This window comes from Berghia stephanieae, chromosome 2 (genome assembly GCF_034508935.2).
Source record: "Berghia stephanieae isolate SIO BIC M18660-M18661 chromosome 2, UCSD_Bste_1.3, whole genome shotgun sequence".
NCBI classification, from domain to species: Eukaryota; Metazoa; Mollusca; class Gastropoda; order Nudibranchia; family Aeolidiidae; genus Berghia; species Berghia stephanieae.
In genome coordinates this window covers 69465133-69537221 of record NC_088361.1, presented here as the reverse complement: position 1 = coordinate 69537221, position 72089 = coordinate 69465133, and the positions used below count along the sequence as shown (strand labels likewise).

At 36.8% G+C, this 72089-nt stretch overlaps 3 protein-coding genes and 1 long non-coding RNA gene across 5 annotated transcripts in view; 3 read left to right on the top strand and 1 right to left on the bottom strand.

Annotated features, from left to right (window-relative positions):
- LOC144963714 (sodium-dependent phosphate transport protein 1-like) overlaps positions 1-549 on the top strand; it is a 51028-nt gene extending 50479 nt beyond the window's left edge. The window contains exon 12 of the mRNA XM_078897666.1: positions 50-549. Coding sequence (XP_078753792.1) covers positions 50-187 — 138 coding nt within the window. The 3' untranslated portion in view covers positions 188-549. The remainder of the gene's footprint in view (positions 1-49) is intronic.
- An 18432-nt stretch (positions 550-18981) lies between these two features.
- Positions 18982-42030, bottom strand: LOC144965425 (G kinase-anchoring protein 1-A-like). Its single transcript, XM_078900762.1, has 10 exons — positions 41696-42030; positions 35676-35837; positions 34843-34920; positions 29442-29610; positions 26648-26778; positions 26061-26162; positions 23567-23630; positions 23120-23190; positions 22705-22782; positions 18982-21256 (listed from the first exon to the last, which is right to left on the bottom strand). The coding sequence occupies exons 1-10, from the start codon at positions 41882-41884 to the stop codon at positions 21236-21238; spliced, it is 1065 nt and encodes a 354-aa protein (XP_078756888.1). The 5' UTR covers positions 41885-42030; the 3' UTR covers positions 18982-21235.
- A 10641-nt stretch (positions 42031-52671) lies between these two features.
- LOC144965424 (uncharacterized) lies at positions 52672-56957 on the top strand. The gene is made up of 2 exons (XR_013644016.1): positions 52672-53170; positions 55884-56957. It is a non-coding gene; the product is annotated as an uncharacterized LOC144965424 (long non-coding RNA).
- Positions 56958-64513: 7556 nt separating this feature from the next.
- The window catches only part of LOC144965422 (armadillo repeat-containing protein 6-like), a 14606-nt gene continuing 7030 nt past the window's right edge, over positions 64514-72089 (top strand). The window contains exons 1-3 of one of the 2 annotated variants that reach the window (XM_078900760.1): positions 64514-64608; positions 68011-68147; positions 70881-71538. In XM_078900760.1, the coding sequence (XP_078756886.1) occupies positions 68028-68147; positions 70881-71538 (778 nt within the window). In that variant the 5' untranslated portion in view covers positions 64514-64608; positions 68011-68027. Of the gene's footprint in view, positions 64609-68007; positions 68148-70880; positions 71539-72089 lie in introns of both variants that reach the window. The other variant, XM_078900761.1, reaches the window with a different exon arrangement.

The window sequence follows — 72089 nt, the reverse complement described above, 5'->3', positions numbered from 1 at the left end:
TATATATATATATATATATGTCAAGCAACCAATATTGTCTTAATTTCAGGAGAGTGAGTCAGGCTGGTCAAAAGTATTCATCGCTCTGGCAAGTGTAAATGTTGCAGCTGGTGTAGTGTTTCTGATTTTTGCAGCTGGAGAAGTACAAGTGTGGGCAAAGGCAGACAACTCATCCAGTTATCAATAAAATACGATTTTGTTCTAATTTTACTGTTCGCGACAACTTATTGTCAGGTCCAATTAAAAAAAAGAATGCCCTTTGAACTTGTTCGATATTCTTGATGTGGCCTTGCTGATAAGGATCCCACACTGCACGCGTATTCCAATACAGGTATGCCTGTTCTTTCACCTTTGAGGGGCACTTGTACATGTTCCGCCTCGGGAAGCCAAGGGTCGATTTGCTTTTGCCACAATATTATCAATATGTCGGTCCATTTCAGTGATTTGTTTAGGTGGAATCCCAAGTAAGGTATTGTGTCCACGTGTTTTAATAACTGACCCCTTATTTGGTAGTCATAATTAATATGCTGTTTTTTGGGGTTTTTTGTTGTTGTTTCTTATTGACATTACAACGCATTTATCGGATGGGGGAGGGGGTGATTTCATCTATCCCACTATCATCTGGGTTTCAATGACACGACATAAGAGGCTTTTATCGACGAACAGAGTAGAGTTTATAGGTTTTTTCTTAAGTCGTTAATGAATGTCCAAGGACAGTTACTTGAGGTACCCCCGATAAAACGTTGCATTTCTCATTTCTATGTCCATCCAGGACTATTTCCTGAGTTCTGTCGCAGAGCCAGTCTTCAAGCCAAGAAAGTAGTTTGTCATTTTGAAACCAGGGTGGCAATGCTAGTGAGTAGTGAACATGAATCTCGTGAAAAGTAAACCCCTGGCCACGACTATGGGGAGTTCAATGATCGTAATCACTACAGAATTCAATGTGTATAATATTTTTATTGTAAACCGTCCAAATATTCACACTTCCCAGACGCTTCGTTTTTTATATACCGTAAAAAAGAAGAATACCAAAGCATGGTTCTGTAACCGATGCAAAAGAAATCGGCTAAACGTCACTAACAATTCTCATGTTCGAGTCAATTATCATTAAAAATCTATCAGATGATTGTGAAGATATCAACGTCACTCCGTGCACACGCGTATAGCAGCAATCCATCCATCTCCCGCATCAAAGATTACCCGAAGTCCTACATATAATACGCCAATGGGATAGAGTAACAGAAGATATATATATATATATATATATATATATATATATATATATATATATATATATATATATATATATATAATTTTAATATTTACCACAATGTTGGAGTCAGTCTACTCCAGTGTAGAGCACTATCCGTACCATATTTGTATCAAACACGATTCAATATATATAAATATATATATATATAGATATATATATATATAGATAGATAGATAGATAGATAGATAGATAGACATAGAGATATACATAGAGATGGAGAGAAAGATAGAGAGAGAAAGAGAGAGAGAGAGAGAGACAGAGAGAGAGACAGAGAGAGAGGGGGAGAGAGAAAGAGAAAAGGGGGGGGGGGAGGAAGAGGTGACCATAAAATGGTAAAGGGACAGCAGATGTAAGTTGTGCAATGCTTGGTCTTAACATAATGGGACAAAAAAATGTTATAATAAATTTTATTCCTCGACGCACAATAATTTTTTTTTCCACAACTCATACAATGCAGTCGAATGTTAATTGAAATCTAAACCATATCCTCATCCCATGACAATAAAGCTGGTAAGCTAATGGTTTGAAATTCTCATTTGAGTTTCGAACTTGATCTATCTTTATAGCCTTTGCAGCCCCATGCTTACTCTAACACTAACAGCATGATTAAATACAAATAGTACCAACATGTTAATCCATGGCAGTGAAGGTGCCTCTTCTCCTCTATGTATTATATGAATGCAAGAAACTGTTAGGTGGCACCAAGAGGCAACTCCAGAAATGAAAGGGGTATGGCTTTTCATATGTCGCACTGTCAGCACCAACGTTGTAAAATCTGTACTTTAGGAAAGGGTTTGAAACTGCGCGACTGAGTCTGTTATTAGACTTAGATAGTTCACCAAAGCGTTCATGTTAATCAGTAGCTCGAATGTATTGAAATAAAAAGTTACAGAACGAAACAATTGAGACCTGACTTCGATCTTTTCCAGTTTTCATGTTTTAGTTGACGTAATTACATATTACACTTTTGAGAGACGAACAACCAGATATGTATGTATTGTTTTGTTATTTCCAATCACTTTAAATTAATAGAAACTATTTTACATAAACATTAAAACAAACCTGACAACACCTTAAAATTTCTACTTCTTTCAATTTGAAGTGTATTGTCATTTCAACTACATCAACGCATTTTGTCAACTGTTCTGAAAATTGTATCCTGAAAAAAATGCTTAAAAAGAGGTGAAGGAAAAATATTGGACTGGGTACAAGATTAGTCCAATGGATATTGAGAATATAATTAAAGAGTTGAAGGAAAATTAGAAAAGAAGAAAATAATAAGCTGCACAGCAATGAAGTTGAGTTGTTTCAAAACCCAAAAATCAGAATCAGTTCTTGAGACGTACCTGTCACTATCTTCACCCACTACAAGTCCTACTCCTCCAGCCTCAATCTCTACTTCTCCAGCCGCGGTGACCAACTAGACAACTTCCCCGTCATTCTCCAAAATATTTTTTAAACAACTGCTAGAGTCAAGTTGTTTGTTTTTTATTGTTTGTTGTTTTTAAGGGTTTTACGGCGCTTTTACGTCATTTCAGAGCCAGTAAAAAGAGAAGAAAATTTGATAGAAAGATCCAGATTTACAATTAAACGCATACAAGAAGAGTAATACAAAGGGGAATGATACAAATAGGGAACAGATGTAGATTCCAAGAGCATACCACCAGTGTACAGACTGAGTTTGAGATAAACTGAAAGTCTCATCCGGTGACACGCACAGGATCCGACTAAGAGGGACACGCTCAAATGCTTATATTATATATACATCTAAAACAACAAATACGAGTATAACAATACATCACTTAGAGATGATTTACAATGGGGATAAAAAGCATCTCCCAAAACCATAAATGTGCATTTTACTGTTTCCCTCCCAGCCAAGAACACCGTCTAGGAAAAGTACAAAACCAAGTAATCTCGTTCTAAGATAAAGACAGAACGGATGTTCGAAAACAGATACAGTCGTATTGAAGACTATGAGATAATCCTGCCTACTATGGGAGGTCAAGCACTCCACCTGGAGAAAGAGAACAGCCGTCAAATATAAAAGGTCAAATCATTGCATACAACACAGACGAATTCATTATGAGTAAACCAAATTTGTACAGTGTAACATCTGGATAACGACAACCCCTGAATAACGACAACCCTTGTATAACGACATTGACCTGATCCCGATTTTTTGCTATACGTTATTAGTAATAAAAATCCGAAAATAACGACATACAATTTAGTAAAGCCCTGTTTAGCGACATCGTTTTAACAATAAAAGGCAGTTGATACCGATGCTCGATACTGATACCTGACCATCGTCATTTCGTACTCTTTAAGAAAACGCTTTTTTGTCTCCTCTCAATGAGATCGCTTTGCCACCGACCAGTCAGATTACAATGTTTACTACACTGCGTGGAATCAGCGTTAGTTCATATAGATCCACAGCAAAAGGTTATCAGTGGATAGAACTCTGAAGGGTCCATTAACTTTTCCTGTTAGCTACTTGTCTGAGGTCAGTAGAGGTTAACTAAAATAAGGCAATGCCGTGTCCAATTTGGGGGAGAAGGGGGCGGGGCGATTATGGATATTTAGTCTCTTAGATGATGTTGAAATAACAGGGAAAACAATAAGAACCTCTTTCTCTTTACTATTTTCATTTCAAAAAATCAATTGTTTTTCTAAACATTAGTCCAAATTTGATATTATTGTAATTAATACAGCTTGTTTTTTCGTGTTTTTTTGTTTGTTTTTTTTTTTGTTTTTGTTTTGTTTTTATTTTGTTTTTAATATCGGACGATGTTTTACTAAAATTAGGTTCGTGTAAAAGTTGGTGCAATTACATAAGACTTTGGTATTCAAAAATCTTCAGTATGGCTTTAAATTAAAATAATCATAACTAGATGTGTGCATCTGTTCTTGTGGGGTATTATCAAATTGTCACTGGGTTATCTTGACTTATTCTTAGTTGTTAAATGGCGTTTGAGCACTGCTTTCGATCAAAACAATAACACGCATTGGAGAGTGAAAGCGTAACTGTATACACTTTGTAAACAGAAGAAATACCCGTTCTAACGTTGGGATCTTCTCTCGGGCACTGGTCCGCGCATCCAATTGTTATGAGGGTCTCACCACGCCCCTTTTTCCGCCATCTTGAAAATCCCGGAATAACGACACCCCTGGATAAGGACATAATTTTCCGGTCCCGGGGTTATCCAAGGGTTGCACTGTTGTTATCCTGTAATCAGTAGAATTACAATATCAATAAAATCTGAATGCCATCTGCCTATTAATAATACAGCCATTTAGAGGATGTTTTTTTTTTAATTACCATTAAGAGCAACAGTTATAATGATGAAATAATAAAAATGAAATCAATATTTCGTTTACTGCATATCATCATGATTGGGAATGCTTATCGTATTTATTATTATTATTATTAGTAGTAGTAGTACTAGTAGTAGTAGTAGTAGTAATAGTAGTAGTAGTAGTAGTGTAGTAGTAGTAAAGTAGTAGTAGTAGTAGTAGCAGTAGTAGTAATAGTAGTAGTAGTAGTTGTCACAGTAAAGGTTGTTCACAATTATCTTATTAAATTTTATTTTATTAAGAACTGAATTCATCTCACTCCAGTTATATTTCGGTAGGCTTAGATAAACTTTACCTTCTAATATTAGATCGTCTTTCCTTTTATAGCCTTCCCTCGAATTAATTTCTAATTAGTGAATACTTTTCGTTCTACATTCTGTCACGTAGCCACTTATTATAAAAGCTGATAGGTCTAACATTTGACACTCACTTTCTCTCCACAATCTATGCCGGACGGCCAGTCGCTCTATTCCTATATATATACTGGAAGATTTTTATCTTTTGGGACTTTGTAGATATTATATCTACACCATTAAGACGCCGGAGCTTTTAACTTTGATTGTATAATCTTCAAGGATCAAACCCAAGCCCGCTGTCAAAGGACTACACAATAACTTCTTACCAATTGCCTGGAAGTGGAATTTTACGAGTCCAATCCTGTTATCAGAGGAATAGACCATCCAAGCCCATCAACTGCCTGGAAACGTAAACTTATGAACCTGACATATTATCATAAGTTACGTAAAATATTCATATCTCTATTTGTAACTGCCACGATCACTGTTTATCTCGTTTAATTAAATTTCATCATTATTTTTATTTCATTGTAAACAAATCGTTAATTGTTTTTCATTTATAGTAACTAGTAAATTCTGGGCCCTCATTCTACATATATCTTTATGCATAGTCGAGTAGCTCTTTACTCACTTGAGACCATGACATTTTGGAGGGGACACATATAAAGAATTGAATTTATTTAGTTACATATATCTATTTCATCTAACCTTAAAGTTTAAATTGTAAAACTCTTAATTGCCCCACTTGATCATATTTTAATTGAACTCCCTATTTACAGGATTAATTTTTTTTCTTTTTCATTTCTTCATTTAAATGGAATAGCAATTTATCCATTCATTCTTTCATTCAAATTGAATAGCATTTTATTGATTCATTCCTTCATTCATTTATTCATTTATAAATTATTCATTCATTCATTGTTCATTCATTTATTCATTCATTCATTCATTCATTCATTCATTCATCCATTCATTTGTTTATTCACTCATTTATCCAATCATTCATACATTTATTCCTCCCTTCATTCTTTCATTCATACATTATCCATTCATTCATTCATTTATTCACTCAGTTTTTCATTCATTCATTCATTCCTTGTCCACTTTGTTATTATATCACTCATTTCATTTTGTTGTTTGCCTCATTCATGAATTGTTTTCAATATGTTTACATTCCATAACGATTCATTCACCTATCATCCAATCACTCAGTGTTGTGAACACATTTTGTAACTATTGTAAATCTTACGATATTTTATTGTTTTGTATTTCAGACATCACTGTTAAACACTCTTCAATGCCTAATTACAATTGTTGAACAACCATTGAACAAGAGAGAGGTCCCAGCCACGAACTGAGTTGGTAAATATATCCTTCATTATTCTCTTTTACATGAGTTGGGCATCACATAGTAACTATAGACATCGTGATTTGTTTTGCATAGTGATTTGTTTTAAATACATTTTTGGCATACTACTGTTACCGAAAACCACTTATATATTATGTTCTGAAAAGTGAGTCTTTAAAAACTAAATAATAATAAAAGGAGTCTACTAGCCGTCGTGTTATATTTAGTGATAGATAACTTGGGATTATTTTGGCATCCTATTATTGTTATCACACTCTAGTATATTAGCGTCATTGCGAATAATTGTACACAAACTAACGACGAGTCACACACATTGGTGATACATTTTTCGTAGTAACATAGTTTAGAGTACACGCGATTGACACATTGTTATTGACACAAGTCATAATAACTCCGCATTGTATTGACACATTGCTTTATAAGATATAACGATAAAAGGCATCAAATTCAACATACATAATAAGTTGAAATAAGAGAGAGAGATTTCTAAAAATAGAACAGTTCATTCCAGTAAGTGTAAATAAATAAAACAGTCAGTAACAGTATCCTGTCAATATAATATATATAAAACATCGTAACTAATTTATTGCAAAAATGGAAGCGTATAAAAGATACTTAAGTCTCGCAAAGGACTTAGAAATACCCCAGGAAAGGATATTTTCATGGTGCGAAGAGAAAATAAAAGAAGAAAAAGAAGAAAGAATTCGTAGAGAAGAAAAAGAACACGAAGAAAGAATACGTAGAGAAGAACGAGAAGAAAGAGTCCAAGAAAGGGAACTAAAAAGACAAATAGCTTTAGCAGAAGAAGAAACCAAAAGGACCCAAATGATGCTGGAAATTGAAAAAACAAAAACCGGTCATGAAAGAAAACATAATAATAGTGATGAATTTTTCGTGAAACTTCCACGCATGCCAACATACGATGAACGCTCAGACTGTCTAGAATCCTTCTTACACCGATTCGAAGTTCAGGCTAAAGGTTATCGTTGGCCAGAAAGCAAATGGGCCACAGCCTTGATTAACTGCTTATCCGGAGAACCGCTAAAAGTTTTCTATACCTTAACAACTGAAGATGCAGATGACTATGGTAAAATTAAAGACGCTCTACTAAAAAGATTTAGATTAACGGAAGATGGTTACCAGGAAAGGTTTCACACTGCAAAACCGGAAAGTGGAGAAGACTTTAATACATTCGTGAACCGAATTACTCAATTTCTAAATCGGTGGCTTGAGTTGGCAAACGTAAAACAAGACGACTTTGCAGGCCTTTACTATCTCACGCTGAAGAATCGAATCTATCAAGCTTGCAACCCAGATTTAGTCGCATTCTTTAAAGAGAGAAAGCCAGAAAACTTGGACATATTAAAAATCTACGCAGAAAACTTTAACAGCGCACATCCATTGACACCCCTTAGCAGAACATTGAAGGAACCATACTACGCTGCCGCTGCTCAGAGTCCATGTACACCTAAAGTTCAAAACTCAAATAGAACGAGCCGATCAATCACTCGGAACACGCAAGTGAAACAAGATGATCATAGTAACAAACCATGGAACAAACAGTTCAATAGAGACCATAGCCGACCCTATCAAAACAAAACAAGAAATAGCACTGACAATAATACTGAGTATAAGAAAACCAACAAACCTATAATTAAATGTCAATATTGTGGAATGAAAGGCCACACAGCAGACAAATGTTACAAAATCGTGCGATATCCAAAAGAAACTGCAAATGCATCACTCCAAACAAGTGTAAACAATCAGACACGAGTAATGTCAGGAGAAAATATAAATGTGTATTGCGTGAAAGGTATGTCACTTTTAACACAAACTCACAAATCAGGATCGCTATTTTTTTGTGAAGGCAAAGCTAATGGAACTGATTGCAAAATATTGAGAGACACAGGATGCAGTACAGTAGGAATAAAAGCATCTTTGATCAATGACGAAGACAAAACTGGAAAAACGGTACAATGCATCACATTCAGTGGCACAGTCGAAACCTTTGAAACAGCTAACGTGTACATAGAAACCCCATACTATACAGGAATAGTGGAATGCTGTATACTTCCCAACCCCGTCGCTGATGTTATTGTTGGCAATATAAAAGGTCTTAAAGACAACCCAACAGATGTAAAAGAATGGTCATTAACCCAAGAAACAGCTTGTCTAGCAGAAACAAGAAAGATGACTAAGACAACAGAGAAGCCAATGACTATTTCTCTAGAACCACAACAATTTGACAGGAACACGTTCATTGAAGAACAGAAAAAGGACCCGACTTTAACATCATATTTCAATATCGCAAACAAAGGGACGAAATCAAAAGTTGAATACATCATTGAAAAAGATATTCTGTTCAGGTTACATAGGAAAAGAAACAAAATAGCTAAACAACTGGTCACGCCGAGTATTTACAGAAACAAAATCCTTGGAATAGCGCACGATTCAATAACTTCTGGACATCTTGGGAGCTCTTCCACATTGAAGAGAATATCAGAGAATTTCACATGGCCTGGAATTACTAAAGACGTCCGAGAATATGTGAAATCGTGTGACACATGCCAAAGAAGAGTCGCAAAAGGCAGAATACCGAGATTGCCATTAGAGACAACCCCAGTTATTGAAAAAGTTTTTCAAAAAGTTGCAATTGACATTATAGGCCCTTTAACAAAATCAGATAGAAACCATACACACATACTAACACTAGTCGATTACGCAACCAGGTGGCCAGAAGCGATAGCATTGAAATCAACTACATCGGATCACATAGCTGAAGCATTGATGACAATTTTTACTAGAATAGGCATACCAAATGAGATACTGTCGGACAATGGACCCCAATTTACATCACATATGATGCATGAAACCATGAAACTCATGGGAATCCAACACTCATTCACAACTCCCTACCACCCCCAAGCAAATGGTCTTTGTGAAAGATTTAATGGCACTCTAAAGAATATGTTAAGAAAAGTGTCAGCAGAAAAACCAGATGATTGGGACAGATACTTACCAGCAATCCTATTTGCATATAGAGAAATACCCCAAGAATCTACAGGCTACTCCCCATTTGAGTTGATGTATGGACGATCACCTCGCGGCCCGATCAATATAGTAGCCGACATTTGTAAAGGGAATGAGGAGGACAATAACGAAATTATGTTTGCTTACGAATATGTAAGAAACCTGAAAGACAGAATAGAGGACACGTGTAAGCTAGCACAGGAATCCGTCACTAAAAAAGCAGAGAAATACAAGGAATACTCCGATCGAAAAAGCAAGTCAAGAAAATTTGAGATTGGTGACAAAGTACTAATACTCTTACCCGATGATTCGAGTAAACTTTTAGCTACATGGAAAGGACCATTCAAAATAACAGCAGTAAAATCTAATGTTAATTACGAGATTAAAATTAACAACACAACAAAGACATTCCATGCAAATATGCTAAAAAAGTATTTTGATAGAGACACAGTGTCGCAACCTATGTTTACTAATATCGAAGCTTCAAATGCAGGATTAATCAGACCGTTGGTCATGGGACACAGACACCCGAGACAGAAAAACAAACAAAAATCGCACAATTGCAACCACCTAAGACAAAAAAAGAAGTACGCAAAGTACTTGGGCTCCTAAATTTTTACAGGAAATACATTTACAACTTCGCGCACATCGCGACACCGCTAACAAATCTGACAAAGAATGGGTCACCGAACAAAATTGTTTGGACAGAAGTGTGTCAGAATAGCTTTAACCAATTAAAGGCATTACTCTGCTCAGAACCAATTCTTAAATTACCCGACATATCAAAAGAATTTGTTGTAAGAACTGACGCGTCTGATAAGGGCATCGCAGGTGTACTATTACAGGAACATGAGGGAACTCTAATGCCTTGCTTATATGCAAGCAGAAAATTATTGGACAGAGAATCACGATACTCTGTAATAGAGCGTGAAGGACTGGCCATCGTCTTTGCTTTAAAGACATTCAGCAGATATCTACTGCTAAAAGAGTTTGTGGTCGAAACGGACCATAAACCACTCACGTACATAAGAAATAACAAAATGAATAATAGTAGAGTACTAAGGTGGAGTCTATTTTTGCAAAATTACACTTTCAGTATCTCTCACATACCAGGCTGTGAAAATATTCACGCCGACCTACTTTCTCGATTAGTATAAACACGTGAGAAGGGTCTAACTTAACCTCCCATGCATACTGTTAGTTACCTCGCAAACTACGCCAAATCAGAACGCACAATTTCGATAATTTTATTTGTAAACATGATGACCCAACTTAATGTAACATTGAGTATTGTTTGGATATATATATACCATACCCATTCATGATTTGGAAATCTTCTCTTTATCTATTATTGTTATGAATTTTCACTCATTTATGATTAATAATTGAAATGTCAATATTCCATTTACATTTTCATTCATTTCATTCAGTAAATTACCTTCATATCATCGACTTAAATCATGCTTCATTGCCATCACTATTGTTTATCACAATGATTTGTAATCACATTGCCATCATGTTGTTCATCACAATGATTTGTAATCACAATCTTTCATTGTGATTGTCACCCATTCATATACCTACGTTAATATAAACATTTCCATGTCTAGTTAATAAATAATTTAATTGTAGCACAAATCATAACAATGGATTAATGCTAGAGTATCATGATAGTAAATTTACTTCCGTTTGTAAAATCTATCTTTCCCATAATGGTTAAAGAGTATATTTTAAACGTGGGTGGGGGTGTCACAGTAAAGGTTGTTCACAATTATCTTATTAAATTTTATTTTATTAAGAACTGAATTCATCTCACTCCAGTTATATTTCGGTAGGCTTAGATAAACTTTACCTTCTAATATTAGATCGTCTTTCCTTTTATAGCCTTCCCTCGAATTAATTTCTAATTAGTGAATACTTTTCGTTCTACATTCTGTCACGTAGCCACTTATTCTAAAAGCTGATAGGTCTAACATTTGACACTCACTTTCTCTCCACAATCTATGCCGGACGGCCAGTCGCTCTATTCCTATATATATACTGAAAGATTTTTATCTTTTGGGACTTTGTAGATATTATATCTACACCATTAAGACGCCGGAGCTTTTAACTTTGATTGTATAATCTTCAAGGATCAAACCCAAGCCCGCTGTCAAAGGACTACACAATAACTTCTTACCAATTGCCTGGAAGTGGAATTTTACGAGTCCAATCCTGTTATCAGAGGAATAGTAGAAAACGGTAAGGGCTGCCTGAAGCCGGTGATCGTAAAATACTAACGAAAGAGTGAAAATGGAAAGGCTTCGTATGGGAACAAAACAGACAATGGACGTTTCGGGTACAAACCCTTCGTCAGCACAACAATACACAAATAAACGTGGAAAACAAATAAAATATAATGGAAAATAACTTGCGTCGTCTGTACTCAATGGTGGTTGCAGTATGAATGAAATGTTAGCGTGGCGTGGGTAGAGGATAGTGTGCCCCAGGGGGGTGATCTAATTGATAAGCAGAGGTCAGCGTCAGGGAACAGAACTTTCCAGACTATAATGGAAGATAAAAGACATATTGGTAGTAGTAGTAGTAGTAGTAGTAGTAGTAGTAGTAGTAGTAGTAGTAGTAGTAGTAGTAGTAGTAGTTGTAGTAGTAGTAGTAGTTGTAGTAGTAGTAGTAGTAGTAGTAGTAGTAGTAGTAGTAGTATGAGAAAGTGACTTCGGACCCAACACTTGCTAACAACACCAGAGTCCACCAGACAATCCAGTCTTTGATATCGCAGGGAGAATTACCTAGTAGAGCAGAGGTCCTTAAACACGACCCCAGCGACCTAGGTAATCCATGTTTTTACATGCTCCCTAAGATACACAAGATCCGGGTATTGTCTGACACTCCACCTGGAAGGCCGATTGTGTCGGCTATCTCGTGCCCCACTGAGAAGGTATCGCAGTTCCTCGATGCGGTATTTCAACGTATAGTTCCCACCCTGCCATCGTATATCAAGGACACTAACCATGCTCTTGGTGTCATTGACGAAATTCGATTCCAGGATGAACGTCCACGGCTAATTTTCACCATGGATGTGAAGGCACTGTACACATCCATACCGCATCATGACGGACTGCGTGCCATCAGGCATTTCGTCGACCGCCATCCATTACCAGGGATTTCCAGCAACAGCATTGTGAGGCTCACCGAACTTGTGCTCACACTCAACACTTTTGAGTTCAATGATGTATTTTTCCATCAGATCTCAGGTGTTGCGATGGGCACCAAGATGGGTCCCTCATATGCTAACCTCTTCATGGGCTACCTTGAGGAAACCTTCTTCCATCAGTACAGTGGACCTGCCCCCGAGCTGTTCAAAAGGTACATTGACGACTGTTTCGGCATTACGTCATTGACCCACAGCCAGTTGAAAGGGTTCATCCTAGCGATGGACTCCTTCCACCCGTCCATAGAGTACACTTATGAGATTTCAACCTCTGAGGTGAACTTTTTGGACATCAAGGCTGTATTGACCAGCACGGGAGTACGGACCACTGTACACTACAAGGAAACGGACAGTCACAGCTACCTGCTCTATCGGTCATCCCATCCGGTGAAGTGCAAAGACTCCATCCCATTCAGTCAGATACTCCGCTTACGGAGACTCTGTCTGGAAGATGATGAATTTGCGCTTCAACGTGATCGCATGCTCGATTTTTTTAGGGCACGGGAATATCCCGAAAGGGTTTTGCTTAAGGCTGTCCGGAAAGCCAGCCTCGTGTCGAGAGAAGCAGCAATGAGGCCTCGCAATGCCAGGAAGCAGGAGACACAGCGTCCCATTTTAGTCCTCACGCATCACCCCCATGCCGATCAAGTGAGGAACATCCTATTGCAGAACTATGGGATCCTCCAGGCGGGCGAAGACACCCACAGAGTTTTCTCAGAACCCCCGTTGGTAGCATATCGACGGGATCGTAACCTGAGGGATCTCCTTGTCAGAAGCCGCCTGGAACCCATACCTAGGGATGGACCTAAAGCCAGATCGTGTATGCGACCCCGATGCAAGACTTGTGGGCACCTGTGGGAGTATGACAGAGTCAGCTTTCCAGACAAGATTTGGGACATCAGGCGGCCGTTTACTTGCACTGACCGTAATCTAGTCTATGCGATTACGTGCTCCCTGTGTGGGATTGCTTACGTTGGTGAGAACGGAAAGAGGCTGGGTGACAGATTCGTGCAGCACTTGCGTGACATATCGAACTGTGCAGACACAGCAGTGGCCAGACACTTCAATCTGCCAGACCACTGCGATGTACAGTGTGTGCGTGTGTGTGTGCTCAGTTTTTGCCATTCGGACACTTCCGCCCGTCGACGTAGGGAAACTCACCTGATCAAGTTGTTGGGAACGCTGACTCCACGCGGACTCAACACCAGGATTGACCACCACTAGATGTCAACGTCACCCATATTCATCACCACTGCTGCTCTCACTTCTGCCACTACAGCTACTGCTGCTGCTACTACTACTACTTCTACTACTTCTACTACTACTACTACTACTACTACTACTACTACTACTTCTACTACTACTACTACTACTACTACTACTACTACTACTACTACTACTACTACTACTACTACTACTACTATTACTACTACTGCTACTACTACTACTACTACTACTACTGCTACTACTACTACTACTACTACTACTACTACTACTACTACTACTACTACTACTACGACTACTACTACTACTACTACCACTACTACTACTACTACTACTACTACTACTACTACTACTACCACTACTACTACTACGACTACTACTACTACTGTTCATACTACTAAAAGTACAACTCTACCTACCTACCTATCTATCTATCTATCTATCTATCTATCTATCTATCTATCTATCTATCTATCTATCTATCTATCTATCTAGCTAGCTAGCTAGCTAGCAATCTATCTACTGATTATCCACCGATTCATAGTCATCTACCTTCCTAGCTCTCTCTCATTGTGTCCAATCATCCACTTTTCATCCATTAATATACATATAGACCCAGCTATCACTCGGCTGTTTACTCGCCCTCTCTCACCTCCCCTCCACCCTTTCTCTCTCTCCTCTCTCTCTCTCTCTCTCTCTCCTCTCTCTCTCTCTCTCTCTCTCTCTCTCTCTCTCTCTCTCTTCTCTTCTTTCTTTCTTTCTTTCTTTCTTCTTGTCCCCCCTCCCTCTTTCTCCCTCCCCCCTCTCTCTCTCTCTTTGATTCCCCCTCTCTACCGGTCCGCCTCAAACCAACCCCCCCCCCCGTCCCCCCCCCCCCCCCCCCCCCTTTTTTTTTTTTTTTTTTTTTTTTTTTTTTTTTTTTTTTTTTTAATAATTTTTTTTTTTTTAAATTTTTATTTTAAATTTTTTTCTTTTATTAATTTCTCTCTCTCTCTCTCTCTCTCTCTCTCTCTCTCTCTCTCTCTCTCTCTCTCTCTCTCTCTCTCTCTCTCTTCTCTCCCCTCTTTTCTGACCATCTACCTATCTATCTGCCTATCCATCTATCTATTTATTGGTGTATTCCACTTTACTATCGCATCGTTCCTTCGCGAAGATTCGACCTTCGCTCATCCAACAAACCCCCCCCCCCCCCCACCTCCGCCGTGACCCTTTCACCTCGCCCCCTCCAAACCCCCCCCCCCCCCCCTACTGTTCCACTACAGCGTTCTACTACTACTACTACTACTACTACTACTACTACTACTACTACTACTACTACTACAACTACTACTACTACTACTACTACTACTACTACTACTACTACTACTACTACTACTACTACTACTACTACTACTACTACTACCAATATGTCTTTTATCTTCCATTATAGTCTGGAAAGTTCTGTTCCCTGACGCTGACCTCTGCTTATCAATTAGATCACCCCCCTGGGGCACACTATCCTCTACCCACGCCACGCTAACATTTCATTCATACTGCAACCACCATTGAGTACAGACGACGCAAGTTATTTTCCATTATATTTTATTTGTTTTCCACGTTTATTTGTGTATTGTTGTGCTGACGAAGGGTTTGTACCCGAAACGTCCATTGTCTGTTTTGTTCCCATACGAAGCCTTTCCATTTTCACTCTTTCGTTAGTATCAGAGGAATAGACCATCCAAGCCCATCAACTGCCTGGAAACGTAAACTTATGAACCTGACATATTATCATAAGTTACGTAAAATATTCATATCTCTATTTGTAACTGCCACGATCACTGTTTATCTCGTTTAATTAAATTTCATCATTATTTTTATTTCATTGTAAACAAATCGTTAATTGTTTTTCATTTATAGTAACTAGTAAATTCTGGGGCCTCATTCTACATATATCTTTATGCATAGTCGAGTAGCTCTTTACTCACTTGAGACCATGACAGTAGTAGTAGTAGTAGTAGTAGTAGTAGTAGTAGTAGTAGTAGTGCTATTATTATTATTTTTATTATCGTATAGTACTATCCTGTCCCTCCAGGAAAATGCCATTCCTTCTCCACCCCCTCCCCCTCCCAATTATGCCACAAAAATATACCAAAAAAGTGAAATTAAGCCAGAAAGGCCAAAAAATGCGAAGATTTGTTGTGATGCTGATGCAACTTGTACCTATTTATTCATGTCTTGTATGAAAGTTTTTTTTTTGTTTGTTTGTTTGTTGCTTTAGGTCTCTTCCAACACAATTGAGGTTATATGAGAGACCGCTGAAACAAAAAAAACAAGCAATCTAACGCAATCTAACAAAAATAGTACAAATGTAAATCAAAATCATAACCTAAAGATATAAGCTAAATTATAAATAACCAAGAACAAACAGGCAGAAGATTTACAGAAAAAAAAATATCCCCTGTCAAAAATAGAATCACAAACCAAAGAAGCAGGATAGGCTAGTAAAGAGAAGAAGAAACGACATCACTATCGGATCGTACACCTATGCGAACATCATAGGTATATGATTCAAGGGTGATGCTCCCATCCAACCACCCGCCTTGTATGAAAGAGCAATAATAAATTATTACAATAAAACAAGTAAACAATATACAAATTCAAAAGCAAGAAGGAGAGGAAAAATAAGACTACAACAAAAATCTCAACTCAAAACATCGAGATAATGTTAATGATACCTAACAGTTTAAAAAAATTAATCCATTTCTTTTAACCGCACAGTAACCAGCGTTCTGGTGGTGGTAGTAGTAGTAGTAGTAGAAGTAGTAGTAGTAGTAGTAGTAGTAGTAGTAGTAGTAGTAGTAGTAGTAGTAGTAGTGGTGGTGGTGGTGGTGGTGGTGTTAATGTTTGTAGTAGTAGTAGTAGTAGTAGTAGTAGTAGTGGTGGTAGTAGTAGTAGTAGTAGTAGTAGTAGTAGTAGTAGTAGTAGTAGTAATAGTAGTAGTAGTAGTAATAAAAGTAGTAGTTAGTGGTGGTGGTGTGGTAGAAGTAGTAGTAGTGGTGTTGATAGTGGTTGTTGTAGTAGTAGTGGTAGTAGTAGTAGTAGTAGTAGTGCGGCTAAGTGGTCTTGTGGTATGACACTCACTTTCTGATCGAAAGGTCCTGGGTTCGAGCCTCGCTTTGTGCATAGTTGAGTCCTTGGAAAAGGCTATTTACTCACATTATCTCACTGTACTCAGATGTAAAATGAGTACTTGGCCATTAACAGCGTTGTCTCTGTCAGAAAAAAAATTGCAGTATCGCCTAACAGGCGTCATGTCTCGTTCTACATGTTGCTATTGGTCAGGGACCCCTTGTAAAGTGCCTTGAGCACATTTAGTGGATATTGCGCCATATAAAATCTAAATTTTTTTTTTGTTTTTTTTTTGTAGTGGTGGTGGTAGTAGTAGTAGTAGTAGTAGTAGTAGTAGTAGTAGTAGTGACACCTCCGCAAATACAGGCGTTTTTTTGTTTTTAAGGGTTTTACGGCGCTTGCAACACATTTAGGTTATATCAGCGCCCGTAAAAAGGAAGAAAATGCGATAGTAAAAAGTTCTAGAATTACAATTAAAGCACCCAAGAAAAAGTAAGACAAAGGGGAATTGAGAACAAATAGGGCTCAGATGTAGATTCCAAGAGCATACCACCAATGTACTTAGTTTGAAACACCTACAAGTCTCATCCAGACACAAGCACAAAATCCAACAAAGAGGAACACACTCAAATGCTTACATTATACATTAAAAAATAACAAATATACTAATACATAACAGAGAGATGATTTACAAGGAAAAAAATATCATCTCCCAAAACAATAACTATGCATTTGACTGTTTCCCTCCCAGCCAGGACTCCGACCAGGGCCAGGAAAAAAAACTAAGTAATCTCATTCCAAGACAAAGACAGAAAGCATGTTGGAAAACGGATATAAGGGGATAGAAGACACAGTGTGTACCTCCCTGCCCGCTATGGGAGGTCAGGATCCCCACCCAGAAGAGAGAGAGAGAAAGAGAGAGAGAAAGAGAGAGAGAGAGAGAGAAAGAGAGAGAGAGAGAGAGAAAGAGAGAGAGAGAGAGAGAGAGAGAGAGAGAGAGAGAGAGAGAGAGAGAGAGAGAGATGCCACAACGTACCATGGTCTATACACAGTTGCTCAATATTCGCTTCAAACATTCTTTATTGCCTAGTCAACATCATTACCCTTTCAAAAGCTATAGCTATAACCCCTGATATACTGATCTCAAAGAAATTTAATGGAAGTTTTAATCATAATAGATGATATTCCACAATGAGCTAATACTTATACACTGCAACCTCAGAATAATCGTTGTGGTGGGACATAAAATCCCTGTTATAACCGAGTCCTGTTCTAGCCGAATGTTAAGGGAAATAACCCAAATAGCCTAAATCAACATCTCTCTATCACGCACATACACACTTTCACAACATCCGTTGTTTTGTGCATATTGTGTCAAGCACTGTCTGCCTGAAGCAAGGCCCATGTTATTCAGAAAATTATATATAGCATAGTAGTCTGTAGCCTAAACACACACACCACAGTGGAGCCCATCTCATCTAGAGCTGGTCCAGGTGTAACATGGGTTTTTAAAACAAATCCACCTTTAATTTCTCCCTCTTTGCTTTGGTATAATTTGCCGGCTATAGCAGGACTTTTTAGAACCTGATAGGTTATATCAAGGGCGCGGAAGCCCACTCAATTTATCCAAATACAATGCATTTGCCTTCATTACGCTCAGACAGGCCTACAACTAAAGAACTGTGTTGTGTGTGTTTACTTCAACATTTTTTCTTATTCAACAGACATATTGTAAATCCCTATTAACTTATATTTACAAATTTGTAGTAGTAATATTGTCCGAGTTTTAACATTTTATAGGACTGGGTTAAGCACTTGATTCGAGATAGAAATGATGAGGTTATTGATAAAGAAAAAGATATCTCTATAAAACAACTTTAAATTTGACCACTTCCCTTGAGCTCCATGCCAGAGCTAGGACAAAACTGAATTCAAGAATAAAGTCAGAGAGCAACATGGAAAAGGAAAGCAGCTAAGGTGGGGACAAAAGATTCAGCAAGTGTAAACTCCCGCACCCACTATGAGAGGTTTGAAGGCCCTGTTGAATAAACAAATAAAATAACTATGAGATAATGACGAGTCCTCAATGAAATGAAGATGACACAAGACATAAAAATAAATTGCAGCAAAATTGTTTTATTTAACCAATACAATAAAAACCTTTTGCCCAACATACTACTATTTACACACAATGGTTTGAAGAATTGCTTCTTCAACCTCACACAAATGGCAATACAAAATAATTTTGATTAAAAAAAGAAAAAGAATAAGAAAAATGATACAGTTAAAAATTGCTTGCTTCAATCTGGGCATAGCCGTCTAATGCTGATAGTTCAGAATTAACCATTTTTGTCTTTTTGAAATAATTTTGATTTTTATATTATGACTCGCCCTCATACAATTCAAATTGACAAATGTTTCACGTGTTTTGTTTTTTTTATTTCCAAGGATTTTATTGCGATAGAGACACCTGTAGGTCATTTTAGACTCAGTAAAAAGGAGGATGGTTGGGGAACAGTTGTAGATCTGAAGTTAGAAGCACCAAAGAGAAAGCCAGACAAAGGGGACTAGTTCAAATAGGGAACAGATAATTCCACAATTCCATCGATGTGTCTAAAAGTCCTATCCAGGTACAAACAAATGGTCTTGCCATGAAGGATATACTCAAATGTTTACAAAGAATGATATTATTTTTTTAACATGTTAGTACAAAACAGAGAAATGACTTAAAAGAAAAAAAAATATATCTCTCAAAAATATGAACAAAAAACATTAGACTTATTCCCCTAGGACCTCTGACGGGATCAGGAAAAAAAAAAGAAAAAAAGAGCACTCAATCCACAACATAGACAGAGAGCAACATGGCAAGGGAAAACAGATATAGGAGGACGGAAGACAAAGCAAAAGTGACCAATCTGCCAATCATGGGTGGAGATCAGGATAACCCATCCCGGGCAAATGTTTCTGAACCTTTATTTTAACTCTTATAAGCATGCTAAAGAAAAAGAAATTATAATGTAGAAGGATTAGAGTTGATTCAATAATAAATTCTGTGATAATCTTTATACGGCATTGGCAAAAATGAGATTTCACACATATTATCATAATCGTGAACCAACAACGTCTATCAATTTGACTAAATCAACAACCAATTGTTTAAATAGATCAGGATCAGCTTCATATAATATATTTATGTCAGCCTCCGTTGAATAAACCCTCCCAAAAATGTTTAAAACAAAAAAACTAAACAACCCCAATTAACTTTGAAATTCATTAATATCATTATCAATTTTATTTTTTTTTAAATGTTTTGTTTCTTTATTTTTTGTTTTGTTTCTTTTTTGTAAACTACATATTTCATTATTTTAAAAATAAAAACGCTCCCTGTGTTACTGTGTTGTGTAACTATCAATATGTAATATTGACACAGGGTGATATCAATAAGCTGATCATGACCCACACATTAACTAATGGTCGTGAAACATTTAGTTTGTGAAATAAAATCAAAGTTTAAGTCCTCTTGCAGTTTTTAAATTTGTGAAGAGTGTTATTCTTGCGATTTTAACCTTTTCAGTATGGCTCTCTCTGTTAGGTTGCTTCTATTTTTAATAAAGATCTTAAAAAGAATATCTTGCCCATTGGAGGAATCGAAATTGATAATTCAAAAGATTATTTTGAAAAGAAAACATAATTCTTTTCACTGGCTGATCTCAAAATCATTGACGCAAAACCACAAACCTAGTTGAGTCAAAATATCTAAATTTGAAGAGATAATGCTAAATCACTCAAACTACTGGAAAAGAAAAAAAAAATTGCACATTTTAATTCCATTAGCACAATTGATAAAACTACGGATTAGTTGTTTGCAGATATTTTATCATTGCTTTATACTGATGGTGCTCGATTTCACTCTAATCTGGGATCCTACCTTAAGTTTTCACTATGAGAATAATAATATCATTCAATTAAGGCTTCATAAAAAATTCAGACTAATTGCAGTTACCGTTCTCATTGTGAAAAGGTTAGATCTGTAAGAAACATTAAAAAATTAATGAGAAAAGAAATATTTGAAGAAAAAAGTCCAGCCTAGCCTTTAAAGGATAATCTACTGTGTACTGGAATTTGAATATGTAAGATGTATGAAAGCCTTGAAATAGACAAGGAGGAGGAACCCTTAAAAGATCACATTTGTAAAATCACATTCTTTACATTAAAACATAAAAACTTATTTGACCAGGAACTTTTATGTCCATAAAAACAGTATAACAGAAATCATTATTTTGCATTGCATATCTGAACTAAAATAGTTAAAAATAATTGCATTTACAAGGGAACAAAATAATATTTGCCATAGCTTCTTGCTAAAGATCTCATTTTCCAGGTTTTCCAGTCTGAAATAAAAAAAAAGAGAGATATTGCAAATGTTATTTTTTACATTGTCTATTTTTATTTTTTTATTTTTGAAAGATGTCTATTTTTATTTTTTTATTTTTGAAAGATACATTCATACTGAAAGTCAAAATAGCAAAACAAAATTCAACCTTATGTAGGCAAAATATTACATATCGGATTTCTATAAAATAAAGAACGATATATCATCTGGCCACACCCATATCATAAGAATAGGTAATTGAATCTGCATCATACTTGACCTGAATTATACCATAAAATGAAGTGCTCTGAAAACAAAGAGCCACAACATCACTGTTATTGTGAACGATTTTTTTGTTTTAAATTTGAAACACTAATTGACACATTATCCTGCCTATTTTCGAACCCCAAAACTGATAGCATGTCATTGTTCAAAATAGATGCCACAGAGATTTTCTTTTTTAAAAAAGAAATCAAAAGAAAACAACCCTTTTGTAAATTGAAAGATTCAAAGGCAATTTTCTATTGATAACTGAAAAAAAAAAAAGCCGTAGTTATGCACCTTGCACTAATGAAGATTAGGGATGTTGCTAATTTCTGTATCGGTTACCTCCAATGGGCATCAAATTTCAGCACATAAAGAAAAAAGACAATAACTACACTTTTCTCAGAATCAACAATCATCAATTAAGTGAAGAAATCATCAAGTAATTACTAAGAGCTGGAGATTTAGTAAGTGCTGAGTCCTAATATCGATTGGCGCCCATCCTAACACATTTTCTTTCTTTGGATTGGCATTTGCTTGTTATCAGAATAGTTAATTACTAATGTAAATTAAGAGAAATTGAAAATAAAATTATCAAAGTTGAGCCTTGAAACATCCATTGTAAATTTGTTAAAGTTATGTTAGAGTGAGATTGTCTGAATGTCATTGGGGCTCAAATGTGACCTGGTGTGTGCGAGTTATTTTTTTTTTCAAACTCCTACAAAGAATGGACATTGTGCTTCTTTTCTCCTCCAAATCAATTTTACCATCATAATGTTGAAGGATTGTTATTATAACAAGTAATCTTTATTAATTTGTGTGTGTGTGTGTGGGGGGGGGGGGGGGGGGGGGGGGGGTGGCAGCAGAAGATAATTCAGTTGTGGTCGCCTTGCATAACGTATGATTGAATTCCTTACCATTGATCTGCCACCACTTTTAGAAAGTTGTGTTTATCTTCATCTCCAAGAATGACAATTTTAACCCTACAAAAACATTGGATTTGCATTGACACGAACCAAAAGATTATTTCAGATGGCCAATCAGCCATCTTTTAACCTCTATTTCAGCCAATAAATAAGCAAATATATTATATTGTTAAAAAAACAACTTTAATCCAATGGGTTAATATCAGCGTTTATGTTTTTAATTAAAAATGATGGATTATCTCCAAGATTAGGGGTAAAATAATTTGTATTTAAATACCTTTACTTTTTCTGTCTCCGGTTTAAGTGCCCTGTTCTTTGATTTCTCTTTCTCCAGCTCAGCAGTTAATGAAGTAACCTGAAAATAATAATAATAATTATAACCAATGTAATAAGAGTATTAATCCCATATCATTTAGTGAAACAAATCAAATTAAATCATTGATACGTTTCATACAAACAAGATCGTGTTCAACTTTACAACCTTAATGGCCATTAATATATGATCGGCCAAAAGGATTAAATACAAAGCCAACATTTACAAGCCCAAAATCAAGCCACTTCAAGAACTATATAATTGAATGCTTATTCAAAAAATGACAAACAATTGAATATATATTTTTTTTTTTTAAATGCTTATGAAATTATTTTTTTTTTAAATGTTTTTATCGATCAAAATTAATAAACTTTCTTACCTGTTCCATTAGTTCATCTTTAACATTATTCAACTCATCAACTTGTAATAAAACCTGGGCCTTGTCTTTCACTACACAAAACAAAAAATAAAAACGAAATTATCTTTTATTTTGACCTTCTGTCATAAAAAAAAATCAGTATTGATAACCTAGTTTCATATTTAGTGTGACAAAATATTCTATAGAGCAGAAATAAATCTTCACTTTAAATCAAATAAATGTTTTTAATACATTGCTCGCTGGATTCTAGTATGCCCTTGGGAGAATCCAAAAAGTGGGCTAGAATCCAAGCGTGCTGAAATCTGATGCTAATAGGAAGTAGAGACTAATTACATCGATAAAGTTCGGTCACCCAGCTCTAGTGACCTTATTGCAGAGTGTGCTAGTATTCGGTGTGTGTACAACAAATAACAGCTAAAAACTAGAGCAATATATTATAAAACTCACTCTCCCCTTGTGCCAAGATCACACATAGCTGTTTATTTCTCTGTTTTACTTGCTTCATCTCATTCTGAAGATAGAATGAAAAATTACTCAAATTCAAATATTAAAAAACAAAACAGGAATACTCCATACTGTTCAAAGTCAGTAAATTGGGAGTCAATAATCTTGCCCTAGTTAAAATTGAAAGTGCCTGAAGTGCCTCGAAATGTGACCTTCCACCATTCCCATATAGGAATATATATATATATATCTTTTAAAAGTCTAGTCTTGAGAATATCTGAATTAAACATATTTGTTTTACATACTTGAATAAAAAGAAGATCTAATAAATAAATTTACTCCATAAAACAGTATTTTAGTTGGTCCCAATAGCTCAGTTGGTCGAGCTCTCGCTTCACATGCAAAGGTATCAAAATAGATCCCAGGTGCAGTCAAGATTTTTTTATGAACCACCCAGCAGTGATTGGGGAGCTGGGTCTGTTAGATCTGGTAAGAACTACTTTGCAATAGACCAGCATCCTATCCAAATGGCAGCAAGCAATTACTATTGTCTGTTTAATGCTATAAAACTGAGATAAACTCTGGTTCCATGGCCAAATGGCAGTGAAGGACAACTTTATGAAACAGCGTTTTCAGAGTGAAATGTTCAAAGACATGCAATTATAAAGTTAATTTTTGTGGATATGTAAAATTGGTGCTTCTCACTCTTTGTTGAGAGAGAGAAGTAATGTACAGTGCAGAGTGTTTTGTTTTTTGTGTTTTTAAGGGTTTTACGGCGCTTGCATCACATTAAGGTCATATCAGCGCCATAAAAAGGAAGAAAATGGGATAGTAAAAAGTTCTAGAATTACAATTAAAGCACAAAAGAAAAGGTGAGACAAAGGGGAATTGGTCCAAATAGGGAACAGATGTAGATTCCAAGAGGACACCGTCAAAGTACTTAGTTTGAGATTACCTAAAAGTCTCAAACCAGACACAAGCACAGGTCCCAACTAAGAGGAATACACTCAAATGTTTACAGATCATATAATAAAATATGTAAACTAAACATAATACAATGCATAACAGAGAGATGATTTACAAGGAAAAAAATATCATCTTCCAAAAATATAACTATACATTCGACTGTTTCCCTCCCAGCCAAGGAACTCCGGCCAGGGCCAGGAAAAAACTAAGTAATCTCATTCCAAGACAACGACAGGAAACAATTGGAAAACGGGTTGGGGGGATAGAAGAAACAGCATGTACCTCCCTGCCCACTATGGGAGGTCAGGATCCCCACCCAGCCGTGCAGAGTGGATATATCGACATCATGCTTATATCAACATGACATCAAAGTCCCGTTTTTCTTCTTTCTCGCGATATAACATTAGTAAATATTTATCACTTATATCGACAACAATTTTACAAGACGGTTATATCGATATACAAACCCTTGATACCGGCAATAATTTGTCTGAAAAAAACAATTTTAATCAAGATATCCTGCAGTGAAGTAAAACAGCAGTCGATGAAAATACAGAGAGATACCTCTGTGATGTAAAATAATAGTCAAAGAAAAACCAAGATTATTGTCCGATAACATCCTACGAATCGGCATTGATTAGAATCATGATGTCAACTGTCAAGCCTAGTACCGGGCTGTGCCATCATATCTCAGTACTGATACCAGTGAACTGGGAATTCCCGATATCAATATTCTTGTCTTTCAACAAAAAGAAAGTAAAAAAAAAAAAAATTAAATTAAGAAAAACAAACTAGAAATACCAAACTATTTCTCAATTTTTCTAAAATGCATTGCTGGTGCTCAGCAGATCAGTCTCGATATTATGGGCATGGTCAATGCCACTATTACTGGTACTCAGTCTCGATACCACTCGACATTAGTTAATTTTTAGAAGACGCCATTGCAGATGTGGAGTCATATGAGGATAAGGTACTATTGGGACCAGTTTCCGGCCATGCCACTATAGTAGCTGTCAAGACTCTCCACTGTTTTTCATAGCAACTTCATGAGGGCACTTCCTTATTTGAGGTACTTGCCAGTGCTGAGGAAAGGGTCCATAAAATTATTCTTGGCATTCAGATATGGACCAAAATATTAAGACTATTAAAGTCATATGAAGTGAACTGTCCTAAATTTCAAAGGCCACCAAACCATCAAGATTGACTTCCCTTGTTATTTTCTAGCATTTTCTCATTTGTTTCCCTTTCATTTTTTGGAATGACTGATATATCGACATCACGCTTCTATTGTCAGTTTATACTGCAGTCCTGACGATGTCCATATATCCGTTCTCGACTGTATTCCCTGCAATAGTAATAGTAAACAGATAAACAGCCTCAGGAGTTCAAATAATTTCTTATTTACTCTCAATGATTGACCATGATAGATCTTTCACAAGAGTGCAATGACTGGAATATAATTTCAGTTATTAGAAAAGAAATGAAATGAAATTTAGAGTTCCAATGTTGAAATGAAATACAAATGACTTACTTCCATCTTTTCCATTTTTTGCTTCAAGTCTTTTATAGTTTTATCTCTGATTTCAATATCATTTTTAAGTTTTGCTACCACAGCATTATCCACTGCAAATGTCTGAGGATTCAAGATGAATATAAAAATTGATGTCAAACTTGTTCATGTTTATCAATATGCGAGCCATAAAATAGCATCAATATGATCCAGAAAGTAATTACTTCATATAGTCATGTAGACAATACCTGTTAGACACGTGAATCAACTATGCTTGGCAGCTGTAAGCACCAATGAAATTTCTGGGATAGTGAGAAAATTTGCTCATTTAATACAATGAAAATTGTAAAACACTTCGGGGCTTGACAATTCAGCACCATAAAATAATAGATTTAGTTTGATTTTTGAGTGAGGATCGAAGATGTGTTTGGATTATTGAGATTAAAAACTAAACTAGAAATGGCCAGAAACCACAAGAATAGGGGTGATTATTGGTAATAACTATACAACTATAATGATTAAAACTCAAGCATTCTATAGATCAAAAATAAATTTGATGAACACAATTTGAAAGGAGCACATCACTTTAGAAAAGACAGTGCACATACTTTTCTGTATTCCTCTTGCATTTTATCTTTTTTCAATATTTGCTTGGCCTCATGTTGAGCACTGTTAAAGAATTTGGAATCTTTTTCAGCTGTAGGTACTCTGTGATGAATTGGTGGTCGTGAAAGATCCTCTGAAATAAGATTTCGGAAATGCAGCATAAACAAAACTAGACAAGTATTGGGATTGTTAAGAAACTGAGCTCAAGGAGTGTTACATACCAGAAGTACACTGTCACGAATTTGACACACTCCTTGTTATGGACAGTGCGCATTATTCGCTCTCAGTGAACATTAGTTTTATTAACAGAGAGCACTGTTCCCTCTATGATGTCAGTTCCTTCTCCTATCATACCCAATGATTGTTTTATCTTGCTCTCTCACTCTCCCCCCTCTCTCTGTTCTCTCTATCTGCCCTTCCTCCTTTCTTCCTCTTCCTTATTCTGTCGATAATAATTCCTTAGTAAGTCGAGACATCAAGTCCAAATCCGATATACAGGTATATATACAGAGACGCCAACTTTAAATTTGGCTCACAGGAGTTTCAGACACCACTCGTAGGAATTTCAATGCCGAAAGAGGAATTTCCGCACACAAGAAAAAGGAATTCGAATAGTATTTGATATTGTCTTTACATATTGTATAGTTCTAAATAGATAACTGATTGGAATTATATTATGATACATAAACACAATGCCAAATATAATCCCAAAGTTTCCTTAGTTCAAATGAAGTAAAGCGCCAAAACCTAATGGTAGAGATTGTAGTACTGGTGGTAATGTGGTGTTGGTGGTTGTAGTAATAGTAGTAGTGATGATGAAGATATGATAGTGGTTGTTGTTGTAGTAGTAGTGGTAGTGATGATGATATGGTGGTGGTGGTGGTGATTGAAGTAGTAGTTGTAGTGATGATGATGTGGTGGTGGTATAGTGGTTGTAGTAGTTGTGGTCGTGATGATAATGATGTGGTGGTGGTTGTAGTAGTGGTGGTAGTGTTGTTGATGTGGTGGTGATGGTGGTTGTAGTACAAATGGTAGTGATGATATTGTGGTAGTGGTGGTTGTAGTTGTAGTCGTGGTAGTGATGATAATGCGGTGGTGGTGGTGGTGGTTGTAGTAGTAGTAGCGGTATGATGATGTGGTGGTGGTGGTGGTTGTAGTAGTAGTGGTAGTGATGATGTGGTGGTGGTGGTTGTAGTAGTAGTGCTCGTGATGATGATGTGGTGCTGATGGTTGTAGTAGTAGTGGTAGTGATGATGATGATGTGGTGGTTGTAGTAGTAGTAGTAGTAGTAATAGTAGTAGTAGTAGTAGTAGTAGTAGTGATGATGATGTGGTGGTGGGGGTGGTGGTTGTAGTAGTAGTTGTGGTACTGATGATGATGTGGTGGTAGTAGTAGCGGTAGTGATGATGATGTGGTGGTGGTTGCAGTAGTAGTGGTAGTGATGATGGTTGTAATACTAGTGGCAGTGATGATAATGTGGTGGTTGGAGGGGGGAGAGGTATCCTTGGAACAAATTGATCTCACCGGAATTTGACGGAAGTTGCCCGGAGCCCGGAATTTTTGGCTCCAGACCGTAGTTTTTTCCGGTGAAACCGAAGTTTTGTCATCACTGTATATATATATACCGAAGATTAACTGAAAATTGTTGTGATTAACCAGTGACTTTTATATAGAATTAATTCCGATTCTTGGGAAATGTTGCGATTAACCCAGTTATGATTATCCAGAGTGGACAGTAATAATAATAATAATAATAATAATAATAATAATAATAATAATAATAATAATAATAATAATAATAATAATAATAAATAATAATAATAGTAGTAGTAGTAGTAGTAGTAGTAGTAGTAGTAGTAGTAGTAGTAGTAGTAGTAGTAGTAGTAGTAGTAGTAGTAGTAGTAGTAGTAGTAGTAGTAGTAGTCAAGTGGTGATCGGTGGTACAGTAAATGATGATATTATTATAGTAACCGTGGCAAATGCGGAGTGAACATGGCCGTGAACTATCAACTCCCTAACCAGCAAAAGTATCAATTAACCGGCAAGACAGTCCAATAAATTCTCATTCACTGGCATTTCCGCCGTGCGCTGGCAAACTTTGACCCATGAAGAAGAGCCTTTGGAATGCTCAGAAATATCTGGAAATCTAGGAAAATCACCACCAACTGTCCTCCTTCATGGGCCAGAATCATGGAAACTGACAGGCGCCATCTCAAAAAGACTAAATGCATTCTAAAACAAATGCCTAAGAAAGATCCTAAGGATATTCTGACCAAAAGTAATTTCAAACTAAGAACTGGTTAAATGCACTGAAACTGAACCAGTATCTGAAGCTATAAAGAGAAGGTGGAAATGGACTGGACAAGTCCTCAGAATGGATCCGAGTGCCATTCCCAGGATAGCCCTCAGGTGGACCCCCCAGGGAATGAGAAGAAGGGGCCGCCCACTGGAGACCTGGAGGAGGAGCATCGAAAGAGAAATAAAAGCTAATGGTTGGCCTTGGGGACAGATGGCAAAAATGGCCTCCAACCGACAAAGATGGCATTCCACTGTGTCAGCCTTATGTACTGATCAAGCACCAAGAGGATAAGTAAGTTGTTCCTAAACTCTATCATTTAAAGGAAAACAAACCAAAACTAAGTAAATATGAAAAAAGAAGAGGGGGGGGGGGGGGTAGGGGGGGATGCTGAAATGTATTTTGGGTAATTGAAAAAAAAAAAATGTTATATAATTCGTACTCTAGTAAATGAAAAGGCAGATGCAGATGTTTTTTCCAAAAAGGTACAATTGTATTACCATCGTGTAGGTCTTCTGGTGCCTTCTGAGTTTTAGGTTTTTGGAGATTATTAAATTCTTCTAAAGACATAGTCTTGGCCTTATCTTTCTTTTTCTTCTTTTTCCCTTCTTCCCCTCCTGCGGGTTCCTCGTGATTACCATTAACTCTTTCCTTCTTCTGTTTGTCCACCTGCACCAAGAAAAGAAAAAATATTTGAAACAAAAATAAACTTTGAACTTCATAATTTGCAACTTTTAAACATTCAATTCAGTTAATTTCTGAAATGAAGCACCATGTATGAGTATCAGAAATTCATTGTATGTCTACATTTTGAAATTTTTTACTTTTTTTCTTATGGGGGATAAAGGGGGTTGGAAGGGGGGGTGGTGCTGTTTGATTGCACTTTCAGTAAACTTGTCAAGTCTCTTATTATTCATAAATAACCATTTTGCTCTGTCACTACAAATTATCATTATGAAACAAACTGGCTGAATACTATGATTTTTATACATTATGGAGTAAAACCAAAAATAATAGGTACATAAAAATAAACCAAAAACAAACTGATTTGGTAATTTTGAGGAGACAAGCCAAAACATAAACATAAATTTTAAAAGAAATTTAAAATATAAACAACTAATCATTGAAATGTCCTGATAATACTGCATTTTTAAATAAGCAATGACATATATTTTCGAGGCTGCTTTCCACTGATAATTCCAAACATTTTCTAGTTTCCATCTAAGAAGGTTGGCTCTCACATAAATGATAATTTACTACAAATTGATAGATAACTACAGTAAAAACCTGTTCAACCAAAATTGTCTGAACTGAAAATAAATCAAAATGTTGTCATTTTTTCGTCTTTATTTAAGCCAATCAAGAATTCATAACCCGAAAGCCACTATGCTCAAACTATCTTTAAACTGAAAAAAAAAATTGCAGAATAACTGAATAACCTAAGAAAAAAGAATTCGTTACCGAACAAAATTCCCGTTATTTAAGGCAATGTGCTCTCTTGTATCCATTTAACACTTCTCATACAGCTCCGCTGAAACACTTTGCCACCAATCCCCCCCACCCAATCACCTTCCCTTATCCAGGTCTTATTAGTCTCAGTAGTCTCTCTACACCACCACTCACTTCCCTCTCCCAACCAATCTCACTATGTAGCAATGACTATCCCGCACAAATCTTTGGGCCTCTTTTTCGCTCACGAAGTGCCCGAATTCGCGTCAAAATATGGGACGAAGCTGTTTCGTATATGCTATTTTAAAATATTAATTACGACGCTGTTTATCGATGAATATGACTGAAAGTTGGCACACAGTTAGAAAAAAGGTCATTTTAGATTATGTCAAGCGACAAAACTCGTGTGATTACCAGAAAGCTGTTAAAAATAGATTTTTACTCTTTGGAGTAAAATATTTCTAAAACTACCGGGCGTGGAGGTTTTGTCGCTGACAAGGTAATACATGAACATTTCTTCTTTTTGGTTGTAAAATTTCATATGAATATGACGAGTACTTTTCCGTATTTTACAAAACACCATCCTAATTTGCTCTTCAAGTTTCAATCTTTTAATCCATTTATTACGCAAGATACAACCAAAGGTCGAAAAAAAATGCCGAAAAAGCGTCCCATATTTTCGCGTTTTTTTCCTCTTTGCGGGTCATCCAAATAAATGACACCTTTGAAACTGCATAACTTGTTTATTTATGAATGGATTTTCAAAATTCAAAAACATTTTTACTCAGTGGAGATAGGGCTTTGATTTTAGACAAAAATTTTCCTCAAAAAGAGAAAAAAACATTTTTCATAGTCATTGCTACACTATGACTACACCATCCATCTTACTTGATTGTGAGAACCAGAGACATCTATAGTGAGAACACAATGTGTTGGTTAAGAGCAGTAATGTTGTAACTCCATAAAGATGACAGAGTTATAACACCTTTTCTCTCTTTAGCACCTACAACCACTATGCTCATTTCTTGGCACATTTATACTTGCACACAAACATCCCCCTCACATACTCATACAAACAGAGTACATTACTTCAACCAGAGTCACACAGTTGAAGAATTCAATGCGTTGCAATGTGTGTGACTGGGATGAATGATAGCAGAGGAATAATAATAATCTTGGTAATTCATAACTTTTTGAGGTATGCAGAAACCGAAATACATTTGACTCCGCTTTATTGCACACCCTCAGGAGTTTGGGTTACTGTGTCAATTAAGTGGAGTGTGCGATTAAGCATAGAAGCTAAAAATAACACCAAAGCACCACCTTTCATGTCCCATTCATGTAGAACCTTCCCCTCTCAGTTTTCTACAAGCTTGGGACCGCCATGTTCAAGCATGGTCTGTTTAGAAAGGGTTTTTATTTTTTTATTTTTTTCTTGTTTTTTTTTTGTTTATGTTTTGCTTTGGTTGTTATTTATATTATTTTTTTTCTTTATTTTTGTTTTTTATTTTCCTTTTCATATTTTATCGACAACAAAATGTGACATTATTGTTTGTAAGAATAGTAATCATGAAGCGTTAATTGCTTTTTATTCTGTGCAAGCTGTTTATAAACCCTTGTCTCAAATTTCGCCAATGTTGATAGATCTTGGATAAAGTGGTGTAGTTTGTCAACCATGTCAAAGTTTTTCAGTGTTTTTCAGGGGTGGTGTGTCACTCACCAATGACTCATCCTCATCTTCATTATCCATTGTCTTTTGTGTGGCTGAACGGAGTCCAATAGCTCCTGAGAAGTCAGTTCACCGCTAATGGGTACATTATTGTCAAATCAAGAATTCAGTTTTTATGGGGAATGTGTGGCGTATAAGTGGAGTGTGCAATTAAGCGGAGTAAACAGCATGTTTAAACAGAAATAAAATACCGAGTCCCTTGAATTTTGGTTTAACCGATTTTTACTGTATGTGGGTTTTATCACTTACACATAGATACACACACTCTCGCGAGTTCAACCTCATTGAAAATCGAACATATTTGTTCGATTTTCCATGGATATGAACTTGAGAGAGTTAAGCAGAATTCAACGGATTTGTATCCTTAACAAGAAAAGACTTCTGGGTGACAAAATTTGGCCAGGTTCAGAGTTTTTCCTCCAGATTCTGACTTTCTATCCAAAAATTTAAAGGAAATGTAAAATTACATTTGATTATTTTTTCATACTCATAATGGGCCTCTTTATATTTCTAACCCATCACCTAAAGTATAGTGATTAAACTAAAAAGTATTCAATGACATGCAGCTTAATACCACTTTTTTTTTTTTGACTTGCTTATGGCAGGTCTTTTTAAAGATACATAAAGATCAATAAATGTAAATACTCCAAACTAATTTTCAAAATCATACATACTGCAAAGATGCGACCAGTTATGGAAAGTATATATAATTCTAAGACTTTTGATACCACAATTACAATCAACTTGATAGGGCAATAAGTTCAAAACTAATGCAAACTTGAACTTTGGACTTTTTTGGTCACATTTCAAATGGGCCAAAACCCCATTTTAATTTAAGCATATATTATAATCCAAAACAATTCAAACTTTTTGAACTTACACGACATTACACTACACTGACAAATCATCCAACTTTTTTTTAAGACTGTGATTATATTAGAAAGTTAGAAATCATTGCATTAAAATTTGCGCAATAATCGAATAGGACTTAAAAATTGCAAAAATAACCAATTTTCGAAAATTCACTTTAAAATTCCAAAACAAAAGCCACACATACTTAAAAAAGACATCTAATAAAAGTTAAAAGCCAAGAATAAGGACTATTAAATAAAATCAAATTAATTATCCAAAATTAGCATCTTCACCAAAATATCGCTGATTCAAATTTGATAGCCGAAAAAAAAGTGAGGAAAACCAAGGAATTTCAAAAATTCACAGAATATTAAAGAATACAGCTACAGACATAAAAACCCCCCCATTAAAATTGAAACCTTTTTTTTTGTACCGATGGATAATGAATTAAACGCAAAGAAAACGAAAATTATGAGCACAGATAAAAGCAGCGCTGCTCAGGTCGAAATAGAAGGAGAACAACAGGAAAATGTTACAAATATCATTTACCTTGGAGCACAAATAGAAGCCAATGGAAAATCGGCACCAGATATCAGAAGACTTGCAATTGCAAGCAACAAACTAAACAAAATGATGGCAATCTGGAAGAGCGAGGAAGTCAGACTGAAAATGAAGATCCTAACATCCTGTATTTTTCCTACTGCAATATATGGATGCGAGACATGGTCTATAACCAAAGAATCAGAAAAGAGACTAACCGCCTTCGAAATGAAATGCTATAGAAAAATCTTACGCATCCAGTGGACAAACAAAGAAAGCAATGCAAACATCATGAAAACACTAGGACTAAAAAGTCCCTGCTAATGAGTAAGATAAAAAAGCTGAAACTCAATTACTTTGGGCACCTGAAAAGACACGACACACTAGAGAGAGATGTACTGGAGGGCATGGAGGAGGGCAAAAGAGGCAGAGGAAGACCACAAAGAAGATGGCAACAGGATATACAGGAATGGCTCAACAACGGCGTGACGGAATGTGGCAGATGGGCACAAGACAGAGACTTCTTCCAAAGGACTGTGGGGGAGGCTACGTCCAAGTGATATGCCACAGAAAGAGAGAGAGGATAATGAATCGTTAAAAAAAAATCACATACTAAAATGTTTATTTGGTTGAAGTCAAAATGTTGGAATTTTATTAAAAACAAGGCATCCTTCGTGACACAACTTCCAAAAATAGTGTTTGTTTGAAAATATTTCAAATTTGAAACATTTTTTGGTCAACAACATGAATTAAGCCAAACAATGGATTTAACTCAAATTTTGACACAAAACAAAGTAGAGGATGGACTTTCATTCGATACAACGCTAAAAGCTAAAAAAAAAAACAAAAAAAAAACATTTTATCTTGGCTTTTATTTTAAAATTTGAGTTTTTAAATCTTAACTCCTGCAAACACAAATTAATGTTATCACAAAAGAAAGATTGTATTTCACCATTATTCTGGTACTTGTGAATAGATCCACCAATCATTGGGGTAGCTCAGCCTCTGTGGAGAGTGCCAGCTAGAGGCGTATAATTTGGCTATCAAAACACCATAATTTCTGATGAAATGTGTCTTAAGCGAATCAATTCAACCTATATTTCCAGCAACACTTATCAAACAGATTTGTCATTTTTAGAAAGAATAAGAATAGCACTTTTAAACTGTGCTATAAATATGTCCCTAGCTCAATCATGAAACAAATGCTGACATTTTAAAAACCGATATTTTGAGAGAAAAAAACCCTCTCGCTGATGTCCATATTGCGCGGTTGGAGTAACTAGTAAATGCAAAATGAAAATTTAGAATTAGATTTTGAACTATTCAATTACTATTTTTGTTTGTTCCAGCTGAAGTTGACTTTCCAACAAGGCTTTTTCTAAATCCTCTCTGAACTGATCTTCGACAACCTAAGGAGAGGGAAAGAGTGAAAGTAGACAAATGAGTATACTATTGAACTATATCAAAATCATATGACAATAAATCATGTTGATAAACTAATAACTTTCTTCCCTTGACTTAGGACTCTCATTTGTTTTTCTTATCAAATCCAATGATGAGTAACATTGATTTAAGTTTTGAAGTTAAACAAAAAAGGTGAGTTATTTTGCAAGCAAGATTAAAAAGTCTATATCTTTATCTCTTAATAATTCAAAATGTTGAACTACATTTAATTATATGAATCCACAACATGGTAATTGAGTTGATGATCTGCAGATAAGCGACAAAGTATCAATGGGAAAACAAAAGACTAAAAGAAGACCATAATAATATAGTTAAATAAATAAATAAATAAATAAATAAATAAAATAAAAAATAAATAAAAATTTGACAAGTATTAAAGAACTTTAGTAAGACTGAACCTTCCATCCAAAAAACAAATACATTCTAGGATATGGCAAAAGCCTGATGGTTACAGTGGATATTTTTTGGAAGTATACAATGAAATATTTGAATTGAACTTTCAGTCCGATAGCCTCGGGAAATCATCATCATTTTAAACAATTAAAATGTGGCAACTTATTAGTATTAGTGGTGACCTCTTTTGCCAAAAGTTGAGAGCATGTCAGTTTTTTACTAATCTAAATTTCACAACAATAAAAATCAGTTGTTTTTTTGGGGTTTTTTTCTCATGTTGTAGATCATAATGACACCTTATACTCACTTCTTGATCATGCTCCTTCCACTGTTGCCACTCATGTTCTTGACCTTTTTGATTATTTGAGTTTCTGTTTTTTCCAGACTTCTTTTTGCCTGCAGACGCAGGTTTTGCAGGCTCAGAGTTTGCAGATCCTGGCCTCCCAAAGCCAAATGCAAGCTGCTGAAGCTGAAATTATCAAATGAAGTTCAATGGTGGTACATGCATACCTTCGGTTGACCATAAAATTTAAATGACAAAAGCTCAAACCGAGAAAGATCAATTAAGTACAAATTACCAAAATATAAACACCAAACCAAATTTGCCACCTTTTCACTCCTCACCCTCATTCTCCTGTCTGTAGCCGTTGTAGAGGAGGCATGAGTGCAGCTTTGCCAGCCAGTCTTTACCAAACCAGTCCTGTCCTCCACTTTCCTTATCAGTGTCGGGATGTCTAAACGGTCTAATCCTTGATGTTGTCCATCCAGAATTTTGGTTGTCTCCCTCTTTTCATGCCTCTTTTTTGGGAGGACAGAATGGCTGGTCAAATGGCCAATCCATTACAACTTCCTTCTTTTGACAATAGCAAGGAAAGATGATTGAGGGTTTAGCCAGCTGTAAACACTTAACATGTAGGAAAAGACACGATGCCTATTCGACGAAATTAGAATCTTTTTTCAAACAGAGACAACTCAGTTAACAACCAGGTACTTATTTTCAAACTTGAGTTTGGTGAGAGAATGTAAGTAAAGAGCCTTTTCCAAGGACTCAATTATGCGCTGCAGAGGGGGGTTCAAACCCAGGACCTTCCAATCCAAAGGTGTCATACCACAAGCCTATGTAAAGAGGCTACCCAAAAACCAATCACTAGAACATCTCAACGCCTCTTCTTTCATAATAAGGCACACAAACATGAATATAAGGAGCTGTCGGGTGCAAGAGTGCAATGAAAAAAAAGAAAAGAAAAAGGAAAGTAAAGAAAAAAAAAGAAGAAAAAAAAGAAATGACTCAAAGTTGAGATGCTTTAACCAAAAAGTAGGAGAGACTATAGGCATGTAAAATTTTGGTGCAATAAAGAAAAAGGATGAGGGGAAGGAGGAAAACAATGAAGAGAAGGAGGAGGTGGATGTGAAAAAGGAGCAGAGGAGATAGAAGAAGAAGAAGAAGAAGAAGAAGAAGAAGAAGAAGAAGAAGAAGAAGAAGAAGAAGAAGAAAGAAGAAGAAGAAGAAGAAGAAGAAGAAGAAGAAGAAGAAGAAGAAAAGAAGAAGAAGAAGAAAAGAAGAAGAAAAAAGAAGAGAAGAAGAAGAAGAAGAAGAAGAAGAAGAAGAAGAAGAAGAAGAAGAAAGAAGAAGAAGAAGAAGAAGAAGAAGAAGAAGAAGAAGAAGAAGAAGAAGAAGAAGAAGAAGAAGAAGAAGAAGAAGAAGAAGAAGAAGAAGAAGAAGAAGAAGAAGACGATGAAAAATATGAAGAAGAAGAAGAAAAGACAGAGGGGAGGCCATGTACATTAATCACTTATCACCACTTTTATGAGAAATTTGAAATTGGTCATTACTGCAAGGTAAAATTCACTGTCATATTAAAGCGTAATAGCATGTATCTATTTCCAGATTCTGAGGCGCTGGACGCAGGGGACAACATGGTGATGCAAGATCAAAGAGAAAAAGCCGCCAACTCTTGGGTTGTGGAAATGGTTGTCGGGGGGGAGGGGTGTGATTATTCTGTTTATAATAACATAGAGATACTCATGAGTGTGTGTGTGTGTGTGTGTGTCTTTAGGAGGACTAATACGGTTTCTATAAATGCAAACGGAATAGTAACTGAGAGTTTCACTAATGATAAGTTCAAGATATGAAGTGAGTAGAAAAGTGCCAGAAGACAATAGAGAATAAAAAAAAATTTTCGCGGCGGTGGTGGGGTTTGAACCTGCGACCTTATTGGTACGACAACTCCGCCTGGCAGGTGAGAGCGTGGCTCTATGTGTGAGCTATCCACGAATACAAAAATACTCGTATCAAACCCAAGTCATATTTCTAGAGCTCTCTCTCTCACCCACTTCTGGAGACCGCCGGTTCGCTCGCACACAACCATCGCGAAGTTATTTGACCAGCAGTTAAGCTTAATAGCCAATATTCTCAACACAAACATAGAAACGATTGAGACATTGAGTATGCTCCGGTATATGGGGTGAATTTTTAATTCAGAAAAGTGAGTGGAGCAGGCACTTATGTTGGTAACAACAAGATATGAAGTGAGTAGAAAAGTGCCAGAAGACAATAGAGAATAAAAAAAATTTTCGCGGCGGTGGTGGGTTTTGAACCTGCGACCTTATTGGTACGACAACTCCGCCTGGCAGGTGAGAGCATGGCTCTACCGTGTGAGCTATCCACGAATACAAAACTATTCGTATCAAACCCAAGTCATATTTCTAGAGCTCTCTCTCCCACTGCCGCAAAAAAAATATTTTATTCTCTATTGTCTTCTGGCACTTTTCTACTCACTTCATATCTTGTTGTTACCAACATAAGTGCCTGCTCCACTCACTTTTCTGAATTAAAAATACACCCCATATACCGGAGCATACTCAATGTCTCAATCGTTTCTATGTTTGTGTTGAGAATATTGGCTATTAAGCTTAACTGCTGGTCAAATAACTTCGCGATGGTTGTGTGCGAGCGAACCGGCGGTCTCCAGAAGTGGGTGAGAGAGAGAGCTCTAGAAATATGACTTGGGTTTGATACGAATATTTTTGTATTCGTGGATAGCTCACACGGTAGAGCCACGCTCTCACCTGCCAGGCGGAGTTGTCGTACCAATAAGGTCGCAGGTTCAAACCCCACCACCGCCGCGGAAAAAATTTTTTATTCTCTATTGTCTTCTGGCACTTTTCTACTCACTTCATATCTTGTTGTTACCAACATAAGTGCCTGCTCCACTCACTTTTCTGAATTAATGATAAGTTCATCATTCGGGCGCATTGCATTGCAGTATTCCGAATCGAAGAGCCATTGGAGACTATTCATACTCGACCCTGGTTAGCCACAGAGTTCTATTTAGTTTAGACTTGGGGTCCGAATTGCAGCGGAAGCAATTTAGACTCGGGTCCGAATAGCCTTTGCCTAAAATTAAACCCAACTAGTTTAAGAAAAAAAATCTGGGAAATGAAAGCATTTTGGTTTGACATTAGTTTTGGTTTTAAGGGTTTTTGAATTAACAACTGCTCTGAAGTGTATATATCTAAATCTAAACATTTCATTAATGTGAATGAAATCTTAAATATATCTTGCAGGTGATCTCTATACATTCTATCCTGCTGTACAAAAGTGTTGTATTTTGCTTTATGACATGTACATCATAAATTAAATATTATCATCATTATAATATATATATTTGTTTATGGATTCATTTAGTCATTGTAGGGCAGCGTTCGCCCTGGTGTGTTTCAGTTTTTGTAATACCTAATAAAGCATGTCTAGGAGCTGTTTTAACTATCAACACTAAATTTTTTTCTTCTCCAGTTAAGTTTCCCTTCATGACTTCATGTCTTTTGACTTGAGACTTCAGTTAGCTAATCATATTGCTTGTTAATTGATAACAAAGGTCTTTAACCAATAAAATTGTCTATTGGTTTTTGGTCTTTTTGTTTTGAACAAACACATACACAAAAACAAGACAGCGATGAGTCATTGCTTTATTAGAGAGGCAGTTGGCAGTAGACTGTACTGTATTCGTAGACACTTCATTATTATGATTATTAATACAGAGTGTCTACGTGCATGGTAACTTTAGGCAGTTTAGTGAGCAGCAGCAGTGGGAGTCATATTGTGACACAACTCGCCCATAAGAAAGTTATGACTGGAAATTATGTTCGCTTTTACTAAAAGTTTTAGAGGGGTTCAATTAAAGATGCATAACTTTGTTATAAAGAGGAATATCGCAGATATTTTGGTTTCATAATCATTATTTTCGTTACCGGGCACCTAGCCCTAGCCTCAGGATCTACGTACACGCTAACATTTATACAAGGTAACCTTGAATCTCGCCTTTAATGATTAATGAACTTTAATGGGTTAAATTGTATTGTTTAATTTTTTTTTTTAAATAACACACACAAACACACATACAGAGCGAGGTCTATCCATAGCTTGTATTGTAATTGTAGCGGCAAACCAGTTACCGGAGCTACCGTGTACGTAGATCCTGAGGCTAGGTGTCCGGTTACCGTGTACGGTAAGTAGACATTGCCTTATTAACAATAGTAAGTAGTAGTAGCATTTGATCAATTAAGTAATTAAGTCTAAATTAAGTTTAAGTTAAGGCTTTATTATATTGTTGATTTTTTTTTTTAAACAGAACATTATTATTATAATTATCGATCTATAATTATTATTTTCATCAACAGTCAATATGTTTTTAGTTATTTTATGATATATCATTTCAATTATTCTCTTTTTAAAATATTTCAATTAGGCAGTTTAGTGAGCAGCAGCAGTGGCAGTCAATTTTTGACCCAACTCGCCCATAGGAAAGTTGTGACCGAAAATTGCCGTTCGCATTTTGGGGGGTTCAATTAAAGATGCATAACTTCGTTATAAAGAGGAATATCGCAGATATTTTGATATCATTATTTTCGTCTTTCAATTTCCTTTTAAATGGTGCCAATTAAGGGAAAATCCATTAATAATTCCAGAAGTTATATGAAGTTAAAATTTGGCAATTTTCAAATGCATTTATTTTTTTATTTACCGCGTGTGTTTTTAAAATTTAAACGCTTGTTTTTAGAATAACATCTAAACTTTATTCATGCCAAATTTCAGGGCTCTATATCGATGCGCAGACACCTTTTAACTCTGCGCCGAAATGCCTTGTTTACATTATCTTCTCATCATGGCTGCCGGACGATTTCGATATTCATATCGATATTTTAAATTTAGTTATGTATTATGTTAAATTTAGTCCATAATACTTTCAGTACTATTATTTGCTATGTTTTTATTTTGAATACATACTTTCCAACTTTATTTATAGGCTTTTTATAGTTTTTGTTTTAAAAGTTCGTATATTTCTTCTCTTTGTGAAATCCGATATTAATAATATCGATATTTTAAAAATACAAATTGCTTTAATTTAATTTTATTTTACTTTGCCATCAAGTCATCAAGTTTCTTTCCCATATGTTTAGATATGTTTATCATTTGTATCCATCATATTCTAAAGGCCTTAGCCTTAATAATTATTATGGTAAGAAGTTCTATTAGTTTTGACACCCCCATATATTGAGAGAGAAGGGGGGAGGGGGTGGGGGATAAAATTATATTAATTGTCAGTTCAAATGATGTAATAGCAATAAACCCAAAGTGGTTCAGCAGAATTTTTTAAAGTATTAAAAGCCAGAACTTTCCTTCTAATTAGGTATAATAGGGAATCTGTTTCAATTTATTTGAACTTTTCAATCTACCATTTTATTTATATGCAATTAAATTGCCATAGGTAAAAATAAACTCATTATGACATTACACAACATGTTTATATCTTTTCATTTAAATACTCTCAAACCCTTTTTTATTCTCTATGTATTTATTAGAAGAGGGGAATTATTTGCAATTGTTTCAGTGAGATATTGGAGATAAATCCAAAAGTGATAGAGCAAATTGTTTCTTACGTCTAGCCGAGTTTTTGATTATGTAACATTTGCGTCATATTATGTAATAATGTTTTAATTTGAAATGTTTATCTTCCTCTTTATTAATGTAAATGCATTGTCCTCAATAAGACGAACATTTTGGTATACAATATATGATAAGAACTCCATATTGACTGTTTTAACCATTTTTTTTAAACATCACGCGATTTCGGTCACAACTTTGCAATGGTAATTTTGGGGTAAAAATCGGTCTGAAATTTCAGACTTTGAACTGCCGTAATCAAGATACAAACAAAATTCAAACTGTTTTGTAATCTGTGTTGCCAGCTCTTTCATATGACATTGGTTTCAAGTGTGTGAGGTACATTTAGAATTTCTATTAAACTCCCTATTTCAATCCGTTACCTTTTCCTTTTCGGTAGCTTTTTTCGACTTGTTTCTTTTATCGTCCTTCTTCTTGAATGCATTATTGTTATCATTGTTTTGCTGTTCCAGTTTGCGTTGGGCTCTTCGCTCTTCAATAAGTTCTTCTTCGGGTTTAAGAGCAGCAAAAGCATTTGCAACAGAAATTCCCTTGGCTTTGATGCCTGCCATTTGTAAGATTAAGGTTACAAAGAAACAGGTAGAATAAGCTGAATCTTAAAATTAAAAATTTAGAATTTTATATTGTTAAACTTTCACTGCTGACTTCTCGACTTCTCAGTGTAACAAGAGAGGGCTCTTATTTTAGTGTGGGTGGTAAGCGATATTGAGCACTGTCCACTTTAATGTTTATTTCGGGTACCAAATACTATAAGGTTGTATTCGAGACGGTGTGTCTTTTTTACGAAACCCGCCGAAACCCGCCGAAACCCGCCGAAACCCGCCGAAACCCGCCGAAACCCGATGAAACCCGACGAATCCCGACAAAGTTATGGGAAGTAGGTGGCTGTGGGGAGTGAACCTAGAACTCAGGGAAGTGTACACCATTGGGGAGTGAACCTGGGACTGGGTTTCGGCGGGTTTCGTAAAAAAGAACCAGTGCTTTTTTACGAAACCCGCCGAAACCCGCCGAAACCCGGCGAAACCCGACAATATACAGCAAAGTTATGGGAAGTAGACAACTGTGGGGAGTGAACCCGAGACTCAGGGAAGTGTACACCAGTCGGGAGTGAACCTGAGACTAAGTTTATCGGCCGGTTTCGGCGGGTTTCGTAAAAAAGAATTAGTGCTTTATTACGAAACCCGCCGAAACCCGCCGAAACCCGACAATATCCGGCAAAGTTATGGGAGTTTGGCAACAGTGGGGGGTGATCCTGGGAGTCAGGGAATTGCACACCAGTGGGGAGTTAACCTGGGACTGTGTAAAAAGGATATCAGTGGGAAATAAACCTGGGACTAAAGGGACATGGATACCATTGAAAGTTGAAGCCGGATATGGGAATTGAGTACCAGAGGAGAATGAACCTGACACTATAGAAGGTGGGCGCCAGTGGGGAGTGAACCTGGGATTCAGGGAATTGCACACCAGTGGGGAGTTAACCTGGGATTGTGTAAAAAGGATATCAGTGGGAAATAAACCTGGGACTAAAGGGAGATGGATACAATTGAAAGTTGAAGCCGGATATGGGAGTTGAGTACCAGAGGAGAATGAACCTGACACTATAGAAGGTGGGCGCCAGTGGGGAGTGAACCTGGGATTCAGGGAATTGCACACCAATTGGGAGTTAACCTTGGACTGTGGGAGATGGATAACTGTGGGTATCCGAGCCGAACTATAGGAGTTGGGTGCCAGAGGAGAATGAACCTGACACTATAGAAGGTGGGCGCCAGTGGGGAGTGAACCTGGGATTCAGGGAATTGCACACCAGTGGGGATTTAACCTGGGAATATGTAAAAAGGATATCAGTGGAAAATAAACCTGGTACTAAAGGGAGATGGATACCATTAAAATTTGAAGCTTGGTATGAGAGTTTGGTACCAGAGGAGAATGAACCTGACACTAAAGGAGGTGGGCGCCAGTGGGGAGTGAACCTGGGACTATGTAAAAAGGATATCAGTGGGAAATAAACCTGGGACTAAAGGGAGATGAATACCATTGAAAGTTGAAGCCGGATATGAGAGTTTGGTACCAGAGGAGAATGAACCTGACACTATAGGAGGTGGGCGCCAGTGGGGAGTGAACCTGGGACTATGTAAAAAGGATATGAGTGGGAAATAAACCTGGGACTAAAGGGAGATGAATACCATTGAAAGTTGAAGCCGGATATGAGAGTTTGGTACCAGAGGAGAATGAACCTGACACTATAGGAGGTGGGCGCCAGTGGGGAGTGAACCTGGGACTATGTAAAAAGGATATCAGTAGGAAATAAATCTGGGACTAAAGGAAGGTGGATACCATTGGGAGTTAAAGCCGGATTTGGTAGTTGGGTACCAGAGGAGAGAGAAACCTGACACTATAGGAGGTGGGCGCCAGTGGGGAGTGAACCTGGGACTATGTAAAAAGGATATGAGTGGGAAATAAACCTGGGACTAAAGGGAGATGAATACCATTGAAAGTTGAAGCCGGATATGAGAGTTTGGTACCAGAGGAGAATGAACCTGACACTATAGGAGGTGGGCGCCAGTGGGGAGTGAACCTGGGACTATGTAAAAAGGATATCAGTGGGAAATAAACCTGGGACTAAAGGGAGATGAATACCATTGAAAGTTGAAGCTGGATATGAGAGTTTGGTACCAGAGGAGAATGAACCTGACACTATAGGAGGTGGGCGCCAGTGGGGAGTGAACCTGGGACTATGTAAAAAGGATATGAGTGGGAAATAAACCTGGGACTAAAGGGAGAAGGATACCATTGAAAGTTGAAGCCGGATATGGGAGTTGAGTACCAGAGGAGAATGAACCTGACACTATAGGAGATGGGCGCCAGTGTGGAGTGAACCTGGGACTCAGGGAATTGCACACCAATTTGGAGTTAACCTGGGACTGTGGAAGATGGATAACTGTGGGTATCCGAGCCGAACTATAGGAGTTGGCTACCAGAGGAGAATAAACCTGACACTATAAAAGGTGGGCGCCAGTGGGGAGTGAACCTGGGAGTCAGGGAATTGCACACCAGTGGGGATTTAACCTGGGAATATGTAAAAAGGATATCAGTGGAAAATAAACCTGGTACTAAAGGGAGATGGATACCATTAAAATTTGAAGCTTGGTATGAGAGTTTGGTACCAGAGGAGAGAGAAACCTGACACTATAGGAGGTGGGCGCCAGTGGGGAGTGAACCTGGGACTATGTAAAAAGGATATGAGTGGGAAATAAACCTGGGACTAAAGGGAGATGAATACCATTGAAAGTTGAAGCCGGATATGAGAGTTTGGTACCAGAGGAGAATGAACCTGACACTATAGGAGGTGGGCGCCAGTGGGGAGTGAACCTGGGACTATGTAAAAAGGATATCAGTGGGAAATAAACCTGGGACTAAAGGGAGATGAATACCATTGAAAGTTGAAGCTGGATATGAGAGTTTGGTACCAGATGAGAATGAACCTGACACTATAGGAGGTGGGCGCCAGTGGGGAGTGAACCTGGGACTATGTAAAAAGGATATGAGTGGGAAATAAACCTGGGACTAAAGGGAGAAGGATACCATTGAAAGTTGAAGCCGGATATGGGAGTTGAGTACCAGAGGAGAATGAACCTGACACTATAGGAGATGGGGGCCAGTGTGGAGTGAACCTGGGACTCAGGGAAGTGCACACCAATTTGGAGTTAACCTGGGACTGTGGGAGATGGATAACTGTGGGTATCCGAGCCGAACTATAGGAGTTGGCTACCAGGAGAATAAACCTGACACTATAAAAGGTGGGCGCCAGTGGGGAGTGAACCTGGGAGTCAGGGAATTGCACACCAGTGGGGATTTAACCTGGGAATATGTAAAAAGGATATCAGTGGAAAATAAACCTGGTACTAAAGGGAGATGGATACCATTAAAATTTGAAGCTTGGTATGAGAGTTTGGTACCAGAGGAGAATGAACCTGACACTAAAGGAGGTGGGCGCCAGTGGGGAGTGAACCTGGGACTATGTAAAAAGGATATGAGTGGGAAATAAACCTGGGACTAAAGGGAGATGAATACCATTGAAAGTTGAAGCTGGATATGAGAGTTTGGTACCAGAGGAGAATGAACCTGACACTATAGGAGGTGGGCGCCAGTGGGGAGTGAACCTGGGACTATGTAAAAAGGATATGAGTGGGAAATAAACCTGGGACTAAAGGGAGAAGGATACCATTGAAAGTTGAAGCCGGATATGGGAGTTGAGTACCAGAGGAGAATGAACCTGACACTATAGGAGATGGGCGCCAGTGTGGAGTGAACCTGGGACTCAGGGAAGTGCACACCAATTTGGAGTTAACCTGGGACTGTGGGAGATGGATAACTGTGGGTATCCGAGCCGAACTATAGGAGTTGGCTACCAGAGGAGAATAAACCTGACACTATAAAAGGTGGGCGCCAGTGGGGAGTGAACCTGGGAGTCAGGGAATTGCACACCAGTGGGGAGTTAACCTGTGAATATCTAAAAAAGAATATCCGTGGGAAATAAATCCGGCTTCAACTCCCAATGGTATCCATCTCCCTTTAGTCCCAGATTTATTTCCTACTGATATCCTTTATACATATTCCCAGGTTAACTCCCCACTGGTGTGCAATTCCCTGAGTCCCAGGTTCACTCCCCACTGGCGCCCACCCCTTTTGTGTCAGGTTCATTCTCCTCTGGTACCAAGCTTTCATATCCGGCTTCAACTTTCAATGGTATCCATCTCCCTTTAGTCCGAGGTTTATTTCCCACTGATATCCTGTTTACATAGTCCCAGGTTCACTCCCCACTGGCGCCCACCTCCTATAGTGTCAGGTTCATTCTCCTCTGGTACCAAACTCTCATATCCGGCTTCAACTTTCAATGGTATTCATCTCCCTTTAGTCCCAGGTTTATTTCCCACTGATATCCTTTTTACATAGTCCCAGGTTCACTCCCCACTGGCGCCCACCTCCTATAGTGTCAGGTTCATTCTCCTCTGGAACCAAACTCTCATATCCGGCTTCAACTTTCAATGGTATTCATCTCCCTTTAGTCCCAGGTTTATTTCCCACTCATATCCTTTTTACATAGTCCCAGGTTCACTCCCCACTGGCGCCCACCTCCTATAGTGTCAGGTTTCTCTCTCCTCTGGTACCCAACTACCAAATCCGGCTTTAACTCCCAATGGTATCCACCTCCCTTTAGTCCCAGATTTATTTCCTACTGATATCCTTTTTACATAGTCCCAGGTTCACTCCCCACTGGCGCCCACCTCCTATAGTGTCAGGTTCATTCTCCTCTGGTACCAAACTCTCATATCCGGCTTCAACTTTCAATGGTATTCATCTCCCTTTAGTCCCAGGTTTATTTCCCACTCATATCCTTTTTACATAGTCCCAGGTTCACTCCCCACTGGCGCCCACCTCCTATAGTGTCAGGTTCATTCTCCTCTGGTACCAAACTCTCATATCCGGCTTCAACTTTCAATGGTATTCATCTCCCTTTAGTCCCAGGTTTATTTCCCACTCATATCCTTTTTACATAGTCCCAGGTTCACTCCCCACTGGCGCCCACCTCCTATAGTGTCAGGTTCATTCTCCTCTGGTACCAAACTCTCATATCCGGCTTCAACTTTCAATGGTATTCATCTCCCTTTAGTACCAGGTTTATTTTCCACTGATATCCTTTTTACATATTCCCAGGTTAAATCCCCACTGGTGTGCAATTCCCTGAATCCCAGGTTCACTCCCCACTGGCGCCCACCTTCTATAGTGTCAGGTTCATTCTCCTCTGGCACTCAACTCCTATAGTTCGGCTCGGATACCCACAGTTATCCATCTCCCACAGTCCAAGGTTAACTCCCAATTGGTGTGCACTTCCCTGAGTCCCAGGTTCACTCCACACTGGCGCCCATCTCCTATAGTGTCGGGTTCATTCTCCTCTGGTACTCAACTCCCATATCCGGCTTCAACTTTCAATGGTATCCATCTCCCTTTAGTCCCAGGTTTATTTCCCACTGATATCCTTTTTACACAGTCCCAGGTTAAGTCCCCACTGGTGTGCAATTCCCTGAATCCCAGGTTCACTCCCCACTGGCGCCCACCTTCTATAGTGTCAGGTTCATTCTCCTCTGGTACTCAATTCCCATATCCGGCTTCAACTTTCAATGGTATCCATGTCCCTTTAGTCCCAGGTTTATTTCCCACTGATATCCTTTTTACACAGTCCCAGGTTAACTCCCCACTGGTGTGCAATTCCCTGACTCCCAGGATCACCCCCCACTGTTGCCAAACTCCCATAACTTTGCCGGATATTGTCGGGTTTCGGCGGGTTTCGGCGGGTTTCGTAATAAAGCACTAATTCTTTTTTACGAAACCCGCCGAAACCGGCCGATAAACTTAGTCTCAGGTTCACTCCCGACTGGTGTACACTTCCCTGAGTCTCGGGTTCACTCCCCACAGTTGTCTACTTCCCATAACTTTGCTGTATATTGTCGGGTTTCGCCGGGTTTCGGCGGGTTTCGGCGGGTTTCGTAAAAAAGCACTGGTTCTTTTTTACGAAACCCGCCGAAACCCAGTCCCAGGTTCACTCCCCAATGGTGTACACTTCCCTGAGTTCTAGGTTCACTCCCCACAGCCACCTACTTCCCATAACTTTGTCGGGATTCGTCGGGTTTCATCGGGTTTCGGCGGGTTTCGGCGGGTTTCGGCGGGTTTCGGCGGGTTTCGGCGGGTTTCGGCGGGTTTCGGCGGGTTTCGGCGGGTTTCGTAAAAAAGACACACCCTATTCGAGACAATCCGACACAAAGAAGATGAGGGAAGATGAGCATCTTGCTAGGACTTATAGATGTCGCTGGCATCTTGGCTTGTTTGATGACCAATCATCGGGAGTGACTTCCATCCGTTTCCATGTGAAACTGTTGTTGCTAACATTGTTTACAGTAACAACAAGAATGAATGCGTAACAATTTTGGTTCCACATCAAGAGTACAACAAGGTAACAATTTTGTGAAGCGATCTGTTGTGGCAATGCCTGAACACTGTTTCTGACAAAGGTAACCCAATTTTCAAATTCCCAAAACATAAAGCAACGTTATTATCCACTAAATAGAGAAGAGTCTAGATATCGGTAAATTGAAATTACATCATTCAATTTAAAGTCTTGAAATTAGATTTATAAACTAAAGCTCTTTATTATTTGTACAGATTTAGATTTAAGCAGAGTAATCATAATAATTAATGTTTTCTAATACTATGCATGGATTATACTGATGATTTTACTTACCCAGTTAATCAGTTAACAGCTTACTTCTCGGGCCTAATGATGAGTTTGCTGTTAGGTGGGTTGCTATATGATTTGTTGACAGTTTGTTTTGTAAACAGGGGGCTTTTTGTACTCTTGGGATCCGACCCCCCCCCCCCCAACCCTTCAAAGATAATATAAGCATGTATAACTATTATTCACGCACACACACACACACACACACACCTATATATATATATATATATATATATATATATATATGTGTGTGTGTGTCCGTGTGTGTGTGTGTGTGTGTGTGTGTTTGGCACAATGTCCTATTGAAATAATTTTATAAAACAATAACTTCTAGATCTCAGAAATGGATTCAGAACACCCGAAAAAAATAAGCTTAAAGGAATACCAGCAGATGAAATAAGAAAGAATGGTATTTGCCTTTATAATGATCATTTTGAAGACAGTCAGTTTACTGGTCCGTCTGTTAGTTGTGTGGAACGCTATTCCAAACATATTCAATTTCCCGAACTCTCATACTTCGCTTACAATAACATGGAAATAAAGACACGAGAGCGGAGGACCAGTTGTTAAAAAGAATGAATCCTAAATTGATATAACACGTAGGTCGGCGCTACAATATCTTTAACAAGTAAACTGTCGATGTTTACCCTTCTAGATATTTACTCTTATAGATTCACTAGTCCTTCGGAGCCATTAGGTCCACGGAGCCGGAGTTTATTCCAGTTTCCTATGCGTGAAATAGACAATAGCAATTGCTTGCTATCCTTTGGATAGGACGCTAGACTATTACAAAATTATTATTATTCTCTGCCAAATCTAAGAGATAAAATTACTGCTGTATGGACAGAGGGTCAGAAATAAAAATTCGAAGTCACCTGAGATCAATCTCGTGCTGAATCATTAAATCAACAATTGAAGATAAACGCAACCCACAATCTCAAAACAATACTAAGTCGAGATGAAACAGGCCCTGAAAAGGTCAATTTAGAATTTAAATGGTATGAATTACGAACTTTGAGTCTTTACACTGTCAGAAATTATATTTGTTCTTTACAACGAGGAATATAAACTGATTGAGTTTCATATAAGTGCCAAAATTCAACTTCCTGCACTTACTTCATTCCAACATAATACCAATTTCAGACGGTGGATCACAAATCTGCCACGGGGTATTCTCTCCCAAGCGCATAAGGAGCGGTGCCCACAATAAAGGAATAGTACCACCCAGTAAAATACCAAGGGCCCTTATACCAAAAATAATAGAAGAAATCTTTATTGTTTCATAATATTCATTTACTTTGTGTAATGATGATATAAATGCAACTGCAGGATCTAGGCAACGTGCCCACTAAACGGCAATTGCCTGACATGAAACGTTATTTATCAAGCCACGGTTACCCGCTCAGATACATCAAAACAAGAAACATACATAGGTCTCACAGAGTGTTCATTCAAAACCAGATACGACCTGCACAAATCTTCTTTCAAAAGCATATACAAACGACATTCTACTACACTAAGCGAACACACTTGGAGCCTCAAAGAAAAAAACAACAACATATAGTACAGCATTACGTGGAAAACCATCTCCTGAGCACAGCCGTACTCCCCCTCATCTAAGATTTGTCACCTATGCTTGGAAGAAAAATTCTACATCATCCAAAACTCAACCTGACAACAATCAACAGAGGAAACGACGATACATCTTCATGCAGACATAGAAACAAACACCTTTTATGTATTTATGAACTACCATAACTACGAATACGATAACGTACGATCTTCTTCTTCTTCTTTCAGCTTATCCCGCATTTTGCAGGGTTGCCATAATGAATGCCACTTCTCCATGCGTCTCGATTCAGAACGTCATCTTCTTCCAGGCCCAGTTCTTTCATATCGTCCTTTCCTTATCCAACCATCTAGTCTTTGGGCGTCCTTTTTTCCTCTTTCCGCCAATTGTAAGTCAAATACTTTCCGTCCCACGTCCTCCCTCTCTCGTCTCTTTACATGCCCGAACCATTTCAGTCTATACCTCTATCTTCTCTCATCTTTATAGATACATTCTTCACTTCAGTCAACCTTCAAATTCGTTCATTACTCACTTTATCTTTTCTTGTCCAGCCAAGTGACCATCTCATCATCCTAATTTCTGCCACCTCAACCTCTTTATCTTGTTTTTTTTTTATTGTAGCACCTATCTCTAGTCCATAATATAACATTGCTGGTCTTATAACTGTTGTATATATTATTTTTCCCTTCAGCTTTGCGGAAATTCGTTTGTCACACATAACTCCAGTTACCTTCTTCCAATTATTTCCACCTGCCTGTATCCTCTTCTTAACTTCCATCGCAATGCCCCCATCTTCTTGCTCCTAATTATTTGAATTCGTTTGTCTCTGGCATATCCGATATCATCTTCTCCTATCTTTATCCGATAACGTACGATGCCAACCGAAATAGACCAACACACACAACAATCTTCTTTCACTTTCACTTCCTGATGAGAGCGAATGCTCAAAACAATATTGTAGAAGTTGATCATAATTATACTTGAATTATTTTATAAATAGGTCCTTTTATAATAAAGTTGAGCACTATTAATTATTTAATGGTATTTGTTTTATAAATTTATCTTATATATATATATATATATATATATATATATATATATATATATATATATATATCCCTATATATATTTGGATCCATATATTTAATTTATAGAATTATTTTAAATAATTAGGAATGCAACCTTTTACAACCAACAAACTAATTGTCGCCACATGTAAATACTGCCACAGCGTTTGTTACCCGCCATAGTAACGCTTAACAGCACATTGGGAGGAAGGAGAGTAGCTATGACTACTTTATTTAACACTAAAAGAGAGAAATAATATATATATATATATATATATATATATAATATATATATATATATATATATATATATATATATATATATATATATATATATATATCATAAACCTAAGGGACTGCTCAACTTTTAAAATCGTTGCTTATACTGAAAAAATGTTAAAATCAAATTTGATACATTAAAAAAAGTACAGTAGGCAAAAACTCAAATTAATCGCACATTTCACTATTGTATAACTTGTATTCTAAGCTGTAAAATCACACGACCCATTAATGTATAAAACATAAAGCATATGCCAATCATAACTGGCGAATATTGATGTGTAAAATTAAAATCAGATTTCACAAGTCCTATGAAAGGAATTTACCGCACATTGTTCAGCGCATCCGTCATTGTGAAACCGTTTTGCTTTCAACATTATGACATCGTTTAGGATATCGAATATTGTCGAGATATTTATTTAACGTGCAAATATCGAATTGTGCTCACCAACTTTTATCTGAATTGGAAATAGAAACTGCAAGCAGTAAGCAGTACAGAATAGGAAACTTTCGACTTTCAGTTCGTTGAAGGCGATTTTTGTGTTCAACGAACAGTACATATTTACTGAATGGAATAATATATATTATATGAATTGTATTATAGAGCAGTAAAATTAGGTGCCCCAAACGTAAACAATAAGAAGTTGCTAGTGATTTTCGTTAGGGACCGGAATAATTTACGCACAATATAGGTCTCCCAATTTTGTAGTTTGAGTTGTAGGCAATACACTTTCAGTATTGAAAATATGTTTACATAAAATCTAACAGTTGCAGAAATAATAATATAAGGCTAAATTATTCTGAAAACCAGGCTCCGAATAATTCTCGTCTTGTTCACACCAGCGCAATAATTTGCTCTGGTCTAAAAATAGATAGACTGTAACTTTTGATAAATTTGACCTTTTGTTCCATAAAATATCCATATCTAGACATTATTTGATGCATGATCGAGTATTTATGAATATGTGTTTCTTTTGCCACCTAACAGCCAAATTTTAAAGGTTATTTTTTTCTATAATTTACATTGGAACGTGAGCTGTCAAGACAGGAACATGTGGTTTGCCATGTGCTTCTAGACCTTGTTTACGTTTGGCACCTAATTTTACTGCTCTATAGAACAGTAAAGGAAGGTGCCCCAAACGTAAACAAGGTCTAGAAGCACGTGGCAGACCACATGTTCCTGTCTTGACAGCTCACGTTCCAATGTAAATTATAGAAAAAAATAACCTTTAAAATTTGGCTGTTATGTGGCAAAAGAAACACATATTCATAAATACTCGATCACGCGTCAAATAATATCTAAATATTGATTTTTTATTAAACAAATCGTAAAATTTATCAAAAATTACTGTCGGTCTATTTTTAGACCACGGTCAATCTCATTCTCCAAAATCAATGCGCTTGTGTGAACAAAACAAGAACTATTTGAAATCTGGTTTTCGGAATAATTTAGCCATATACAAAGAATTTAAATAAATAACTATTTTATTTGTACGTATTTGTTTTTAACTGACTGAGTATTATCTACAATTTGAACGACAAAAACGGGAGACCTGTTTTGTGCGCAACGTTGTCCGGCTGCTAAAGTTCCTAATCACCAGAAAAGAATGGCAGTCCAACTCATGCAAAGGTAAGATGCCAATTTCAGTGTTTGAGTTTGTAATTTGTATCGATTGGTTTTGAGAGAAGGAAACGATTTAGTTCAATGTTAATCCATAATAGCGTTCGGGTATTTAACTTTGGATGTCTCACCGGCATAATTTTAGAATGCTTTGTTTATTTGTTTTCATTTCACTTCGCAATTTGACTGCTGTCAGTCATTACAAATTACAGTTACAGTTACAGTACAGCTTCACTCGCCGATTCTCACTTACAGAGTTTACGTTTCCTTCACTCATGTCTGCTTCATGCTCATTCAGTGAGTGATTCGAATACTACTCTGTGAGAGAACACACTTTTCGTAATTTATGACATTTTATGGGTAACGTTTACAGTCTAGAACGTGTGTCAGTGTCAGCGTCAGTCATAACTTGACCGAAAAACAAAACAGAAAGGAACAAAAAAAGAGCAGACACCCCCCTCCTCAGTAGTTGAAATCTCAACAAAAGTTGTTTTTTTAAATCCTCATCTTTCGTGGCGCGTAGCTTTCACCGCTTGTCATATTTTATTGACTCTCGCTCTTTCCTGACCTGATAATAATAATAGATTTCGAAACAGTCTTCATTCTCTCATTATCTATTCATGACTGGAACTGGAAAAGGAACAAGACAAAGGGTCTCTGCCACCGATTTTCAATATCTTGTGTTGTTTGAGGGATTTAAGTTGGTAGCCGTTTTTGCCACATAAGACTTGTTGTTATTGTTTTTGCTGAGAGTCGATGGGATAAGGAATGGCAGAGAGGGAGGAATGGGTGAAAAAATGAGAATGTCTGGGAAAAGAAAATGTCCCACTCAACCCCTTCTCGCATCTTTGATATTTGGCAGGTGTCAAACTACATGTATGACGTTTTGGATCTTCCAAGCCGTTTCGCCTTATTTGGTCGGTAGCTCTGTGAAAGAAAACATACAATTGTAAAATGCAGGGAGTGCGGTCTGATATTTTCGTCGTCGCTATGATTATTCCCCAGACAGGGTCTGCCAATAACGAAAATTGGTTATTCCCAGACCGATAGAGGAAAAAAAAAAACAATATTTTTTATTTAAAAAAAAAATAAAAACAATTTTAAGAAATTCATGCTCAGAAACGGAACAAGGCCAAACAAAAAAGGATAAAAGAATAGACTCGCTCCAAAAAAAAAAAAAGATTTTAAAAAAAAGGGGGGGGGGGGGGGGGGGGGGGGGGGGAGAGCGATTGAATGAATCTGTGCAGCTAAAATGAGCAACGAGTTTCCCTTGGCTCAAGAGGAATGAAAATGAAAAAAACTGTGTTTAAGTTTTTGTATGAGTGTTGTGGGGGGTCGTGGGGTTTTGTTACAGTTTTATACTTATAGATAGAATGCGGTTGGCCAAGGAGTTCACAACATTGCCATCCGGAAGTATAACGGACCAACACACAAACTCTGTGTAACCATGAACTTTTATAGTCTGGTTAATACAGTTTAGTGAGAACAACTCACAAACGCGGATGGCAAAAACAATAACAAAGGCCTGAGTGACGTCATCTGCATACTATCTATACACATCCCTGTGAGTTCAATCTATTTTGGGGGTAATGATCAAGTGGGGCCTGGTCCCACAACTCTTTACGGATTTACCTTGGATTGAAATGAAAACTAAACCTCTCTGATTACTTTAGATTACCTAATTTTATTTCATACGTTTTTTTATGAAGAAGAAGCTTTTTAGGATTTTGTAATTCATAGGAAACACCATGATATGTGACATGATGTCTTATCTAAATTTTGCCTGAGGAATGATAAGCCAAAAATTTTGAAAAGCTCTCTCTATTGATCGAATTATCAAAAATTTTATTTGTGATCAGATATTTTATTTGACTTTAAAGTGAAATCTAGAGGCATTAAAAAATATTCAATGTTTATTAGACTTTTCTTATGTGATCAAAAAGTTAAATACAGGAAATACTGATCAAATGAGTTCACCAGAAGGTAAATAAAAGCCCATTTTTTAAAAGCTAATCGACATTGGTTATGTAATCTTGCCTTCATGATCATAAATCTCTGATAAAATTAGACCTGACACAACGGTTTTAGTTTTAACAACCTAGTGGTATCTGAGTTCCAGGTCCATTATGTTTTCTAATGTTTTTATTGAATATAAGCAAACCATTAAGAAATAGGTCATGTCTATATATTCAACATTGAATGGTATTTCTTCTTACATTGAAATAAGTGGTTCTTTAGAGTAATAAGGCTCATGGAACTGGAGTTATTCCTGTTTCTGTAACATGAAGCAACAGACCTTAAATAGTGCTTGATAACTTTCTTTAAACAATAAATGGTATTTCATCTTACTTTGAAATAATTGGTCCTTTAGAGTCATAAGGCTCATGGAACTGGAGTTTTTCCTGTAACATGAAGCAACAGACTGTAACAAGTGCTTGATGAACTCTGAATAAGTTGCACATTTACATTTTACTTGTAGAGTTAGATCCAGTTATTCATTCAAACATTGCTATCTTAATTTCAAATTGGCATTTAATTAATAATAATAAATATAAAGTTAAATAAATCCAATGATAATAATTGATAAAATAAGATAATTATAACTTTTATTCATTGGTTGGTCCATATGAATTTTACTTTATGATTTTGTGTGAGATGATATTGCTTTTTATGGGACCATGGGAAAATGGTTTAGGATGCCATGCTTATCTTTTTTTTTCAGATCTAAATAACATTACAACAAGAATGAGTCTCTGCATTCCTTTAATTGTTCTGGAAGCATTGGCCTGCCTATACCATGGGAATTAAACAATTTATATTCAGGAAGAAGTATCATTATTATTATTATTATCATCATCATCATCATTGAGTCATATCCTTCAAGATTATCAAAATGGCTTTCATTTGTTACTGTATCTTATAGAGTTCCTCATATATCATTATGGACCCTTCTATGTTTTTTTAATGGAATTAATGTTTTTATTCTATATTCTTCATAAAACCTCTCAGCTTTATTGACCTACCAAGTATAATCTAGAGACTAGAGAGCGGTGATTGAGAGAACAGGACCATATTTTGCTTTCGAGCGTTTCTTAATTTTAAAAGCAGCTTACTGTAGTTTGTAAAGATTTTAAAAAACTTTTTTCTAATGACAGCGTCTAATACACGTTAAAACCAATGCATTTCTATCCCGTTGTAATTTTTGGCAGTGGTATCTCCATTTTAATGGTATTGGCTCCTGTTTCTTTATACAAATGCCCTGTGAGCTTGTTATACACTCGAAAGAAACATTTACATAGGGAAGTCAAGAAGAATATAGCAAAAGAAACCTGCTTCCTTGGTTATGAATAAGAAATTTAAAAAGAAATAGGCAAATATCTCTTTATCTTGTCTACCATTTAACTTTCTAATTATTTTTAAAAGTTTATTATATCCTTTTCTATATTTATAATTTAATTTATCAACAAGATAAGAGTACTGATGAATCTATTTATGTAGCTGATTTGTAATGGTAGTAGAATTTGATAGATGGGACCATGTGATGTTGCATATCAGAACCTTTCTTAATCAAAGCTTTTGCTAAGGCTCTTAAATCACAGATTTAAAAAAATGGAACTACACAGTTTCAGTAATAATTATCAATTTTCTTTATTTTTTTTCTTTCTCTTTCACAGGATGAGAATACAAGCATACCTTTATAATGGAGAAACATCTTATCTATATTTTTAAAAATGATTTTCAGTTTGAATAACATGAATATGAATGAAATGACAATAAAAGTGATATAAATTTATAATCTGCTTTTAATTTATTTCGATTTCACAAGTTGTGTTATGGCCCTCAGATACGGCAGGACGGGTGAGACTGAGAACCAGTCCTCACAATAGCACTAGAGGTCTTGTATGCAAGATGTGATTTCCATTGATGCAGTTTAAAGACTGTCCTGTTTTATTCATTCTGGTGCACGCTGTAGGTTTTTTGGGGTTTTTTTTTTTGTTTCTTGTTTTAAAGAAAGATTCTTTGGGCTTTTTTCTTCAATCTAAGACTTGATTGAATTCTGACTCAATGCAAATCAACTTTGTTCCAACTCCAACTCCTCAATTTCAAATTACAATGAACTTGTGCGCCCTTCCTTCTCTGTTAACCTACAGGTTATTGGATATGTAAGTTTAATACATTTACGTCTACCACAATGATAGACTAGCAATTTATCTAAATATCTTGCATTCGTCTTTTGTAATAACTTTTCATTCTGGGTTACACATGAAAGTTAGCAATGCCGGGTTACAAAAGTATTTTGATATTAAAAAGATCATCATCCTAACATTCTAATCTTAATCTTTGTCATCTTACTTTTTTTTTTATATGTTGCCAGGTGTAAGACTTATTAATTTTGCAAGTCATCATCATCATAGCTTGTCGCACCAACACCAAACTCACTCCACAGCATTGGGGAGCAGACTCTTAGGTCATGGTCAGTGCAGCTGAGCCCATCCTGGCATTCTCTAAGGATGTCTGCTCTGGGCATTCACATGTACACAAGCTAGTCTCAGCCAGCCCCCACTTTTTCATGCCACCAGTTGTTCTCACAAGTTTTGCCCGTGCTGTGTTCAGTGTTACCAATTCATTCCTGGGGAGCTCGGTTCCGTAGGACAGTTCTTCTCTCGGATCTCCAACAGCTTCATTTGCATGATTGTCCCACTCTGTGTGGAAATCCTGTATACAGCTGCATGGTCAGGGTTGATGCTTTCTTCCGTCATGAAGCTCTTTCTCGACTTCAGTCTACTTTTTATTGGGCTGTGGTCATGTTGGGGGTGCCTTGGGTCCATTTTCTGTTTATATTTCTGGGCTTTGGAAGCAGTGGCTCTTCGAATGTGGGGAGGTGCAATGCCAGCCAGCCGATGGAGGACTGGAACTGCAGTCGGTTTCAAGTTACTCTAATGATCCGGCAGGTGTTATTTTGACATGGCAGGATCTTACTCAGACTGGTGAGACCTTTTCGGCTGTTGAATAGCAGAGGGCTAGTATGGTTGTCCTGACTGTTTTCTGATCTGCTCCCCGTGTAAGTTTTTCTTCTCTTTTCTTAGGAAGTTGTTTCTTTTGGCCACCTTTGCTTTTGTTTTCTTTGCGTTCTGAGAAAAGGACATTGTGCGGTTTACGGTAACACCGAGGTACACGGGGAATGTGTTGTTCTCCAATATGTCCCCATTCCAGGAGATGTTCAGTTTCCTGTTTTCTTTAGACTTGGCGGCTCTTTATATGGAAAGCACACTCTTGAGTTTTTCCTGGGTTAGCATTTTGTGAGTTCTTTAAATGTGGGCTCAGAGAGTGGCTCCAGGACATCCGTTAGTCTCTCCTCAATGGTCTTGAAATCAGAGGCCTGGGACGCGAGACACAGATCATCAGCATATAGAAACCCCTGGATGTTCTCGAACTGAGGTTGGTCATTGGTATAAACGTTGAAAAGGATAGGTGCAATTACCGATCCTTGAGGGAGTCCGTTCTTTTGTGATCTGCTTTTCTTCCCATCCATTTCCACAAAAAAGTGATGGTTTGACATAAGGGATTTTATTATTGCAACTATTTTTGTGTTACGAGTTACCCTTGCAACCTTTAGGAGCAGTTTCCTGTGATTTACTGTGTCATAGGCAGCTGCCAGGTCCACGAACACAGTTCATGTAATTTGTTTGTTCTCGTAGAGATGACTGATCCTACCTCAATGGCGATTGGTCCGGATTGTGATTTTGGTATGGGGTTGCCGACAGTTTTTGACATGGCTGGAAGACACAAATGCAGGGTCTGGGTTGTAACCTGTTCTCCAGCGAGCGCTTGAAAAGGATGATTCATGCGTCATAGAAGAGTGTCAGATTATATTGGTCAGCCCATTCCTCAACAGTATCTACATCTTCGTTGTTCTCATTGTATCCCCATTTGGTGCTGTGGCTGTTAAAGTCACCTATCACAATCATTGGTTTCTCACTAGTGGTGGATGTAACTGGCCACTTGAATGGCGTTGGTGGAGGTTTGTTGACAGATATCACATTGAAGTGTCTGCCTTCAATTCTGAGAATTTCCACCTTACTTACTGTCATGTCCTGGTTGTATGTCACTATTGATTTGTCTTTGACTTTGATGTAGTTAACGCTACCGTGAATGTTGCTTTCATGTTGTATGACTAAATGCATGCCAGGGATGTTTAGTGCCACGGTCTTGTGCGTCTCTTGTAGACAGAGTTGCGTCGCTGGAGGCCGATTGCTACAACACACACAACACCAACATTTTGCAAGTATCTTTAACACTTTTACCATTAAACGATGATATTGACAACAACAATAATAATAACTATTATTATTATTATCATTATTATTATTATTATTATTATTATTATTGTTATTAATAATGATATTAGTAGTAGAGGTCTAGTAGTAGAAATAGTAACAGTTGGACCAAGTACATAAATATGAATATTTTATAGCGCATTTCAACAGATTCAGATAGCCGTGAGCAATGCGCTTCACAATGTTTCATATTTATCCCCCCCCCCCCCCCCCCCCACTTCAACAAGCCGTATGGAACCATATTTCTTTGTCATACAGCCTGTTAAGCGACCCTTGTGTACTAAACCTGTCACTACCGTCATTTCTGTAGCCAGATACTCATTCAATCGAGTGGGGTAAGCGGTAAAGTGCCTTAGCCAGGGAAACAACGCGGGGACCACAATTTTTCACGATTAGTCATCCATCCTATTACTGATCACACTTAGCATTGGCATTGCTCGACTTTTGTGACAAGACGAAAACCGTACCGCTGAGCCATACGGTCCGTTAGTTCAGTCTAGTTTTGTGGTATCAGTGGTTATAATACAGTAGTGGTAGTGCAGTTATAGTAGAAGTACGTAGTAGTAGTCTTCTGTTCAAAATGGTCATCTGAGCGAAGAGATAGGAGATAGATTCGAATTTACTCTCTTCATTGCATTGACCGTATGCTTTGACTTTGATCATTTGATACGCTGTAAAAAAAAAAAAAAAAAAGTACGGTCCACCTTAACCAAAAACAAGCAACAATCTTAGTTTCCCTGAACATAGATATGGTTTTGTTTCCGGGAAGAGGGGGAACCATGATTATGGTTTTCCTACAAAATAAAAGGAGCATTTGGGCTATAAATAATATGATCGTGGCCTCCCTAGCTATCTCAGGCTCGGAGTAAACAGCTGGAATTTATTCACGACCAGCTTCAGTTTGCTGCCTTAGCAACATGTAAACAAAAAGTTGGTTGGATGCGCATGACATTACTAAAGGTCAACTGCAGCATAGTTCGGGTCATTTATAAAAAAAATCTGGGTCACGTTTGACGTCAAATGTTATTGTTTACATATGGGGCACCTTCCTTTACTCTTCTATAGGTAATGAATGTTCAAGACATTCGATTAAATTAAGTGAAAGTATCGATGAAACTTAAGCTCAAAGAGTTCGACTCATTGAAAATTCGTTGCAAAAGAGCCTATAGATTTATAAATAGTAACAGATAGGCTGAGCAGCGGTGCGATAATGGACGTTTGGGGTACAAACCCTTCGCAGGCACAACAATACACAAATAAACGTGGAAAACAAATAAAATATAATGAAAAATAACTTCATTCGTCTGTACTCAATGGTGGTTGCAGTATGAATGAAATGTTAGCGTGGCGTGGGTAGAGGATAGGGTGCCCCAGGGGGGGGGGGGGGGTGATCTATTTGATAAGAAAAGGTCAGCGTCAGGGAACAGAACTTTCCAGACTATAATGGAAGATAAAAGACATATTAGTAGTAGTAGTAGTAGTAGTAGTAGTAGTAGTAGTAGTAGTAGTAGTAGTAGTAGTAGTAGTAGTAGTAGTAGTAGTAGTAGTAATAGTAGTAGTAGAAAGCTGTAGTGAAACGGTAGGGGGCGGTGGAGGAGGCGAGGTGAAAGAGTCACGGCGGAGGTGGGGGGGGGGGGGGGGTGGTTGTTGGATGAGCGAAGGTCGAATCTTCGCGAAGGAAATACGAACGATCCGATGGCGATGCGATAGTAAAGTGGATACCGATAAATAGATAGATAGATAAATAGATGGATAGACAGATAGATAGGTAGAGAGATAGAAAAGAGGTGACTCTTTCACCTCGCCCCATCCACCGCCCCCTACCGTTTCACTACAGCTTTCTACTACTACTATTACTACTATTATTATTACTACTACTACTACTACTACTACTACTACTACTACTACTACTACTACTACTACTACTACTACTAATATGTCTTTTATCTTCCATTATAGTCTGGAAAGTTCTGTTCCCTGACGCTGACCTTTTCTTATCATTTAGATCACCCCCCCCCCCCCTGGGGCACCCTATCCTCTACCCACGCCACGCTAACATTTCATTCATACTGCAACCACCATTGAGTACAGACGATACACGTTATTTTTCATTATATTTTATTTGTTTTCCACGTTTATTTGTGTATTGTTGTGCTGACGAAGGGTTTGTACCCCAAACGTCCATTGTCTGTTTTGTTCCCATACGAAGCCTTTCCATTTTCACTCTTTCATTAGTATTTTACGACCACCAGCTTCAGGCAGCCCTTACCGTTTTCTGCGATAATATAACACACTGGGAAGCACGCCATTAGCTCCAAGACCCTCACTCGCTTAGTTCTGGTGCGCTGGTTAATAACGACCACCAGCTTCAGGCAGCCCTTACCGTTTTCTGCGATAATATAACACACTGGGAAGCACGCCATTAGCTCCAAGACCCTCACTCGCTTAGTTCTGGTGCGCTGGTTAATAAACCTATCGTGTCAATATTATGTCCTCTCTCTCTCTCTCTCTCTCTCTCTCTCTCTCTCTCTCTCTCTCTCTCTCTCTCTCTCTCTCTCTCTCTCTCTCTCTGTCTCTCTCTCTCTCATTCTCTCTCTCATTCTCTCTCTCTCTCTCTCTCTCTCTCTCTCTCTCTCTCTCTCTCTCTCTCCCCCTTCTCTTTCTCACTCTTTCTTTCATACTTTCTCTTTCCCTTTCTTTTTTTTTCTTTCTCTCTCTTTTTCTCTCTCCCCGTCTCTCTCTCTCTCTCTCTCTTTCTCTCTCCCTCTCTCTCTCTCTCTCTCTCTCTTTCTCTCTCTCCCTCTCTCTCTCTCTCTCTCTCTCTCTCTCTCTCTCTCTCTCTCTCTCCTTCTCTCTCTCACTCTTTCTTTCATTCTTTCTCTATCCCTTTCTTTTTTTTTTCTTTCTCTCTCTTTATTTATTTATTTCTCAATTTTATTCTCTATCGTCCCCCCCCCCCTCTCTCTCTCTCTCTCTCTCTCTCTCTCTCTCTCTCTCTATCCCTCCCTCTCTTCTCTTCTCTCTTTCTTTTTCCTTTCTCTTTTTCTCTTTCAAGTGAGGGTCTTACGTCGATGGCGGATACGCGCAGTGAAAGTTACGGGATTTGGTACGCGGGAAAATGGGATTGCCTATCTTTCTATTCAGGAACTGTGTTTTCAGTCCACCAGTGGACTGAAAACACAGCTGTGCATTCAGTCCACCGGAAATAAAAATATTTAAAAAGGACCAACTATCGTCGATACTTACCTCAATATTGACCACATTGATACTGAGCCTATTATAGGTTAGGCATCATCAAAAATGGACAGGCATAAAATTTATGGCATTTTGACGGCTTAATAATATCATTTACAGCGTTTTATTTACTCTCGGAAAGTCTTGATGAGAGTTGCTCGAAATCGGGAGCCCGAGATTCTTACCGTGGCTGTTAGATAGCCATTGGCCTAACCGTTTTGGCCAAAATTGGCCACACAGAGAATAATGTTTCTATAATTAATTTAAATGTAACATTTATATCTATTTTTCCTAGTCAGTTAGAATTTTTTGTGATTATCAAAACCGATGATTTTTTCCAAGGAGCTCAGAGTTTTGGTATTGTTTGCCCAAGGAAGGTTCTCTTTGGCCACTTTTCACATCGATCACTGGCCTCGAGCTTGCCTGTGCCCCCCCACCCCCGCCCCCGGCAGTCTTGACTTTGTCTTCTTCCAACGTCTTTTTCTTTCACAATCATTCCTAATCCTTTGGCTTGTAGAGCTAGTCTATTGTTCATTGTCTATCATGTCTTGTAAAACTAGAATTTTTTTTAAAAAATGGTATCCCATTTCTTCCTTTCTACTAGCCCGATCTCTCTCTCTCTCTCTCTCTCTCTCTCTCTCTCTCTCTCTCTCTCTCTCTCTCTCTCTCTCTCTCTCTCTCTCTCTCTGACGCTCCCTCAGACATATTCAAGACCCTATAACTATAAAGTTGTTCTGTTAACTTTTTGTTTTCATTTTTTTTATTCGTTTTTCTCCTGGCTCATATTGTTACGTACAAGGAATGCACAAGGCAATAAATTTTGACGTCTCCTTCTAAATTAAAATAATAATATTAAAAGTGAGTAAAAGTAAATAAATAAGAAAAATGTTAAATGTCGTTCAAACTTCTTAAGTCACAAGGAATGGTGTCAACGTGTTAAAGTTGAAAATAGAGAATTTTTTGACTGGTATCCCATTTCTTCCTTTCTACTAACCCTATCTCTCTCTCCCTCTCTCTCTCCCTCTCTCTCTCTCTCTCTAATCTCTCCCACACCACCCCACCCTCTCTCTCTTTCTCTCTCTCTCTCTCTCTCTCTCTCTCTCTCTCTCTCTCTCCCCCTCTCTCTCTCTCTCTCTCTCTCTCTCTCTCTCTCTGATGATCCCTCAAACATATCCAAGACCCTATAACTATAAAGTTGTTCTCTTAACATTTTTTTGTTTTGTTTTCTTTCTTTTCAAAAAAAAAATTGTTTGTTTGTTTTTGTTTCGTTTTTCACCCGACTCGTATTGTTACGTACAAGGAAAGCACAAGGCAATAAATTTTGACGTCTCACTGTGTTCTAAATCAAAATAATAATATTAAAAGTGAGTAAAAGTAAATAAATATCAGATATAAAAAATGTTAAATGTCGTTCAAACTTTTCAAGTCACTTGGAATGGTGTCAACGTGTTGCAGTTGAAAATTAAAAATTTGTTTGCCAAGGGAGTACCTACAAAAAAAAATGAAAAAAAAAAAGAAAGAAAGAAAGAAAATATTATGCCCAGAAAGGAGCTTGAACACCTAACCCACCCCACCCCGGTTAGTTACGCTATGCTAAATCAGCCGACCACCTCGCCTTCTCGCGCTCAGTTAAACAGTTTAGCCCGTATAATTATAATCTCTTCCGGTGGACTGAATACACAGCTGTGTTCAGTCCACTGGGGTGTCCACTGGTGGACTGAAAACACAGTTCCTTCTATTTATACACCTATGAAAAAGTCTTCTAGATTGTTTTCCCCCCAAAAAAGAGTTACACCGGTAGTGAACGAACGCATACCGTTGTCAGTCGTAAACAAAGTATGCAAGCAACAGTAATTTGTTGTTTGGTGTGAAACGGTAAGTAAATGTATATTTTCGAGATTGTATCGTATATATTACTGATATTATTTCTAGTCTTCGAATGGATTGGTTTCTGTAATTCAGGACATCATTTTCTCCCGTCTCTCCCATTGTTTTTGTGTGAGAGAATGAGTCATGCCCATGGCCCATGGCCATGCACTGCACTCTACACTGATTAATCCAGTCAAGACTACTCTGAACTATGATTGTATTATTTTTGTTAATCTGATAGCAAGATATCGGTCTCGCTCGTTTCCTCCATTTCAATGATTCTTTATGAGTCTTAGGAGAGTCGAGGCATGCGCGGTACTAGTGCTATGGTAAAAAAAGTGGTCCCTGCCGAGCGGAGTAAATTTATCGATGTTTTGTTAGCCAGATGTTTTATGTTGTACAAGTACAAGCAAAATAGCAGGGATGCCTTCCGAAAGCTCCTCGTTCTAGCATTTCTTTCAATTTGTATTTTCACCGTGGACCATTTGTCAGGCGTTTATTTATTCAATTTGTCATATATAGAAGTAGAAGCGTAATCGCATGCAACTCCTTCCACATTAGTTCATGAAGATGGGATTCCAGGGTTGTTGAACGCACTCCAGCGTAGCTCTGTTTATGTTTTTTCCAATAACATTCAACTGTATATGTGCCGGCCCCTGAGATTGGATCCACAAAATTATGATTGTGGATCACAACAAGATGCTGGTATGCAGGTAGGGACTGCAGACAAATTGGTAATACCATTGTTGCTCGCAAATCCGTCGAAATGAATAATTGAGCCTGGTGCATTGTTCCTTTGAATAATAGGTAGTAAGTGTATTGGTATCCCTATTTGGTACTAAAACAAGAAAACCTTGTCCCATCTCCCTACACACTCCCAGCGCTCGGATCAGCGCATTCTCTGTTATAATACGTTTGGTCACCACACTTTCATCAATTTCTTTGGTTAAGCCTGGACCACTGATAACATTGTGGTTGTTAGTCAATCAATGGGAGCAAATGTCCCTAATGTACTGGTACCACTGTACCACAGTATTGTCACTTACTCCAACTAAAAAAGCCACAGTTGTGATATTAACCTTGACATGACCAAACAAATACTAGTCTCACAAGTTTACAAATGGTTAGCTTACTAGTCACGAAATAAGAGCAGAGTCACACTTAATTTGACCGATTTGTGGTCGGAGCATCGATAGACTCTATAAATCTCTCTATTGAAAGAGGAAGTGTGAAACCATTTTTTATGAATTAAATTGAAAATAGTATTAGATTTGATGAGTCTCAAAGAAATTGAAGGGATATGAAATGTACATTGCCATCACAATGGAAATGCATAATGTTGCGATGAATTAGCAGCATAGAGGGTAGAGCATGGAAGTTGAAATAAATACATTATAATTTCTAATATAATATTAAGTATATCATAAGCTACTGACCCTTCACATTAGGTGATACCATATTTCGGAAGATCACAAGTGTCATAGTTTTGACACCTGTCAATCAAAGTGAACACTTTAAAACATTCCCCGCATCTTGGAAACAATTTTAAAAAAACTTTAAAAATCCAATGTGGCAACCTGGTTACTAGTCAAAACATCGGTAAGATTACTCCACTTGGCAGGAACCACTTTTTTACGATGGTACCCAAGGTGCTTTCTATCGCAATCACTTATTAGCAGCCATGTCTGTCAGTATAATATATGAAGTGACTAGATATCAATCTTGTAGAGCGACACCTAACGCAACACTAGATATTGCTCTAGCATGTTGGTAATTTCAAAAATAGTGTCACTAAATAAAGCTATAAAAAAAAAAGGGAAAACATCTGTATATCTTTTTTTTTCCAGCTAATGTGCAATTTACATTTAAAATAAAATGAAAGTGGCACAATTCACGTTTTTGAAAAATTTCCTCCAAATAGACACGATTGAATATCTTCACAAACCAGGTAGATCTGTAGACTGTAGTGTATTGGTTAAGCTGTTTGACTCTTGATTGGAAGTCACTTTTTTTTCAATATTAATTTTTTTTCTTCTGTCTATCTATTTTATTACTTTAACTTTTCCCCCTTTTTTTTACTTTCCTATATTTTTAAAGCTTATTTATTGAATTGTTTATATATCATTGTTCTTCTCCTTATTATTATCATTCTTTTATTATCTTCATTTTTTTTTCTTTCATTAATTTGTCATTATAATCATTATCATCAGTATACTTTTACCATGTTTTAGAATAATGATAATTATTGTTCTGTTTTATTTTCATTATTATTATTATTATTATTATTATTATTATTATTATTATTATTATTATTATTATTATTATTATTATTATTATTATTATTATTAATATTATTATTATTATTATTATTATTATTATTATTATTATTATTATTATTATTATTATTATTATTATTATTAATATTATTATTATCATCATCATCATCATCATCATCATCATCATCATCATCATCATCATCATCATCATTATTTATTATTATTCTCATGCAAATTTACAACAATGTTGCCACAATAGTAAACTTATGAAAGTCATTACAATCAGGGCGAAAAGTTCTGAGTGATACCTAGCATGGCCTAGCAGGTAACACTAGATATCACTCTCTCGCCTTATATAAGAATAAGTATAAGAGATTAGATTTGAGAACACATTGAATAATCAGTTGAGCATGATCTAGTTTTCATGTGAATCATTATTATAACAAGAAATGAAAAGAGTGGAGGAGTGCCATAAGACAAAAGGTTATCCTATTACAATTAGCAGTGATTAGATTGAATAACCAGCACTGGTGTGGCACCCCCCACCTGGTTGTGAGAAGGAATCTCTGTGCAATGCCATTCCGAAAAAAAAGTGGTTTCAATTGGCCTGTACTGACTCTTTTCTGTTCCACTCACTTTTCCGAATTTTAAAATTACTTTCTGTACTTTTTGTGAATAAGCTACTATTTTAGACACCTAAAACTAAAACTTATTTTTAAATCTTCTCTGTTAGCTTCTGATTGCAAACTGTGGTATTAATGGAGACAATACAATATTTCACTCAGGTCACCCGGTATTCCCACTTACGTATGCTCTAGATCATTTTCACAGCGATATTTTGAAATGGGACATTTTCAAGATTTCTTTACTTTGTTATAAAGAATTTGTTATAAATTAAATTGATTGACATGACAGTAACTATGGGAAACTGTATTTTTCAAGCTGAAAAATCTCTCTAACCATTTGCCCTTGTTTAGATTATTATAGATGCAAGATATTTTCTTGTAGTGTTTGGCAACTGATTGTATAATCTTCAAAATGTGAGACCTGGTTTTCTTGACTCAGACACTGAAGCTAAAGCTACATATAAAGATCTAATATCAAGCAATCTAAATATTCTTCTATTCAGCAGAATTTTGAGAGAGAAAAATGGCTGCCAAACAGATAACTCAGCAAACATTTGATGATGTTGTACGGGAAAATATGGAAGATTTTGAAATGACTGCAGAGGAGGCAGTTCAAGATGCTGTGCAACAATTTGAATCTCAGGTACCGGACTGTAAAGAAAGTTGAACTTTAAAAAAAAAGTTAATCAATGTCCATTTGTAAAATATCTCTGTAATGGATTACCAAAGCTGATTTAAGGACATCCATTGTTTTGAACCACATGAGAGAAAGCTCTCTTTATTTATTTTCCAACTATACAGACGAGGGACATAATTGAGGACGATTTGTACCTTATGCTGTCGTGAGTTGGTCAATTTTTATGATTCTAAGCCATAAAGAGGAATTACTTTCACAGAAGATGACATATTTTTGTGTACTTGCTGATCTATTTGGATTCCTTCTCCATCCTGAGGAGGACTTTGACATCCAAAGAAGACATTAAATAAATTTTATTATTGACTATCAGAAAAATGATGTGGACGACTTCAAGGCCATGTAAGCTAACCCATACTTTTTAAAAACTCTTATATTCACTTTATCTCCCTTTTTTTTAAAAGTCCAAGCCAATTCAAGTTTCCTTCAGCACAAGCAGGCAGTGTTTCAAGTTTATAATTTTGATTTAAAAGATTAATGAAAAGTAAGGTTTATAAAAGAGGTCTTGCCTAATTATAAAGGACAACAAAGTAATTTTTTCAAAATCTTTTTTATGATGTGAGATAGCCCGTTTAGATTAAAACTGATGATATACCAACTACATGTTCAGTTAGGGACTTGGGGAATCATCTTTGATAATAAATTTGTGTTTTGATGAACATATTTGTGATTGTATAAAAAAAAAAGTGAACAAGCTTGTGGGAATTATACACAAAAGCTTTAGCTATCTTGATTTTAAAATGTTTGTCCAACTTTATAAGTTTGTCAAAAGACCTTGTCTAGAGTATGGAAATAGTATTTGAAGTCCCTTATATAAGTGACAATCTGTTAACATTGAGAACGTACAAAGACGCGGTACAAGACTTTTACCTGACATTCAACATCTATCCTATTTAGAAAGATTAAATTAACTAAATTTGCCTTCACTAAAATATCGTAGAATAAGAGGTGATCTTATTCATATGCATAGACTCGTGCTTGGTTCTTACAATATAGATTATAAGGATTTTTTAATTTATTTGCATGTTACAGACACTAGGGGGGGGGGGGGGGAATAAGTTTAAGATTTTTGTTGAAAGATGTAAATCGTCTAAAAGGAAAAATAACCTTATTCAAAGGACTGTGACAATTTGGAATAATCTAAAGTTTGAGACAAAAAATTCTAATTCAATTAATAATTTTAAGAGTGCCGTTGATAAAGAGCTTACCAATATAATATTTGATTTTGACACCTAGTGTAATATAACATTGGATATTATTGTATTTTGTATATCAATTGTTTGAAACTCCAATGCACAAATCGGACATGACAAATGTATGTAAATTGAGTAAATTATACTACGAATATTGAATATGACACTTATAAGATATTCAATTCTCAATATCATCAGTTAATTGACATTGAATACTATTTGTATAATTGATAAATTGTATCTGTGCATAAAAGTTACACAGAGCATTTAAAGGTTTTTAGAAAATATTAGCTCTTAAACTATACGTATGATATGATATATTTTTGTAGATGTAGTTATGTTTTTTTCTTAACTTTCTTTTTTCTTAACAAATTCCGTAATGTGTTGAGTAGGATTTTAAAAAAAAATTCTTACATTAAGTTCTCTTTTTTGTGTTATGAAAAAGACTTTTAATATTGTATGTTTTAGAAACTTTTGACTTACTGAGCTTATTCACACAATGTGAAATCATATCTACTTTACAAAGTTAAATGATAGATCTATTATTTTAGTTGGCCGAAGAGGTAAACAGCACGGAAATACAAAATAAAAAAATTATAATAACAATTGAATTCACTTTTGACTTATAAAACAATTTTTAGGCTACACTTTTTTCCTTTTTTTTTCCATCTTTCCTCTTATTGCAGACACCGATTTGGATTGGCAACCTGATAATACATAGTGTCTAACTGTTATGATAAAAATTGGGACTGCCCTGATTTGGCTGAGAAAAATTGAAATTAAAAAAAAGTATTGGCCTTTTTATGTACATGGAAATGACCCATGTACGTTCCAGGAATACGCGTTTTTGACAAGCAAGAGGAAAAAAAAAACCTCTACATCTAGATTATAATTATATAATACTCCAAACACACTGCTGTTTTGTGTCATGATCGTATTTTACGGTAGTGTGTCATGTATTAGGTCTTTGAAAAGTTATCTATATACACTATATAGTCAGATTGCCAATTTCCTTCAATTTTTTTTTGTTCTACCAATTCTACTTTAGTATCAAAGGCAGCATTTTAACTTAGATTTTAATTTTAATGTCATGATACTGACTCACATTAATGAGCAAAATTGCAAGATGTGATATTTTGAAAAGTCAGTTTTGTTGTATTTTTAACATGATTATTATTTCAAATGATGAAACATTGATATTCTGTTGATTTTATTAACATTCAAGAAAAACTGATTTTCAAAGTTTAGTATTGCGTGGGGAATGGCCAAGATAATATATTTTTCCTGTTTGCAACAATTCTTTGTCCAAACCAAATATTGGAAACAAAAATTATTGTTTGATATACAGTGGCACTTATCAAACTTCATAACTTTATTTTTATAATGATTTAAGAAATAAAATCATACTAATTGATAATCATTACACATAAATAATCATGATGTAAAAGTAATTGTTATGTAATAATTTAAATATTTTATTCTGAAACAGGGTGTAAATTTGAGCATCATCATCAAAGATTCTGCTTTATATTCCAACACTGATGATGGAGAGAACTCAGTCCACCCAGTCATAGATGCTGTGCAAAAATTGACAAAGTCTATCGAAACTAATGGAGATGATCAAGTTCTTGAAAATTTAAAACTTTTACAAAAAGAGTGTGATATTGATCTAGCTCACAGGTGTCTTGCTGGAAGTAACAATGGTTACCCTGCTGTGTTCAAAGCATTAAGTTTAGAAAAAGACGATGTCAGCTATTTAAGTGCAGGCTTGGGCTCATTTTGTTCGCTCACAAAGGGTCAACCTGACTTGATTGATTTTGCTGGCAAAGAGTTACTCATAGACCTCCTTAAAAAATATAAAGATAATCCAGAAATCCTGGAATTGACAGTTAGAGCCATTAGATTCAATTGCATCAAACACGAAAACAATAGACAAGATTTTGTAGAGTTAAAACTTATTAATCTTCTAACTGAATTAATGGTGGAGTGCAAAACAAGTCCAGCTATAATTAAAGAAGTATGCATGACTTTACGAGCTTTGACTCAAGATGATGATGTTCGCGTCCCATTTGGTAAAGCTCACGATAATGCCAAGATGATTGTGACTGAAGGCGATGCTTTAAAAGCCATCCTTGATCTGTGTGAGGGTAAGTAATTTATATTGATTGATTTATTGGTTATTATTATTATCTTCCAATCTGCTTTATTTTAAAAAAATAATTTTTTTACTAATGATAAATAGTAGAATAAATGCTTGAATGAACTAGTTGGACAACCACGGTTCTTTGGCTACTGCTGCTGATTGGTTTGATGACATTTTGTATTGTATTAATTAACTTTCTTTAGCTTCATGAGTTATACAATTATTTGATTTCTATGTGTATCCATATTCTGCTCCATTAACGTATTTCATAATCTTGTCAACCTTCTAATGGAAGCTAAAATGGATCCTATTTTTTTTTTAAAATTATTTTTTATTTTGGTCGTTTATTTTCATTCCTTTTTATAGCTTGCTGTTGTTCACAAATCTGTGTGTGTCTCTCTCATCCCCACGCCTGAATGAAAGAAATTCCATCAAGGGGTTGTTTTCATATCATAAAGAAATAACAATTAAATATTTTCATGTTTACTCTGTCCTGCTTTCTAGACAAATCACAGTGAATCAATACAACTAGAGTTGTAGAAACATACCCATTGC

Bases quoted from the DNA above. Each gene is read 5' to 3' on its own strand.
- LOC144965425 (XM_078900762.1), bottom strand. From the start codon at position 41,884: ATGGCAGGCATCAAAGCCAAGGGAATTTCTGTTGCAAATGCTTTTGCT. The intron at 26,779-29,441 runs GTAATACAATTG...ATCTTATTTCAG, and splicing joins ACCAGAAGACCTACACGATG to AGGATCTTTCACGACCACCA. The intron at 21,257-22,704 runs GTATTTAAATAC...TTTTTATTTCAG, and splicing joins CGGAGACAGAAAAAGTAAAG to ACTGGAAAACCTGGAAAATG.